Source organism: Cygnus atratus, chromosome 1, assembly GCF_013377495.2.
Source record: "Cygnus atratus isolate AKBS03 ecotype Queensland, Australia chromosome 1, CAtr_DNAZoo_HiC_assembly, whole genome shotgun sequence".
Lineage (NCBI taxonomy): Eukaryota > Metazoa > Chordata > Aves > Anseriformes > Anatidae > Cygnus > Cygnus atratus.
This window is the reverse complement of record NC_066362.1, coordinates 176,242,742-176,314,830: the sequence shown is the minus strand read 5'-3', so window position 1 is coordinate 176,314,830 and position 72,089 is coordinate 176,242,742. Positions and strand designations below refer to the sequence as shown.

At 41.9% G+C, this 72,089-nt stretch overlaps 1 protein-coding gene across 1 annotated transcript; it reads left to right on the top strand.

Moving 5' to 3' along the window:
* Positions 1 to 25,436: 25,436 nt before the first annotated feature.
* On the top strand, positions 25,437 to 50,825 carry OLFM4 (olfactomedin 4). Its single transcript, XM_050713093.1, has 8 exons — positions 25,437 to 25,529; positions 27,329 to 27,409; positions 28,687 to 28,860; positions 29,908 to 29,988; positions 34,599 to 34,751; positions 40,757 to 40,969; positions 41,942 to 42,095; positions 50,032 to 50,825. Exons 1-8 carry the CDS (start codon positions 25,437 to 25,439, stop codon positions 50,823 to 50,825), a joined length of 1,743 nt encoding a protein of 580 aa, XP_050569050.1.
* The last annotated feature ends 21,264 nt before the right edge of the window (positions 50,826 to 72,089 follow it).

The following is a 72,089-nucleotide window of genomic DNA, read 5'->3' as shown; positions in this document are numbered from 1 at the left end:
AGCAGGCTGGGTATCGGAGGTGACTTAAGGTGGTGCTGAGGGCTGTGATGTGTGTATGAAAGAGAAATGGTGAGAACTGCCTGTCTGTAATGGCCTCTCCCTCATCCCTGACACTACTCCTTGGGTTCCTGTTGCTTCTGCTGTTGCCCAAGGTTGAGCTGCCACCAGTGGTTACCCTAAGTGGCGAGGGGAACATGCAAGAAGCTGGGGAGTGGAGAATACAGAAAGATGACAGGCAGAAGACCAACAAGCTCATTACCCTCCCACTTACACATCCAGTGTAAGGGGCTATGTCGCTGCTGTCTTTGCTGTGCCACAGAGAGCAGAGGAGCATTTGCACCAGTGGTTGTTGTGTTATCATCATCTCTTTCATGAGGAGCAGCAGAATACAACACAGAAAGGAACTTGTTTCACCATTTTGGGATTTCAGGGCATATGTCTCCCTTGTTTCACCTTCCAGGTCTGCTGCATAGCTCAGTGAAGAGGAAATGAGCTGAAGGTGCTAAGCATACTGGCAGAAAGTGGGAGCTGCTGTGTTGACTCTGAGAGCAGGCTTGAGAAGTCCCAGCTATGCTTGGCATGCCCCAGGGTGGTTGGGGATCTTGAAAAGCTGGTCAGGGGAGTGAGAGAGTGAGGCTTTTAAAAATGTTATTGGGCACTAGGGACAGGCCAAAAAGGGGTTTAGAGTATGTAGTCGTGGTTCAGCTGACAGATAGCAACTGGTGAGCAGCAGTATCTTGAATGCTTTGCGTGATTGAATCCTGTGCTAGCCAGTCGAACCTGAAGATAAGCTGATGAAAACGTCCTTGTACAGAGAAGCTGAGCTAGCTAAAGGCTGAATCATTTTGAAAAACACTTTTAATTATTCTAGCACAAATTCTGTGTGCAAGCACAGCCTTGGTGGTAAGGAGAGAGATGCCAGTAGTGGAGTGTTAAGACTGGTCTGCGCCCTCTAGATCAGGCTAGCACATATGGAAAAGACTGTATCACAGAAAAAAATAATTTCCAGGCCCTTTGCATTATGATGATACATGTTAATCTATCACATGTTAACAGGATCTGACTGATGATCAAGCTGTGATTCAGACCTCCAAGCCAGAGAAAACACACAATAGTGCTGTAGAAGGTACAGAAACAGAAGATCAAGAGAGTACAAGGAAGCCTGCCAGATCTGCGTGGTATCCTAAACTCCACCAGCCTGTTTGGCAGCCTTCTCTGTACAGTGCAACAAGTGTCACTGTCACGAGCTGGCTGCACACTGACACGTCGGATCTGTGACCTGGTATTTCAGCCCTGTGTTTGTGTAGTGGCTCAGCTGACCCCTGCAGCCAGGGATCAGATGGAAAGCCATTAGGGGTGGTTCCTCACCAGTACAATGTCCAGACTCATGTCACTGCTGCTTCGAGTCACCCTGGGAGCAGTCATCCATGCATTGATTTTATGGCAGTGCTGACACTTGCCTTCATTCTTTTGGAGCCGGAGAGAATTGCTCTTAACCATGCCCCCTGCCGCCTCGGGATATAATCTCAGGAGCATAGTTTAGGGGCACAGTCAGCTTCAAGGAGCATTACTTTGCTTCAGTGCATTTTTATGTGTTTTCTTTTCCCTGCAGGTCTTTCTCTGCTAAGGGGGATTTTTGGACCAGTGAATGCACTTTTTTTTTTCTGTTTCTTTTCTTTTTCTTATTAGTAAAGCAACAGTCAAAAAGCCTATGTCTGTATACTTTTGCCAAACACACAAATGTTTGGCCAGTTTGAGACTGGATAAGATCCTGGGCTTGTGTCTTAGCTCCCAGCTTGGTGATAAAATCCTCCCTTAGCAAAGGATTTTACAAGCAGATGCACATATCAAAATCAGTTCACCAACATAACTGCAGTTTGAATCCCCATTTGCCAAAACCACAATCCTGGGAATGCATTTTAAGGATACAGCTTCTGTGAGATTATTTATGCAAGGAAATACTTTATTTTTGCATCAGGACCAAAATAAGATTTTTTTCATAGGTCAGAAATCCTTTGAAGTACTTTTTTTCCCCTTTAATTCTCATTAGTTTAATTAATTGTTGCTCTCTTTTGAAATTAAAGAGAACAAATTGTTCTCCTGGTACTGAAGGGCACAAGAAAATTATTGCAAACACTGTGTTTTTACCTGAGTTTTATTGTATTTCTCCTGAATGGAAACTCAGGAAAAAGGGAGTTAAATTGTTCATGGAAAAAAAGGCATTATATTAAAGCCAGAAATATATTCACGTGGTGATTTCTTGTGGATGCATATAGCATTGCAATGTTCTGATAATGGAAACAATTTGTTTTAGAAACAGTATAAAGGTTGCTAATTTCCAAATAATGAGAAATGGTCTGCTTGACAGATTTTTCTTTATGGTATTTATACCACAAGTATAGTAGCAAATACCAGGAGCAGAGGCAAAGCCAAGCAGGCTTTCCAACAGCTGCTGCGACCCCTGCTGTATTGCTGCCAAAGCTGGTGTGACGGGACAAGGAGAAGGACACTGGCTTTTAAGTGCCCCACTGTGTGATTAGCCCTCTCCCTTCAGGTTGATTTTTTTTTTCCTACAGAAAATTTAGAGGAAATTTTTAGAGGGATTTTTTTTTTAGAGGAAAATCAGGGCAACACTTGCATGTGCCGAAGTGGGTGCATTTTCCATATCATTGTTTTCCACGAACAAATATCTCTGAAAAACATGCACAATTGAGAAAGATAACCTGTCTGTGAAGCTTGCAGAGATCCATTTCTGCCAGATTGTTTTTCATTTTCCTATTGCATTTCATGGGGAGGGAGGTTGTGCTTACTCATTGCTGTTGTATGAGGCAAATGGGGTTGGTGCTTTGTGGGTTAATAGAATGGGAGGTGGCATCCTGCCCTGTGTCAGTGGGAGATAAAAATGCCTTCTTGTCTCACAGGTCCTTTTGAAACAAACCATCAAGTTAGGTGTTAGAAAAAGAGTTGGTGAAGTGGGCGGAGAAGGAGGGTTGCTGGAGCAGAGTGCATACGTTGTGCTTGCTGACTATTGATCTTCTGAGTGTATTGGTCATTTTGCTCTGGCAATATTAGGGATGAAATGCAGTGATGGGCCGTTTAGCCAGCTGGAGCTGATATTTTGGGAAGAATGGCTAGTCTGGATCCTATTCAGCTAAAGAACAACCTGGAACTGGAATGGAACATGAATACATCCACCCATGCACAACCTCTTTCCAAGATGTGAAGATTGAAGGAAGGCTGTTATATCTTCTGCCTTCACCAGCTCATTTCTCCCCTGTGTGGGAGAGCAGTTAGGAGGCAAAGGAGTGTTTCCCCTTCAATGCATAGTAAGAATGTGTGATGACAGAGAATGCCACAGAAAGACTTCACAGGTTTTAACAGAAGATGAACTATCCTATGATATTCAGTAGAGATGTGGTCATATTTTTAGTGAGTTTTCTACTGAATTCCTTACCAGTGACATAGTTTTCCAAAAACTTTTAGAAAGGTTAACATAGGCCCTTAAGAACTCTATAAACCTCTAGACTGATGGCATGCTTAAGGGAGGCTAAAAAGCTACATGGTCAAGGAAGGCTTACAACAGTTGAAAAGCAGTCAAAAAAAAGTTAAAGAAGAATTACAAAATGTCAATGAGAAAAGGAGAACTGAGACCCCCATGAAGTGACACACAGCTTCCTTTCTCATTTGGCTTCTCTGTCATGTCACAAATGGGCTTTTGGCTCTGTGGCACAAGGGCCATCTGTCTTACATACTACATACAGAGACTGATATCCCCCTTTGCTCACACAAAAACACACAACAATTCTTATTATTGTTTCTGATATTATTTTGTTTATTTGGTGTATCCTAGATAGGAGTCTGTAACTAAAATAAGATTTAAATGTAGATTTTAGTTGAACAGGTACTGAAAAATATCTTTCTTTAGCAAAGCCTTTTGCTATTGCTCTTTGCACCCTGGGGAGACTTCAGATACCTGATCATTTCCCTTGGCCCCCCAGCTCTGGGGAAATCGTATCTTTTTGCTGGCTCCCTTGGCTTCTCAGGCAATGCAAAGAGCTGGCTCCATGTGAGACCTAAATGACAATTCATTGCCAGGGGGGAAGTAATTTTCAGGCCTCCTCCCCTTCTTCTTGCCATGAGTATAATAATACACTGTGGAAACATTACTGGGGTAATCTGAAAACAGCAACGCTGTCAGAGATCAGAAAACACTTGATAGTACCAGTCATTCACAAAGCTTAGCTATGATGTTTAGAATCACTGTACATCATATTTCAGTCTTCACCGACACCCTGCTGGATTTTTTCCCAATGAGAAGTCATCTTTGAATTAAACTACAGTAAGCACTGCAGGTTGGATATTGTTGTTATTATTTTTATTCTCCTCCCTCCCACCCATTCCCCCCCCTTTTTATTTTATTTTATTTTTTTTGCAAAGACCTACTTCATGTTGCAAAGATCATCAGCTGAAATGAATGCAGCCCAGCTGGGATTTGCTGGAAATGCGTTCAGCTTGGCAACACCTCTTACAGAGTGGCTGGGTCCCCAAAAGCTTTGTTTAAAATGATGAAATGAAGACAAAGGAGACATAATTAGCTGGTGTGTAATAATAGACAAGGCTTGTATCCAGCTACTGTAAAAGTCATTTAATGAAGGGTAATCTGGACATAAGCCTGCACACTATAGCTGTAAAATATTTAAGCTTTTTAATGAGAGGGAAAATGGAGAGAAGGGTTTGCTAATGTGATTAGGAAAGATGCCTTTCATAACCATTTTTACAAGGGGTTGCAATTCCTAAACCAAGGTTTGTACCTTTCTTGAAGCCAAAGCAGCAATAAAACTTTTATACCATACCAACAGTTAAAAGCTACATACATCACATTGGTTTTATATGTCTGAGTGGGAACATCACCGTACTGCTTTTTGTGTCTGCAAGGGGCTACACTGGCTACTGAGTAGCATCTGCAGCTTTTTCCACTTACCTCAGATTGTGGAGTGCTTGTGGAGGAGCAATCATTAATCTTAAACTGCAGTGAAAGTTGCTTTCAGTGATGTTCTTTCTCATCCTCCCCTCCTTGTTCTGTTTTTCCTGTCTGTGTTCCCTCTCCTCCCTTCCTTTCTCCTTCTCAAAAAAATCCCTTTTCTCATACTCTCTGCACCTGAACAGATGCTGCGTGATTTGAGGGGGGCTGGCCGCTCCGATGTGATGAATGCATACCATTATTTTTAATTTCCTTCACAAGTTTTGTTACCTCTGCCTGGGAGGGTTAATCTGTCCTCCCACAGGGAGTGCCTGGCTTCTTTTGTCTAATCAACGGAGAAAGGTGGGCACCTGAGAAAGGCGGACACCTCTGAAAACCTCCTAAATTAGATATGTTCCTCTCTTCATTCAACAAAATGAATGGAGAATCACACATTACTGTGACTAGTAATTTCTGAGATAAGGCAGGGGCTGGCAAGGGCCGTGTGATGCTGAGACAAGGTGTGTGGTTATGCATGGCTGTCTCATATCTAGAACAACCGAGACAGGCTGATTTCCACCCTGAACCATTTTGTGGGAATGCTGTGCCTGATGCCTGAGGATGGCCGGGTACCTCCAGCAGTGCCTTCCCTGCACTCCCTCGGGCCAGCAACTGTGGGGAAGGAGGGCTTGGTGATGGCGAGGAGCTGCCAGGCAGAGGATGGGAGTTTTGGAAATTTACAGGGTGAAAGGAAGAATGTCCTGGGAATTCATGCATCCCCATTGTGCCAAAATGTCTCCTGAGCAGTGCTTGCCTGGTTGGCTCCATGTGTGCTGCCACTGCTCAGCCAGCTTCAGCTGTGCTCTTCCCCTTGTTTCCTAGCTGCCTGTTTTCAAGAGCTCCGTGGATTACACTCATTGTCAGTACAGCCAATTAGGGAGATTGTTTCTATTATTTCAGTGATATCTCATGGAAATAACATGCTCACAGACATGGCTTTCTCGCTCCTTCAAAGTCATGGCTTTGCCATCCGAATTTTAGCTCAGAGGTTTTTACTTAAATACGCTTATACACAATAACATCTGTAGGTCTGTCCCTCATGTTCTTGCAAATTCTTCATTTAAGCTTCCTTGTAGGAATGAAGGCAATAAATATTCATGTGTTTCTTCCTACCTTGATATGCTAATTCTGGTGTGAATGGTAATCAAGCAGCAGTTAAAAAAGATGACTGCCTTCTGGTATTATTTATCAATCCTGCACTGAAGTATTGGGCTGGGGGTGTGTGACAACGCCAGCTAAGGGTGATTTAACATGAATTGCTCTCTGGAGATCTCTCTTCTGCTTTTTGCATTGTATAAAAACATTTAAGATGACTAAATTCCTTATTTAGTGCCTCAGTGAGTTGTCTCAAATTAGGTGAAATCAGTTCTTCCTTTCCCACCTCTTTCCCAGCCTTCTAAATAGCGTACTGAATTCTTATGCTTCGAGTTGTGTGCCGAATAGTAGAATTGACTTCAGTAAGTTAGTTAAATGAAGCCTAAATGTTTGTAAGACTAGTGCATCTTTTATAGTTACCAGCTTTATAATATAAACTGAAGTAAAAGTTCGTTTCTGAACAAGCTGGATGTTCAAGTTGGATGGATGTTCAAGGTGAATAATTTAGTGCTTCAAGCAGGGTCACAGAAATAGTTTCACAATATTGGGGAACAGCCTAAAAAAGGAACTTCAGACACTAAGATCCACAAGCTTTGTGTTGGAAAGCTTCATATTTGAAGAAGCTGGGACAGAAACCTAGACTTTGCTGCTCATTTTTATCTCAAGTAGAGATCCAAGCAGATGCATTGTACCCAATATCAGTGAAATAGGTGGAAGTTTGGATGTGAATTTTGCATTGGGATTTGCAGAGATGGATTGATCTCTGCACAGAATATTATAATAAAAATGTAACGAGTTACAACTTTTTCTCAGCCAATTGTTTGTACAGGCTGAAGATCTTAGGAATATTATTGACTACAGTGGCAGCTGGGACCTGCTATCATCAGCACCAGGACATGACTGAGTTAGAAAAATAGCTGTGGCTCCAATCAAACCAGTCAAACCAAGCTAACTCACAAGATAAATGTCTGAAGGAAAGACAAAAGACAGCTTGAGCTACTTGCAAATCACTAACTCTCATCAGCATGTGTAAACTCTGTTACAACCCATACCACATTTGCTATAAGATGTGTCATACAAATGGTCAAAATTATTATTATTTTTATTTTTTTTTTAGCATTTCAACAAAATTGTAAGTAACAGGAAGGATTGGAAAAACATGTAACCCCAGTGTAGCCAATTTCCCATATCACAAGCTGTTCCCCATTCTTAATAAGTATGGAATGATATAACATCGACAAATCTTGACTCTGCTGAAGATCAAATGACCTTTGAATGTAAGGGGTTAAAAAGACCAGATGCCCAGAATTGACTTCATTGTAGATTCAAAGTGCTCAAAGCTAAAAGCTAAAAGACTGAGCATTGTCTTTTCTCATTTGATGTTGCAGGTCACCAAGGTTACATACTCCAACTATGTGAAGGCCCTATGAATACGAAGACTTCTTCCTTTTAGCTGCTTTGGTAGCAGAATAACACATGGTTATAAATTACAATTTTATTTTTCAAATGGCTAGAAAGACAAGAAAATTTGAAACACTGATTCTAATAGGTCCAGTTTCAAACTTTTTAACATGGGAACTGTAGGGATTGTATTTAATTGGTGGAAGATGGCACTCCAATGATGTCAGTGTGGCTCATGAACTTCAGCATCACCAGATGTATCCATAAACTGTAAACATCCTTTTTATTCTGTTTTTCCATCAGCACCGAGCAGGCTAAAGAAGAATATTTGCCTTGGTAAGCGGTCAAAAAATTTCTAGTCCATGAAAAGTGTTAGTAAACATTGTGTAAAATGTGTATTATAATTAAATATGACTTCTCTACCCTCTTCTATAATAGGTTTACTTTAAATGTATTATTATGTTTTTTAAAGTGTTTTCTGTTTGTGAGATTGATTGTTTGTCTGATTGATTAGATCAAATTTGTCACATGATATTTGATCCAGGTCTAGATTAGCAGGACCCAAATCATGAGGATGATGGAGGCTGCAGGATGCAAAACTATTTTTGTGCTTGCTCTTGAGCAGTCCTTGGGAAAGTGATATTCACTGCATTGGAGATTTATTCAGTCTCATTATTGCTATTTCACCCTGCTGCAAGCAGGGCTTGAGTGGGGAGGACTCTGAGAATGTGAGAATTTAATATTTCTCGTTAAAGATGTGCAGAGACAATAGAAGGAAGAGTGGGACCTCTGCCAGAGCTGTCAGAGGGAGAAAACAGGTCATTGATGCTTTCTATCAAAATGACAAGTCCCAGTAGGAGTTCCTCATCAGGGGCTGCTCGGGAGCCCTGGAAAGGTAGTCAATTTTGTTGATGACAGGGGTGATCACGAGCTGGCATTGTATCCACTGCACCCCCACAACTGTACTGCTGTATGACCTGCTGGTGGGAAATGCACTGTACAAAGACAGAGGCACCACTGGCATGGTAGGAGTCCTGCAGAAGTTTAGAGATGTCAGGAAAGCACTGACAGCCTGTGCTTTTCAGATTTTGTAACCAGCTGATGCATGGCTTGTGTAGCTGCGCTCTGAGGATAGCACGGCTCTACATGCAGTTCTGCGGTGATGAAGCCAGTTAAATGTATGCTTCTCATTTATATTGGTTTGCCTCGCTTCTGCTGAAGTTTGCATGTTTTTTATTACCCTTCTTCTTTCAGTAATCAGATTGTAAGAATTACTTCTGTTACAGCAAAATTCTTCTCTTTAACTTACAAATGTCATTTTCCCTCAGGCTGGCCCTCATATGCAGGTGAAAATCACGGCTGTTCCTGGCTGGCTACCCTCCAGGGAACCTGCTCTGTTATGGTGGACTAAAGGTGAGGGGCTTAAAACAACAGGACCAAGAGGGGAACTTTGCAAATGAGGTAGCAAGGAGCTAAATTACCAACACACAAACAATTTCATTTGAGCTTTCAGTACACCTTTTGGATCTTGGTGCTTTAGGGCTATTCCCTGCTGTAGGCTATTCCCTGCATTGGTATTATCCAAATGTCACTGTCCAAAAGTTAGGTGCCTAGTCTAAGCTAGTTGACAACCTGCTTCTACACTCTACTGCCAATGGAGGGAAAGGAAGAGAGGGAGAGGGGATCCATCCTTCCTATTTTATACAGTTGGGCTTGACCCTCTCTGAACCATCTCATGCTTCTCTTCTTTATGAAAGAAGTGGGGGCTGCATCATTTATAGTTACCAGAGTCTGAGCCTCAGCTTCACCACCCGTGTTGACTAGACTGAAAAGATGGACTGTCTGATATTGGAAGGCTCCACAAAAATTCTAGTATGACTGTTGAAGATGGACTCATGCTGGGGAGTGGTAGCACAGCTGAAATTTCATCTGTAATCATTTTTTCTTAGATGTAATGCAGGCTTGCACATCTAAAATGCTTTCTAGATTCTGGCCTCATTGCTGTCTTCATGGGAAATTTTTACACTGCAAATGTGTTCTCGCTAGACACAAAAAGAACGGTTTCTCTGTAATGTGTGATGACACATTTCTCTAGAACTGAAATGAGTGTTTTACTCAAACAAGACTCTGCTAAACAAATCAGTCTTCCTCTTTGAAAAACGGGCAGTTATTACTCAGTTATTTGTGTGAATGTCCCAGCCATAATCCATTTTCTTTATCATTTTAACTTGATAAATAGCTCTTCATTAGTGCTCTTAGATCATTAGGATGTGCAGCAGGTTATGCTAACTGCCTGGGAGGCCAGATATAGAAGCTGGCACCGAATGAAACTCACATGGTCACTGCTTACTACACAGGCAGCCAAGAGGGCATTGACCAGCAGTATATAAATTGCTTAACGCTTCTTTAAAAAGCAGCACATCTTTTCTGGGTGCAAATACCTGCTCCTCTCAGTCCAAATGAACTCTTGCTTTTCACTCCATCAGCAGTGTGACTGTTCCCTTTGCAAAACTTGGTTAGAGGGGTCATGCATTTTCATACAAATCCATGGGATTTTTGGGTGCTGAATATACCTAGATGTCAGCATCTACCTTATAATGCTTCAGTCCAGAAGAAATATGGGAGCACAACTTTCATGAAGACACGAACAAAAGGATTTATTTCACCTTTAGAAGTCAGATGTCCAGTTAAAACTAGTTGTCTGTCTTCCTCTAATTAACAGAAAGAGAGCCATATCTAGGACCTTTCTAAGACACATACTATAGAGTAATAGAAGTCACTGTTTGGAATTACCTTTCTCTCTATAGATTTTGGAGCTGAATTCTACCCCTGCTTTCCATTTTTTTCCCCTTGATGTCAGTGGGAAGTTGGGTGTTGATGTAGAAATTATGCACCTAAATAACCGTATGGATCTAGGTCTAGTTGGAGAATTTTGCTTGATTGTGTTTGTGTCTGTGAAAGCTCACAAGTGCCATCATACCTTTTATTTTCATAGGGCAGAGGAGAAAATTGTCTGAATAAATCCTTTCCTCAGATAAATACTACAATCAGCTGATCACTCATACTTGTGTTCTAAATCTTCATAGCCTCAGTTCTAGTCTTTAATGTATATTTAGAATCACATATTTATTGTATTTCTTCTCTTGCCTTTAGAATGCCAAGCACACTAATAGAACTATATGAATAATAAATTATAATACTATTTATCATCCAAATTGTTATCACTTAGAAATTTTCTCTCAAGTGTTTCTTCTAGAATTCTATTCAGCTCTCCCTGATGACACATTTGGATGAACATTTTCCAACTGTGAATGCCTAAAGTTAGTCAGCTAGACCTATATTTAGGCACAAAAATGAATGACCTGATTTTCAGAGTTGCTGATTACTTATTTTGATGCATTAATATGAATTTAACAGCTTAGCTGTAGGTGCCAAAGTTTTAAGAATGTCGTGTTTCTCTTTTTTTTTTTTTTGCTGTGCACAACTTGTCTATCAAACCGCAGAACACATGCAGAATTAAATTGCTAATGAATTATGACAATATGCCATATAAAAACAATGTTACATTGATTCATTTATTTGTTTGGATGGTTGGGCAGGATAATTTTATGCACAAAGTCCACGATGAAAGCTGATGTGTAGTGATTTGAGCAGAAAAGCATGTATTTCTCCCATTTCATATCAAGACAATGGTGAATTCTGTGTGAAGAAAGCACATCCTCTGTTTTTTTTTTTTTTTGTCATATAACAAAGAGAAATATAATCTGAAGACATTCTGTTCACTCAATCAGAAAAGCAAATTTAGTTTATCCTGATAATTTTCATTATGTTAAAAATGCAGGAAAACTGGATACTGCACAATAAATTGATGCATATTGTAAAACAAATGCCTTTTGGAGAACATTAAGAGCCATATGTTCATTTTAGAGATATATGGTGCCACTTTGAAATATGGCTTCCTTGTTGTTTAAAGACCCAATTCATCAAAGCACATGGCTACTTTCATTAAAGGGTCATAACCACTTGCTTAAGGGCATTGTTGAATAGAGGCCTAATAGCCTGATTTGCTACACCTTGCCCAGCTGGGTTTGAGAAGGTCCCCAAAGTACTTTGAGGACACCCAAGACTACTTACGGAATAAGGACTTTTGAACTGTAGAGTGAATGGCAGGATCTAAACTTTAAACATAAGTGTAACAGATACCCTTTCTTTAGGGTGTTGCCCTTTTTTTTTCTGGTTTTACATTCAGTTCTTCTTGATGTGCAAAAGGGTTTTGTGCAAAGAAGGAGATGAAATGAGGATCAGCTCCTAGGTTTCCTCATCTTTCAGGAGCTGGTCTCTGGGCCCTGATCCAACAATGGAGAGACTCTTGTGAACCACAGGGGCAGTGGGGCCAAGATCCCACTTACTGTCTGCAAAAAGCTTCAGGAGAACATCTGGAATACAAGTAAGCTGAAGGAGTACTGCATAGCTCCACCTGATATTGTATTGACAGCAGGTGGTAAATGCCTGACTATCGCAGAATAAAACATACAGTCCCTTCAGCATCAGCAGCTGTGTGATCACTGGGGAGTTGTTTGGTTACATGTGCTTTTTTCACATCTGTCATTTTAACTAAATTGGTGATCTAAATGAGTAGTGTCATGCACAGGAACATTACATGGATTTATGACAGCTGAAATATATAGCACCTAGAGGATTTGGGGTCCATGAAGCAGTGAATGGATTTCAGAACAGCATCATTTTCATCTGTGGTAGATATAACCTTGATCCATTATTCATCATGCTATGCAAAAGAGAATTACACATTGGGTTCACAGGGCAGTCTTCCAGCATTTCAGAAGGAAGAAAAAGGAGTTTAAGAGGAAGATTTATACATTTATGTTGCCTATGTTTATGATGTGAGCAAGACAAGTCCAATTTCCTCCTAATTAGATTATAGCAGGTGCAAGTAAATCCAACAGAAGGAAAGCTGCTTGTACAGTATCTATACAGCATTTGGTGTGAGCGTAGCAGAGAGATGAGAAGCACCTCTCTCCCGTGCTTTTCCCTCTTTATGGTCTGACATCCACAAAGTGCCTTGCCAGTGGCTAGCAGTGCTGTTGGGCTCGGCGAGGTGGCTTCACCCAGGCTTGGATAGCATAGCTGAGTGTAGCTGAACCAGCTGGGGAAATGAGTCAAGTTTTAAGATTCATTTCACAGTATGTCATGTTCTTCTGAGAGCTGTGTTGCCTTGGGTACTCCCATTTCCATTCCTGCACACCTTGTTTCATGGAGGCTTGGATCGATTGCTGTCACCCATGAAGGAGGTGTCTCAACCCTTGCCACTTCTCTACTGCTGGTCCTGCCCCATATTCCACATTTTCCTAGAACCAAAGAGGTAGTGAACAAAGGGTAGTACATCCTGGATGCAAACACTGCTTCCTCTAGGCATTTCCTCTGAGGTGGGGAGTACCATGCACTCTGCAGTCTTACTGAATGATGTCTCCAGCAAAGTGATGCAGCTGGATGCAGAACCCTCTGCCAGTGTTGTGCCACAAGCTGCCAGAACTCATCTGTCAGAGACTTCAGGTTCTCCTGGTATCTATAGATGGTGAGAGTTACTCCCCATTTTTAAGCAACACATGGAGCAGTGTTCCTTCCATTAAAATCAAAACTAGTGAGTTGAGAAACTAATTGCATTTTAAAGGTGAAGGGAGAGACTTTTATAGAATCATAGAATCATAGAATATCCCGAGTTGGAAGGGACCCATAAGGATCATCCAGTCCAACTCCTGGCACCGCACAGGTCTGCCCAAAAGTTTAGACCATGTGACTAAGTGCACAGTCCAATCGCTTCTTAAATTCAGACAGGCTTGGTGCAGTGACTACTTCACTGGGGAGCCTGTTCCAGTGTGCAACCATCCTTTCGGTGAAGAACCTCTTCCTGATGTCTAGCCTAAACTTCCCCTGCCTCAGCTTAACACCGTTCCCACGGGTCCTGTCACTGGTGATAACGGAGAATAGGTCACCTGCCTCTCCACTCCCCCTCGCGAGGAAGTTGTAGACTGCGATGAGATCCCCCCTCAGCCTCCTCTTCTCCAGGCTGAACAGGCCAAGTGACCTCAGCCGCTCCTCATATGTCTTCCCCTCTAGGCCCTTCACTATCTTCGTCGCCCTCCTCTGGACACCCTCCAATAGTTTAATGTCCTTTTTGTACTGTGGTGCCCAGAACTGCACACAGTACTCGAGGTGAGGCCGCACCAGCACAGAGTAGAGCGGGACAATCACTTCCCTCGACCGACTAGCAATGCCGTGCTTGATGCACCCCAGGATGCGGTTGGCCCTCCTGGCTGCCAGGGCACACTGCTGGCTCATATTCAACTTGCTGTCAACCACAACCCCCAGATCCCTCTCTGTGGGGCTGCTCTCCAGTGTCTCGTCACCCAGTCTGTATGTATAGCCAGGGTTGCCCCATCTCAGGTGCAGGACCCGGCACTTGCTTTTGTTAAACTTCATGTGGTTGGTGTTCGCCCAGCTCTCCAATCTGTCCAGATCTCTCTGCAAGGCCTTTCCACCCTCATCCGAGTCCACAACTCCTCCAAGTTTGGTGTCACCGGCAAATTTGCTCAAAACTCCTTCTAGTCCTACATCCAAATCATTTATAAAAACATTGAAGAGGACTGGCCCTAAAATGGACCCTTGAGGGACCCCACTAGTGACCATTTGCCAGCCAGATGTGGCCCCATTTACCACAACCCTGTGAGCCCTGCCCATCAGCCAATTGCTCACCCATCGTATGATGTTTTTGTTTAGCTGTATGCTGGAGATTTTGTCCAATAGGATCCTATGGGAAACCGTGTCAAAAGTTTTGCTGAAGTCCAAAAAGATCACATCGGCTGGTTTCCCTTGATTGACTAGATGGGTGATTTTATCATAAAAAGAAATCAAATTTGTTAGGCAGGACCTACCCCTCATGAACCCATGTTGGCTGGGACCAATGACTGCATTGTCCCCCAGCTCCGCTTCAATAACTTCAAAGGTCATCCTCTCCATAATTTTACCAGGCACTGACGTGAGACTGACAGGCCTGTAATTGCTAGGGTCTTCTTTCTTACCCTTCTTGAAAATTGGGACAACATTTGCCAGCTTCCAGTCCAATGGGACCTCTCCAGATTCCCAAGATCGTTGAAAAATAATTGAGAGAGGTCCCGTGATGACGTCCGCCAGCTCTTTAAGCACCTTGGGGTGAATTCCATCTGGACCCATGGACTTGTATGGATCCAGGTGGAGCAGCAAATCCCGCACATGTTCAGGTTCGGTAGGGAGTTTGTCATTCCCACCGTCATGGTCCTCCAGCTCAGGGTACCCTGGGTCCCAAAGTCCATCATCAGTGTTGAAGACAGAGGCGAAGAAGGCATTAAACGTCTCTGCTTTGCCTATGTCATTGTCTGTGAGGAGACCCTCCCCATCTAGTAGCAGACCTATGTTTTCTTTGGTTCTCCTTTTTCTGTTCACATATCTAAAAAAACCTTTTTATTCTCTCCCACAGACATGGCCAGCTTCAACTCTAGTTGGGCTTTGGCCACACGAATTTTCTCCCTACATACACGAACAGCATCCCTGTATTCCTTCCTTGTCGCCTGACCCTCCTTCCAGCAGCCGTACACTTTCTTTTTTCGCCTAAGCTCCAGTAGAAGGTCCCTGGTCAGCCAGGCCAGCCTTCTGGCCCGCTTGCCTGCCTTCCGATATTTTGGAATCGCCTGATCTTGAGCTTTTAGGAGGCAGTGCTTAAAGATTGACCAGCACTGATGGACACCAATGCCTTCAAAAGCAGTTTCCCAGGGGACCTTGCTAACTAGTTCCCTGAGCAGCCTGAAGTCTGCTTTCCCCATATCCAGGGCTGAATTTCTACCGAATTTTACTGAATTTACTGAATTTGAATTTCAGATACTGAACTTCTACTTTAATTCAGAGTTTAAAACCTGGTGTATACGGAAGGTGAAGATACATTTTTTAAGTAAACAACTGAAGAGATCAGATCTGTAAGTATGAGATCCTGTTTGACGAGGATGCTAATGATGTTATTTAAAAACTGCCATTGAAACAGAAAATGTAGCAGATTAATTCATGATAATTATAGAGAAATGCACAGAATCATTCATTATAATGGACTTAATCATTTTTGTGGGCAAAAATGAACTATTCTGATGTCATAGAATGTATTTGTATGGGAACAAGGTTTATTTCTGTATAAATACCATTTTTACCATTGCTTCAGATTCCTGGTGAGATCGTGATGATAAAGCAGTGCAAATTCTGTCACAAACTGGCAGAAACCAGCCTGGCAGGAAATTTCAATTCCAATGGCAGCCTTCCACAGGCTATTGAAAATTAGCTGCTGTTCTGCTAAAACAGTGATTGGGAGTATGTCTTATGGGAAGTTGATTGAGTTTTTAATGCGTAGAGGTGCAGATGGGTCCTTGTCAAGCTTATGACATGACACTCATTTACCTTCAGGGAGAAGCTGAAATCCAAACTGTAAAGAAAAAAACAGGCTCCACAGCCAAAATCTGTGAAAAAAAACATATCTTTTGCAGTTACTCCTTTTGACTATTTAGACAGGTATGCAAAAAAATGCATTTACAGCAATTAATGGCTAGATAGGTCAACGTTATTTTTTTATTTTTTTTTTCCACCCAGATTTCTCACTGCTCGTCTTTCCTTTTTACTCTCATTCCTCTGGTGCTACACTCTTACCTGTTTGTGATACATGTTTAGAGAAATTGCTCCAGACTTGTCTACATAGAGATCTATTAATATCTATTCATTCTCTAGGTGGGTGCTCCAATTCCATAGTTGGGGTGTTGTTTTCGAATTAGCCTACTTCAAGTCAGGGTGGACTAAACTATTCGAGAATCAGTCACTCATATTTTGAAATAAGAGAGACCATGCAAAGAATGATTGAGGAGAGTCTTATTTTTCTTTAAGTTGACAGTGTCTCAGTCTAAATACACTGTTGTGTAAACAGGCCCCCGGGAACATGCCATATGTTCTGAATTACATTTGCAAGCTTTTGTGAGTACTCCAACTCACGTTCATGTGCAATTCAACCTATAGCAATTCAAGATGTTATCACTTCCCCATCCTTCTCTGCTGTTTATCACAGCCACTCTGTCAGAAGTTCCTGCTGGGGTGGCAGATATCAGACAGGAGCATGTGCTCATTCAAGTCTCACCGCTTGTGTTCACAGGGCACCATCTTAGCACAAACCCGGTTTCACTAACGGGTTAAACTGGGCTGTGAACTGGAATGGGGGTGAGGGCTCATACTGTGTTCCTTTGACTCTATTGAGGGGGCTCTGTACTGTTGCAGGGGGGCAGCTGGGTGCAGCACCATCTTCTGCTGGTGCTTATTAACCAGGCACAGAGACTTATCCAAAGATGCCTGAGAGGTAACGTGGCTCAGCAGCTCACCCTTGGGTCTGTGCATTAGAGACTTTCCCCACTGCTGTACGAATGACCTTGTATTGTGTATGTGATATTTTTCTGTAAAATATGAATTTATAACCTGGCAAAATTCAATCAGATTTTTCTTGAGCTCAGCAAGAAACATTTTTCAGCCCCTGCACTAGGTTCATTTGATTGCTGGGTTCCTTCTGAAAGCCAGTGAGGCTTTTCACAATTCTGCCAAAAAAACAGCATTCAGGGGAACTGTCTGTTCTCCTTTAACCTCATTCTCAAAGCAATAGCAACAAAAAATTGTTCTGGTCCTCTTGAGTCTTAAAAAAACATTAGGGCAAACACTGAACTCAGACATTTGAAATTTGGCTTTATTACAAAAGGCTGAAAATGAGGCATTTGCCCTTGTAAATGTGTTAATACAGGGGTCGTTACCTATGCTCTCTGCGCGACTGGATTAAACTCACTGCAGCTGAGGATGGATTGGACTAATAAACTCTGGAGCCTGTAGAAAGCCTACAGTACTCTTAACAGCAGGGAAAACAATCAAAATGCATGTTATAGTGTGAGCAGTATTGTAGGAAAGCTTTCCTTGCTCAAGGCTCCCCAGGGTGGGGAGAGGGTGGGCTGCTTGGGCCACACTATTTTCTTCAGACTTCCTTGCTTCATTCGTCTCAAAAGTTGAAAACAGGTATGCTAATTTGTTCTGAAAAGCAGGCTGAGTTGCATAATAGCAACTGCAGGTGACACAGCCTATCCCATCCTGAGATTTGCAGATATCTGGCTCGCCACTTTTGTTAGAGTTCAGGTCAATCAGCTACAGAGAATATCTCTGAGCGTGTCCCTCCTCCACTGTGCCCAGGATGCACATTCTCCTGTGCTCCATCTATTTATTTCAAGGAGAACAAGGCTGCTCTGGCATTGCTTGCAGTTGCTATTATGCAAAGTGTCTATCTGGTCAGAATGTATTATTGTGTCCATAGTAAAGCCCAAAGCACATGTCTGTCTACAAGTACAGCAAAACAAAACAGATGAATAGTTTATAAAACCAAATGAGCACTTTCTTTTCTAGGGTCAAGCACTATCTGGGTGTGAGCTCTTTTTTTTTTCTTTTTTTTTTTTCACTAATTCCAGAATGATGAATGTAGCTGAAAAGATTACTCATGCAAATAGCTGCTCATCTATTCTCTTGGATCATACTCAAGTCCCTGTGTAGTCTATCTCATGTATGAATGCATCACGTCTATGCTGCATGATATCGGGCTTTTTGAAGATGCAATGGCCACACCTTGATCCTGGATATATGAATGCTCTGGTGGTAACAATGCTCCAAGCAGGCTCAGTAGGTGTAGGGAAGGTGTAACTCTGTGTGCGTGCCACAGGAAAGACATGAGAATATTCTCCTTGCTGGGAGCCAATGAGGCCTTTGAAATGCATGTTAAGGGCCTCCTTGGGGTTATATAATATTAATGTGAAAATATTCATGATGCTAATGGCTAAATGAAGTTGTAGCTGTATCCAGCCGATAGTCTATAGGTTTCCTCATTTCTTGTTCCAGCTCCAGGTATTTTCCATATTGTCTTCATTGTGATATCTGGCTGAAGATGAAGATCTGAAGGAGGACCTATTGCTACCATGCCAAGAAGATTTTGTCTTTTAAGAGCATGTGGTCACTAATATTTTTGGTGCGCTTGAACATATTGCACTTTACATTGTTTAAGTAAATAGGGGGGAGATCTTCTTTTTGTATCCGTGAGAAGGAAAGTATTGGTACAACTTCTACAAAAAATCATTTATTGCATTTACCTTCTTATGGTGGTGAAGGCAACCCTGTGCTGAGATACAAAATAAGTAGAAAGAGTAAGAAGAAGAGGACCAGATGGGATGAGTGGTGCAGTTGATAAGATAGAAGGAAGGAATGCCATCCAGAGGGACCTGGACAGGCTTGAGAGCTGGGCCTGTGTGGAACTCATGAAGTTCAGCAAGGCAGGTGTAATGGTTTTAAAAGGCAAGAGGGATTTGGATTAGATATAAGGAAGAAATTTTTCACTATGAGGGTGGCGAGGCACTGGCACAGGTTGCCCAGAGAAGCTGTGGATGCCCCATCCCTGGAAGTGTTCAAGGCCAGGCTGAGTGGTGTTTTGAGCAACCTGGTCTAGTGGAAGGTGTCCCTGCCCATGGCAGGGGGTTGGAACTAGATGGACGTTAAGGTCCCTTCCAGCCCAAACCATTCTGGGCTTCCATGATTCTATGATTCAGTGATGACCACAACATTCAGATGTGGCTTTATTATGGGGGGAGAAGACTTTGTTTCCTATCCATTAACTCAGCACAGCAGGGAACACGCATATTGAGCCATGTGGTCATGAAACACTTGCTGCCTGCTGCCTGGACAGACCAAATTTCTCATTCATGGAGCAGCTGGGGCCATCGGTGCGTGAGTCTAGTGCTGCTCTGTGAGCTGACAGAGGCAGCAGTTTGCCTGGAACGTGCCGAGTCATAAAAGCAGCTGGGAGCCTTCCCTTTGGCCAAGTGGCTGTTTTTATATTCACCATCCAGAGGCATGTGCAAGCATTAGAGAAGTGGCTTTTGTTTTATTAATAAAGGTCTTGTTGTTCAAAGGGGTGGAATGTTTCAGGACCTGCAATACGGTGGTATGTGGAGCAGATGTTTCAAGAACCTTTCTGGATTAAGTCTTTATTACATGGGTGCCTGTGAGTGTTGGGATTGGAGTCAGTGGCTCAGACCATGACTACATGTTCCTCTGTTCCCTGAGACTGAGGACATAAGTATGAATGACAAGTCTTTCTGAAGGCATAGTGATTCTCATCACTGGATGCGGATTTAGAGGGGAAGGGACAGGAACTAAAACACAAGATTCAGAGAGTTTCGATTGCAGTGTACTAAAGAGCTAAAAAAGTAGCAGCTTGGGTGAGAAGAGAACTGTTACTAGGTTGGAGTCTTTCCTAACTGTGCATTGAATTTTACTTCTGAAAATCAACTTATCTTCAATGTAATACTGAAGTGAATAATTCGCTTCAACTTCTTGCTGGCTCTGTTTCCAAGATGCCTTTTGATGGAGCAGTTATCTGTTGTCAGCAATAACAAGCCCCCTGCCTTGTCATTGCTCCAGGTTATTGTTGAACAATTATTCTTTCTTCTTTAAAAGCATTTTCATGATGGTTTCTCCTGCCTTTATACATGTGGCTAACCCTCCATGCAAATGTATCTTATTCTGAGTGCAAAAACACACCTCTTTCCTAGCCTTGCTGTCCTTTGACCCTTCTCATCCCAAATGTTTTCTTCTGCTCTTCTTTATCATGCTGTATGAATATACCCCACCCTCTGGATTTATTATTGTTTCTCTTAATGAAGTAGTTATTGCATTTTCTTAAGTGTCCTTGCAGTGGGATTTCATTCTTACTCTCCACATCAGCATACTTTGGCACTGCTGTCCATATTTCATATATACACATTTATGTCTCCTCTCGGTTTTTCTGTTCATGCATTTTGATGTTCTCTAACAAAACGTACCAGTTTTTGTTTATGCTCTCTCTTTTATGCCATCCTTTCTCTCTTCTGCTCATTGTCTTCCTGTTCTTATAGAACAGGACTACATTTCCCTGATTTCTTTTGGCGTTGAACTCACAGGCAGATTATGACTAGACATAACTAATTTATCCAAGAGTCTCTAGGTTGCTTTGTTTCAAAAAGTAACAAGCTCTTCTGCCAAGCCAGAGAATCTGTTGTTAATCATTCCTCATCCTTCTGTCTGGCACATACCTCACCTGCTGTCTTCTTCTGCTTAAGTCTTTCTTCTTTGACATTGTAGGTAAGGTAATCTTTTTTTTTTTTTTTTTTTTTCCCAGTTTTGGCAGCTCAATCAGCTCAGCTTATGTCAGTGGCATTTTTAAAGCTGTAAAGGAAATTTTGCCCTCTCTGCAAATAGCACTTTGTGCCTTTTTCTGCTACAGAAAGATTCCCCTTTCTTACAGTCTTGTAAAACTGAGACTCATCCTTACTAAAACCTTTTTTAAACTAGGAGATAGCATTTCTCATACTCTTTCTTACTTTGGACATAGCCCAGAGGGATGGCTTTTAAAACACTAACCTGACATGCTACTGATAAAGGGATTAAATGAAAGTATTTGCATAATGGCTTCCAAAAAGATGGTCTTTTTGATAGGTGACACCAAAATACATTGCATAAGCATGTGAATCTCTTAGAGGGGAAAAAGAGCAAGTAATATGTAAAGTGATTAACACAGTAGAATAGGGCTATATCTGACAATGATCTTGGGAAATAGTAGGATTTTATGGTGTCAGTTGTTACGTAATATCTTACCAAAGAGCGCTGCCCACCCTGACCTTCTTGTTTCACTACATGATGATCCTATAACCAAAGAAGCCCAAACTGGTTAGATTCAGGAAGAGCTATTTTGCAATCACCTTTAAAAAAGAAAAAAAAAAGAAAAAAAAAGAATATTATCTGTTATATTCTTGTGTCACAGGATGAATTTGAATTAATATTTTTTTTTCTGTTTTTTTGGCTTTACTTCAGAAATACATATTTTGGTGGGAGGGGGGATTTTACAAACTTTAGGCAAGCTTTGCTAAATCCACAGTATACAGGGAACCGGACGACAGGCACTGGAATGCTGATTCCACGAGGCTTGGTGTCTTATCGCGTCTGCAGGCGAAGAGTGGAAATGTTTTTACATTAGACTTGCAAAACGTAAGGTACAGTGCAGTACTTTCTGAACTGTTCTGTCAGGTTAACACAATTAGACACTACATCCCATTTTGAATCTTCTTGGTTTTAATTTTTATTTGTTTTGTAAGAAAGTACACCATAAGCCTGTCCTGGGAATGTCCTGAGCAGTTCAGAAACAATTTGAGATTGTCACGTAAGCTTGAATAAATATATGAGTTCATGATGATTTGATAGTTGGAACCAAGATACGTAACCTACATTCAATTTTTCATCCTGTCATTGGCCTGCTAAGCTGACTGAGACAAGGTATATCTTTGTGCCTTTAATTCTGCATGTGTAATTTGGTTCCTGTTCCTGTAATAGATAAGTGCCTCTTGTTAATGCATTTGATGTCAACACGTGCCTCTGAGGCATGGAAATACTCCCTTTTCCATAAGTAGATGGGTTATATTCATACCACCAAGTATGATCAAATAGTATTTGACTCCAAAGACTTCAGACTGAGCCAGCAGTTTTGGACAGCAGATGATCTGAATCACCTATCTCTGCTGAATGATAATGACAATAATCCCTGCCATAATAAACATAATGGCTAAGTTAGGCTGGGTTTGAGAAGGGCTCTGCTGAACAGGCCTCTGAGAGAATAAAGTTTTTGTTTCTTTTCTTTGCAAAAGCATTTTGGTGTCTAACTCCCTCTGAAATCAAAGAGAAGGTCTGTGCCCAAGGGACTTTGCCCCAGATTGCCCACTAGGTCTGTTGCACAACAAGGAAGTAATGGTGAGTGCAGCTCTTCAAAGAGAAAATTCCTGTATTTATCTTTTTTTTTTTTTCAAGTGGAAATTCCTAAATAAGTGCAAGCTTCCTTTATGGCATGTAAGCAAAGTTTCTCTCCTCTAAAATGCAGACAGAAAGCCTGACTTAGTTTTCAGATGAAGCGTGCTTCATTGATCTAAAGATACTTACATGTACTAGTAATTTTGCCTAGACTAGGAAGAAAAATGTAGATCCCCATTGTCTCTGTGAGACAATGTACAAACAGATATACAAGAGAAATTGCCAAAGACTGATTAGCTATCATTGCTTGGCTAATATTTGCTTCCTTTATTGGGACTGGCTCTCACCGTTAAAAGAAAAACCGTCGAGAAGCTGTTATGTGAGCTTTGCAGTTCATTTGCGGTACTGGTCTCTGGAAGGAACAGAGGCTCACTGTTATTTCAGAAAACAGGTTTTTCTCCTGATTAGAGATCCAGGCTCCAAACTCACAAGCTGTGTCTATGCTATCTATCCAAAGCTGCCTTTAAATCTGCATTCGCCTGCTACGCACTGGAGCCTGCAAGTGTGGCTGCCTGTGATGCCAGGTTGTCATCTCTGCAGTATTTCCTAACAAGGGATGTGCCAGGATGGCAGGTATTTGTCAGAACAAGACCTGGTGGGACAGCATCGGAGGACTGGTTAGGACCAAACAGGGTTGATAAGGAACAAACCCTCATCAATAGCACCTTTTGGTCTGTTTCCAGGATATCCTTCAGTTTTGTTTGGAGAAGATTAGTTCATTCACACAAAGAGACTATCTGGGAAAGAAGTGGTGGTTATGCAATATCAGGATACCACAATCTGAGAGTAAACCAGGATTTAGCATAGGCTTATTGGTTGCCTTCAGTATGTATGTGCTGTTTTGCACCTGAACTCTGCTCTGGAGTGGGCAAAGTGTTTTTATTGTGGTGTAGAGAATGGTTGGTAGCCTATAACTGCTATGATGTGAGCCAGTGTGCTCCTCTTGGATGGGGGCTCAGGGCTTGAGCCCTTACAAAAACACTAACGACAGCTTAGGTCTCTCCATTCCCTTTAAAGAAATGTGATTTACCCCAGGAAAGCAGATTGCTATAACTTGGGAATAAGAGGCCTGGATTTGGTTTCTTGCTTTACCACCATGGCTCTGGTTCTTTGAGCTTAGACACTATTACATGCCTTCCAGGTCTTGTCTACCTTACATTAAATTATTAGCTGTACCATGAAATCCTCCAGTGCAAATGCCACTTCTGCTGTGAAAAGTGTTTTTCCAAGAACAGATTATATCCATGCCCTACAAAATAAGCTACTCAAAAAGATGCTGCTGCCAGCTTCATGAATCTATTGGGGGCCTAAGCTTATGCAAAGCGGTGGTTAAAAACGTCACCCATAATGGACTTCATTGCTCTGAAGACTTTCCTAGTATGGATCTACCATAAGCCTCATTTTTTTTTTCTTTTTGTAAACTGGAGCTGATAATGCTGTGATTGCAACAAGAAAGCTGTTTCAGACATGTTTCACATGAGGTAGTACTGCTGCTCCTGCTCTTACTGCTGCCTTCCAGTGTTTGAAAAGAATAAGGGTCTGCCAACCGCTTTCTCCACTTGCACACCACTGCAGCCACTGACAACACAGTGGCCAGAATGAAGAAGGAAACTGCAAATGCTTCATTGACTATACAGGCACTGGCACAGGAAGGGACAACAGGTGACATGTTTTGGTCTAGGGACTTCTTGGCTTCTTTGGCAAGAGCAGAGACATGGCCACCTTCTCTGTCCCAACTGGAAAATTCCTCGCAAGCTAATTTTCAGACATCTACAAAGTCTGGAGAGTAATTTTAATTTCTGTTTTGCTGGATGAGGGCTTGAGGGCTCACAGCTGACTCCACAAGGGTGGTAGCTGGTAGCTTGCTGGAAGTGGGGATTTCACTTGGTGGTTTGAATGCCTTGGGAACTGCAGGCAAATACTGCCACTCATACTGTAGTGTGATCCCTCTCTGCCCTTCAGGAAGCAGGGAACAGTTTTAGGGAGGAAGCCGTAGGGTTGAGGTCAATGTTAACATCTTTAATGCTATTCCACGAAAATTACCTGTAGACCAAACCCATGTCTCTCCGTGTTCTTCCAGCATCCCTGGTGGTGTGATGGCCTGTCCCAGGCCAGAGAGCTGCGCTTGGCATTTAGGACCATGAGAGTGGAAAAGGGCTCTAACTCCAAGCTGCAGATGGGGAGCATGGGGCTACACTACATATTGTCTACAGCTTTTTTTTTATTGCTTTTCAGATCAGAGCTTCAGAGACAGGACAGTGAATTATTGTGGTCAGCTGGCATGCAGCTCTGTAGAAGGAGAACTATTGAGTAGCATTAGTGGGTACACAGAGTTAACATATGGGTAAACACTAATGGATACACAGTGTTAACGTACAAGATATAACTACTGGAAGGGAAATGGGAGGAGGCAGTCTGACTGTGTCCCACCTGTGCTATGTGAGAGTTGAGACCACCCATTTTACTGATCATAAAAGGTTGATTGGCCTTTGAAGTACAGGGAGGGTGTTCCTGGTATGTGAAAAGTCTAACCTGACCTGCTGTTCTGACCTGTATTGTCTGCATACCTCAGAATGAGTCTATGAGAAATTTTATGTCTGAGTCACATTAAGAGGAAAAGTCTATCTACCCACAGTAGCAAATAAGCACCTGGTATCCTGCATAACCTAGATTAAGATTAGATACTGCACCATATGGGAAAGCTTTCTTGTTAAGTAATTGGAGGGTAGTTAATTTCTGACAGTGTGTAACTTGTATGTTCTTTGTACATTAGTCATTTGACACCTATTATTATATGACTTCATGACATCGCTTCCCCAAAAAAATTAAAAAATATCATGCAAGTTCCTTAAGATTTGGCTGGGGAAATCCCCAGAGTCTACAATAAAAGAGCTCACTTGTCCCCTGGCTATCACATCTTCTGACTGAGAAGATGAAGCACGTACAGGTGGCTCTGCTGCTCCTCATGCTGAACATGGCTTCATGCCTCACACAGGCTTCAAGCACAGTGGCAACGACAAACATGGTAAGATGGGGGTCTGATAACATAAGCTTTGGTGCCTTCATTTTTTCTCATGCCATTTAGGTTGGTGTAAAATCTTTCCAGGTTGCTGAGAAGTTATTAGGCAAATGTTGAGATCTTTACATGGAGAAACCTTAAGGTATTCCCCCATCCTCCACCCCACTAATATATAGGGACAGGGTAATAAATGTAAAAATGAGGCATGGGTTTAAAATCAGAGTCTAATTCTGCCTTTGGTTAGATGAGTGCAACTCCCACTGAGGATCTGAGTGGATATTAATGCTCTGTGTAGCTTCTAATTAATTAGCAAGGGCTTATAACAGGAAAGGATTCACATCTTTGATGTGGAAGGAGTGGGGAGGTGGGGGCTTTACCAGATGCATCATTGCTGTCATAATCAATGTCCAGGCACATGAAAGCCATGCTGGGTGTTCTTTGTGAGGTGCTCTCCCTCTTTGCCCTAAAACTGTATCTGGCTGGGCAATAGAGAAGTTCAAATCAAAGCCATCAATCAGAAAAAAAAAAAAAAGTAATGGAAGAGGGGAGAAGAGAAAACTTTGAAAATATTTTAAAAAGTAAAAAATGGCATCAATGAGAGATTTATTTTGATTTCGTACTGCCTCTTTTTTTTTTTAATTTAAAACTAGTCAAATTGTCATAAGAAAGGTTTTGCAAATAACTTTAAAGCATTCCCAAATGGAACAAAATATTTTGTTTTAGGTTGACCCCAAATGACTGCTTTGTAGTAAATTTTTTTTTTTGAGTCAACATTACGAAGACTCCCACTGTGGTTCCCAATGACTCTTTCTGATTTGTCTGGTTTAGTCACCAACCAGAAAAATCCTGCATTCCCCTAGTTACCTTTTTTGAAGTTTGGGAGTGCTGTGGATAGAGTAAGTGAAGTCAGCATCTCCTGGGAAGGTGCATTTACCTGGGTAAGGAACAGAAAGCTGCAAAAGTTAAGACAGAGGTTTAAATATATGCTGCTGAACTGAGGAGAGGGAACTTAATATGGGAGAAATTTATTCTCATCCTGCTTGGCTTAAAGTTAGTTCTGAATGTGTGTAATTTACACAATTTGTGGTGCTCTCTGCCCTGCCGCTGTTAATTGCTACCGGCTGCCCCCACGATTTCCAGTGTGATCGTCTGAACACACAAATGGTTGTTCAAATGGGTTTCTTTGACAAACTGTCCCACAAAAGCTTGTTTATGCTGTGCTCTTTAATAGACCATCCCTTTGCCAGCCACTTGGAACTCTTCACCATTCCTCAGGAATGGGGCTCCAGCTGGGGTTTGGGAAATGCAGAAAGACGGAGTGGTGGGTGTCCTCTTGTGGGGGAAGCCCATTTGGTGCTCAGTCTGTCACACCATTTGACATTGAGGGTGCCTCACCACAGTTCCCATCTTGCCATGGGTTTTGGTGAGGCTCTCTGATGGGTCACAGTGTGCTGCATCACCACGATACACCACCCTCAGCACGCTGCGTGGGGCCATGGTAGGCTCTCGGTGATATGTCTGTCAGAGCCCCAGCTCACACCTTGTGGGCAGGCTGAGCATCCCCTGCCTTCCGCTGGTCACACTTTCTTCGAGAAGAGGTGTCCATGAAGTGACACTATGCTGTGGGAAATGCTAGTCTCATTAGCTGCTGATTAGGAAAGCCAATTAATTTTACAGTTGCTGGGGATGGCTCCCATAATCAAAACAAAGTGCTTTGGAGCTGCAGGATGGGGGCTAGCTGGTGGGGAAAGGACGGAGCCTAATGCAGGAATTCACACTTAAAGAAGCTTTTCTTTCCTTTTTAGACTCCTCTTATCGATACAACTCTTCAGTATCTGAGTCAGCCTAGAGAGACAACTGCCAGCCACCTGCGCATGACCCCAGAGGTATGACCATCACTTACTGTTCAATAAAGTCCAGGAAAGAGCATAATTAAGAAATTGTGTCCTATTTTTTAAATGCTATGCAGTCACTTGGAGGTTTAACCCTTATGCAGGTAAGTCAGGCTGCCCAGGAATAGGCCTGTAGGTGTTTTATATCTATGACTTAGGCAGTGTTGAGTTCCCAAAGTCATTAGTAGTGCTTCTGTGTCATTCAGTGCTTTGGTAACATCTAAAGATTTGAGATTGTCCTCATGACTTCTGAATGGGAACCCAGACATGAAACAGCTGGTGCCATGGGGTGTTGATGGCAAGATGCCAAACAGTTTGGTGGTTATGGTCTCCCTGGAGGAAGGTGAAGGCTGTTTTTCAATTCTGCCTTCCCCGTGTAAACCAGAGCAGGGCCTTGAAGCTACATTCTGTCACCTATGAGTAGTGTCCATTGGTGGTTGCAGGGGCTGAGAAAATCATGATTCTCCTCGTTCTACTTAGCTGAAATTGTATTCATCTATTTCCTGTTAGAGGGCTTCAATGTGATTTTTGTGCCATCTTGTACAGTGCTCAACTCCAAGGCCTATGGATTTCACGAGTTCATTTATTTCCCTCTCTTTGTCAGTGACAGCTCAATAGCATGTTTCCTTTGGAAGTGATTCAGCAGAACACACTTGCTCTGAATGGGCCTGCAACCTAATTGTCAAGAACAGTGTTTATCCAAAATGCACAGTTCCAGATCAGGCCAAAGATGCAGCTTGACAGCAGGAATTCATCATCCAAGCTAGCCCAGTGTGGCATCTGGAATTTGTGGAAGGACCTCTTGTGAGAGAGCATTAAATCTCTGCCTCCAGCAGAGAGTTTAGAATCACAGAATCAGAGAATAGTTTAGGTTGGAAGAAGATACCTCCCACTAGATCAGAATGCCCAAAGCCGCATCCAACCTGGCCTTGAACACCTTCAGGGATGGGGCATTCAGAGCTTCTCTGAGCAACCTGGTCCAGTGCCTCACCACCCTCTGAGTGAAGAATTTCTTCCCATATCTAATCTAACCCTACCCTCTTTTAGTCTAAGTTTATTCCCCCTTATCCTACCACTCCACTCCCTAACAAAGATTCCCTCCCCAGCTTTCCTGTAGGTCCCCTTTAGGTACTGGAAGGCCGCTATAACATCTGCCTGGGGCCTTCTCTTCTCCAGGCTGCACAACCCCAACTCCCTCAGCCTGTCTTCGTAGGGGAGGTGCTTCAGTCCTCTGATCATCCTCATGTCCTCCTCTGGACTTGTTCTAATAGGTTCATGCCCTTCTTTTGCTGAGGGCCCCAGAGTTCAACGCAGCACTCCAGATGGGGTCTCACGAGAGCAGAGCAGAGGGGGACAATCATCTCCCTTACCCTTCTGGCCACACTTCTGATGCAGCCCAAGATATGGCTGGTTTCTGGGCTTCAAACGCACATTGCTGGCTCATGGTGAGCTTCTCATCAGCCAGCACCCCAAGGTCCTTCTTCCGAGGGCCACTCTCAATTCATTCTCTGCCCTGCCTGTATTTAGTCTTGGCATTGCCCCAGTCCAGATGCAGAACCTTGCACTTGGTCCTGTTGACCTCCATGAGGTTTACACACGTCTCCTGGGAAGGTGCATTTACCTGGGTAAGGAACAGAAAGCTGCAAAAGTTAAGACAGAGGTTTAAATATATGCTGCTGAACTGAGGAGAGGGAACTTAATATGGGAGAAATTTATTCTCATCCTGCTTGGCTTAAAGTTAGTTCTGAATGTGTGTAATTTACACAATTTGTGGTGCTCTCTGCCCTGCCGCTGTTAATTGCTACCGGCTGCCCCCACGATTTCCAGTGTGATCGTCTGAACACACAAATGGTTGTTCAAATGGGTTTCTTTGACAAACTGTCCCACAAAAGCTTGTTTATGCTTTGCTCTTTAATAGACCATCCCTTTGCCAGCCACTTGGAACTCTTCACCATTCCTCAGGAATGGGGCTCCAGCTGGGGTTTGGGAAATGCAGAAAGACGGAGTGGTGGGTGTCCTCTTGTGGGGGAAGCCCATTTGGTGCTCAGTCTGTCACACCATTTGACATTGAGGGTGCCTCACCACAGTTCCCATCTTGCCATGGGTTTTGGTGAGGCTCTCTGATGGGTCACAGTGTGCTGCATCACCACGATACACCACCCTCAGCACGCTGCGTGGGGCCATGGTAGGCTCTCGGTGATATGTCTGTCAGAGCCCCAGCTCACACCTTGTGGGCAGGCTGAGCATCCCCTGCCTTCCGCTGGTCACACTTTCTTCGAGAAGAGGTGTCCATGAAGTGACACTATGCTGTGGGAAATGCTAGTCTCATTAGCTGCTGATTAGGAAAGCCAATTAATTTTACAGTTGCTGGGGATGGCTCCCATAATCAAAACAAAGTGCTTTGGAGCTGCAGGATGGGGGCTAGCTGGTGGGGAAAGGACGGAGCCTAATGCAGGAATTCACACTTAAAGAAGCTTTTCTTTCCTTTTTAGACTCCTCTTATCGATACAACTCTTCAGTATCTGAGTCAGCCTAGAGAGACAACTGCCAGCCACCTGCGCATGACCCCAGAGGTATGACCATCACTTACTGTTCAATAAAGTCCAGGAAAGAGCATAATTAAGAAATTGTGTCCTATTTTTTAAATGCTATGCAGTCACTTGGAGGTTTAACCCTTATGCAGGTAAGTCAGGCTGCCCAGGAATAGGCCTGTAGGTGTTTTATATCTATGACTTAGGCAGTGTTGAGTTCCCAAAGTCATTAGTAGTGCTTCTGTGTCATTCAGTGCTTTGGTAACATCTAAAGATTTGAGATTGTCCTCATGACTTCTGAATGGGAACCCAGACATGAAACAGCTGGTGCCATGGGGTGTTGATGGCAAGATGCCAAACAGTTTGGTGGTTATGGTCTCCCTGGAGGAAGGTGAAGGCTGTTTTTCAATTCTGCCTTCCCCGTGTAAACCAGAGCAGGGCCTTGAAGCTACATTCTGTCACCTATGAGTAGTGTCCATTGGTGGTTGCAGGGGCTGAGAAAATCATGATTCTCCTCGTTCTACTTAGCTGAAATTGTATTCATCTATTTCCTGTTAGAGGGCTTCAATGTGATTTTTGTGCCATCTTGTACAGTGCTCAACTCCAAGGCCTATGGATTTCACGAGTTCATTTATTTCCCTCTCTTTGTCAGTGACAGCTCAATAGCATGTTTCCTTTGGAAGTGATTCAGCAGAACACACTTGCTCTGAATGGGCCTGCAACCTAATTGTCAAGAACAGTGTTTATCCAAAATGCACAGTTCCAGATCAGGCCAAAGATGCAGCTTGACAGCAGGAATTCATCATCCAAGCTAGCCCAGTGTGGCATCTGGAATTTGTGGAAGGACCTCTTGTGAGAGAGCATTAAATCTCTGCCTCCAGCAGAGAGTTTAGAATCACAGAATCAGAGAATAGTTTAGGTTGGAAGAAGATACCTCCCACTAGATCAGAATGCCCAAAGCCGCATCCAACCTGGCCTTGAACACCTTCAGGGATGGGGCATTCAGAGCTTCTCTGAGCAACCTGGTCCAGTGCCTCACCACCCTCTGAGTGAAGAATTTCTTCCCATATCTAATCTAACCCTACCCTCTTTTAGTCTAAATTTATTCCCCCTTATCCTACCACTCCACTCCCTAACAAAGATTCCCTCCCCAGCTTTCCTGTAGGTCCCCTTTAGGTACTGGAAGGCCGCTATAACATCTGCCTGGGGCCTTCTCTTCTCCAGGCTGCACAACCCCAACTCCCTCAGCCTGTCTTCGTAGGGGAGGTGCTTCAGTCCTCTGATCATCCTCATGACCATGATCATCTCCCTCACCCTTCTGGCCACACTTCTGATGCAGCCCAAGATATGGCTGGTTTCTGGGCTTCAAACGCACATTGCTGGCTCATGGTGAGCTTCTCATCAGCCAGCACCCCAAGGTCCTTCTTCCGAGGGCCACTCTCAATTCATTCTCTGCCCTGCCTGTATTTAGTCTTGGCATTGCCCCAGTCCAGATGCAGAACCTTGCACTTGGTCCTGTTGACCTCCATGAGGTTTGCACACGCCTACCTCTCAACCCGATGCAGGTCCCTCTGGAAAGTTAAATGGAATTAGGAGTCTCTCTCTGAGACTCAGTAGCGGGACCCAAACCCTCCATTTCCTTGTCCAGCTGAGACGGTTTCTGTCCCTGCCATGTGGTTTCTGTGGATCCCGTCCTTTTTCTTAGGAAGAGGGAGCAGCTACCTCAGAATTATAATCTGTGAATGCCACTGGACTGCAGCGTGGCTGGATCTTAAGAACTGAAATGGCTAGGTTGTTTTGAGGCTGTAACCCTAAGTCCGCTTTTAAGCAGATGAATAAATTTCCCAGTTTTCAGCAGATCAGGTACCTGCTGGCTCTTACTCTCCTTCTTAAATTGAAGGGATGTGAGAAAGGAACATTTCTCATAGCTTCAACTATGTATATTTAACAACTTAATTTTACAGGGTGAAATATTGCTGTCAAGTCCTTGCTGTAGGCTAGGACAGTTTGCTCTCTTTTAAAGATTCAGTGTAAATTAATAAACTTTAAAAAACATAGAAGTCCATCAAAAGTAACAGTCTGTCTTTTGCATTTTTCCAGAGGATGAGGGAAGACAGGTTTTTTATACGGTTATCATTTGACTGGTATTATATTTTGATTGAAACACTTGTTGACCCAGGAGAATCTTAACTAAACAGTGCTTCTTGGTCTCATCAACATCGTGATGCTGGTGTTAGTAATGTCAATGGAAGAGTGGAAGCAGTTCTGCCTGCCCAGGCTGCCTGCTCCTTTGGGGAAACCATCTCTTGGCATGCATATAAATATCACTTACTGAAGTGAAGCTCTGCCTTCAAATCTAGGCTCTCTTCAACACCAATATTAAAATATAATGATTGTTTCTCATAGGGAATTTAAATGTACAACTTGGAGTTATTTTTTGGGAGGATCATTTTGGTTGAACGTTTGAATACACTTATGAAGGGTTTATTTAACATATAGAATAAGCATGGTACCTCTAGAAAAGCTGATAGCTCTATGTAGTCAAGATTGTAGTTTATACTTGAGTATACAATGTATAGATCACACTATCCTATATGTGGAAACATATGCATATGTGTAGTACATACTATGCTGTTCTGTGGATAGCAAACTCTGTATCGGTATACACATGCACATAAGTATGTACATATATATCTGTGTTATACACAGAAGGGATGGAATACTATACCTTCCATACAAAAATCAGTATGCCAGTGCAAATGACAGTCTTACAGAAGATTCCATATACTCACTAAGCCATATTCCTTCCTTCCTTCCTTCCTTCCTTCCTTCCTTCCTTCCTTCCTTCCTTCCTATCCTTCCTTCCTTTCTTCCTTCCTTCCTTCCTTCCTTCCTTCCTTCCTTCCTTCCTTCCTTCCTTCCTTCCATTTATTTGCTATCTGTTTATTTTCCTGTTATTTCTGAGAAATGTGCTGTCCCAGTCATGCTCACACACAGAGGACTCAGAGGTGCAAAAGGACCTAACTGACTTGGGAACCTATTTTTCATACCAGTTGAGGTGCTGATAGATATATCTTTAACGGGCTGAGAACCTTAGAAATAGTTTGCAGTATGTTCTCAGTGGGATTTTCAGAAGTGCTTTGGTAACCTACCTGGCAGGGAAATCAATGCTGGGACTCTCTGGAATCCTATGAGATACTTCTCTGCTTCTTTCCATGTTAAATGTCTTCAGCAGTCTGGCCTGGAGTGAAGTTTTAGGGCCCATGGTACTTGAATAACACAGATAAACTGTCTTTTCATGATTTCTTTCAAAATGAGATGCATGTTGTTTGTTATGGCTGTGGAAAAGAGGTTGCCAAAAGTGTGAACTCCTCCATGCTGCTGGTTCTTTTCTTGGGCTTGCAGAGCAAGAGAGCTTTGCTGCTGGCCATCACTGTGTTTTCTGGGCTGGTTCAGCGGTGAAAAAGTTAGTTGAAATCACTGTGAAAAAGCAAGAGAAGAATTGCTGAAATTTCAGCTTTTGGTTAATAATTGTATTAGCCTTTTTATTTTTAAGAGGGAGAAAGAAAGAGAAAATACATGAATAACACTGGGATTTCTGCAAGACAGGAGGAGAGATTATAGTAAGAAATGTATTTGAAGAGCAAGCCTGTAGCTTTAAAATATGCAGCTGCATTGAAGTATGTGCCAGAATATTTTAAAGTAACATCAAATATCTTTATTAATAAATTTGTGATAGATTTATGAACTGGTAAATGTTTTGTGTACAAGCAAAACCCAAATGCATCACTGCCCCAAACGCACTCTGCATTCAGCCAAGTGTTTATAGGAAATGTGATCTGGCTGTAAATTATGTCAAGATCATGAATTGCCAGCCCTGACCTTTCCATACACCATACCCTTTGCTCCAGTGATGATGCTCTGAGTGCAGACAGTCAGGAGAAGGCGATTCGTGCTAATGGCATGGGTGGTAGATTTGTAGACCATCCACGACTGAGGACGAGCAGGCTCTGATGTGTAGGCATGATGTGGAGAACTGTAGAAAAAGAGTTATCTCTATGTTAGGTTGAGCCTGCACATTTAATTCTTCACCTTTCAGTGGTGAATAGTTAAATTCATATGTCTGTTTGCTGGGGCTGGCTGAGAATTTTCAAATGAAGCATGTTTCTTTTCAAAACTTTTCCTGCTACTAGTTCTATCTTGGTGCTTTGAGCTCTATGGATGGAAATGACTAGATGATCTGATTGATTCAATTCATATTAACAGAGCAGTAAGACAGTAAGTTGCTAAGTTATTATTTTCTTGCTGTTGTGTGCTTTTCCATCTCCTGGAAAACTTACTTCATTACCTTAGGACCATTGTCCGCAAGGTTGGGAAAGTAAGGACTATTATGTACTTCTGTTTTTCCAATGGTGAAATCTTTACAGCAATATTTAACTGTTTTCAGAAAGATTTGTAAGGCTGAATCAAAAAAAAAAAAAATAAAAAAAATGATCAGATATTATGAATTCCTTGGAATAAAAATGTGAAAGATGTCTAGCAGCAAAGTTGTTGATCTTATGATTGTCACAGCTCAGATTATTGTCAGACATTAGCTACTGATTCTAGAGAAGAATATTAACACTTTTTTCCTCATTGATTTATTATTACAGCTCTTTGCCAATGTGTCTGGCTCTCTGGATGACCGTGGAAACTGTCAGTGCTCTGTGTACTTGCCGGATACCACCTTTCCCGTGCAGAAGGCTGAGCAATTGCAAGTGATAGCCACAACGCTTGTGGAGAAATTTGAGAGAGAGCTTTCACAGGTAAGGTGTCCTTTTCTTATAAATACAATAATTGTATCTTTACTGGGAAGTAGTTTCCTGTGGAAGAGTACAGCAGTCAGCACTTTTCTGTGACCTGTCTTTCAGACAGCAGAGAAAAGAGGTTTCTGTAAGAACAAGGAGAAGGGTGATTAAATCTCAAATCTTTGACGTTATAGCATGTCAAACTTTTGAATACCCTTAGCTTTCTTTTCTAGGCCTTTTCAGCTAGAGGCATATGGTATTTTTGGAAGAAGATTTATATTTTTCCTCTTTTGGCTTGGTTTTATTGGTCTGTGATTGCTACACAGAGCTATAGAAAGCCAAGCCTCCTGCTCTTTCATGTGTTATTATTTGTATCAGGACAGCCAGATAGTAAGAGGGAAATGAAGGGAAAGAGGAGAAAGGTCAACACAGTCCAGAGTGAAGAAGGTGAATATTTGTCCCCTCACTCTTTTCGATTTAATGGATTAAAAAACAAACGAGCAAACATCTGTGTCAACATCTGAAGCTGTGGCAGTGAGAGTGCTGAATTATACATTGTTGTTGAAGACAAACACACCTTATGCTACTTCGGCTGCTTGTTGCATGAATTCAGATCCATTTTTTGAGGAACTCGGGCAAACCCACACATGCTGCAGTGCACTGGGTGAAGCTGCCTGTGAAGGCAGAAGTCTGCCTTTGACTTTTGATAGTGGATAAATATTCAGGATTCAGATTAGGTGTCCAGCAGAAAGTGTTTTCTTCAGGAACTAGGCATCTTAACAAATGAAGTGTCCTTGAATTAATCAGCAGAAAAGGCACAGCATTAAATTATAAATTCTAACCATAAATATTCATAAACCTCCTCTGGTATAATCAAGAACAGATAAGAAGTTAGGCATAAAAACCCACAACAGGCAGAGGATCCTATGAAAATATCTTTCAGCTCAAATCATTTGTTTTGAAAGAACCGGAGCTGACGATGAAACTCATTTGGCTGTCAACAGGGATGTGAAGGGCCAGCTGACAGAAGTCCCACTGCTTCCAAGCACAGAAATTACCTGATCACTTGCAGGAAGGAGGTGTAGCTCAGCTAATGATCCGTGACAATCACTGAAATTTCAGATCCTCATACTGTTCCCACTGTGGTCACTGCCAGAGCTTTAAACTAACTGCACTGGGACAGGATCAGAGCCAGGATTCCCAGCCAGAAACTTGGTGTGATTCTTCAAGGTGTTTGTGTACCACCTTTTCCAGGTTCTTCCCATGGTGTAACCAGTCTCTTACCAGTACTATCCTCAGAATGGTATTTGTTTCCTTTAGGATGTGTGCCATATCTGCCAGACCCATGCATATCTGCAGAGCATCTCAAGCACTGCTTGACCTCTCTGTGTGGACAACCTCATATCTTCATTGACTATAATGGGAGTTCAGGCATCTTGCTCCTGTAAAGACACAGGTTACTATAGATACCTGAAACTAGGTGTCTAAATTTGTATCTGAAACTTACCTTTAATGTCAGGACAGGCTGAATCCCTGCTGTGGACTTTAATGTCTAGGTTGCCAGCTGCTGTCAACTGGTGTAACTGTATTGTCTTCAGGTGCCCAGCAATGTACTGCAGTGTTGCCACTGACCTTGGCTTTCAATTCTAGCTGCAGACAGTGAAAATTCTTGACCTCACTCAGGCTTCACTGAATTTCATCCTGTCGAGACCAATCAGCCCAGCAGTGTTACAATACATCTAGTTAGATGAAGTGTGACATACACTTCACTATGATACAGGCAAAGAGACACTTTGGGTCAGAAATGAAAATGAACAGATTGTATTTCGGTGTAACTGTGTATGTGTAAGTTTTCTCAGTTATGAAATTGTTTTTCTGTAGAAAGAAGAAAGCTGTTGAGCGTTGCCCTACTGATATCTGAACTTCAGTAATCTAACATATTGTGGGGCATAAGTCTCTATGCACACAAATTCTTCACCTTCCCAGTTGTGGAAAAAGCCCCCCTTAAACAGTCCCATATGTTATGTTTGTCATTATAATACTTAAGGAAAGAAAGAAGGAAATAATGAAACAGGAAAGCCTTGTTCTCATTATTAATCATTATTAGATATGGTCCCAAGCAACATCTTGGAGAATCATTCTGCCATCTGCAATTTTGCAGGAAATTCATATCCCAATCTGACTTTTTTAGCTCAAAGCTCACCTAGTTTCACCACAGGGGTGGGAATTTCTACGAAGTGCTTGCTTTTTTGACTCCGAGAATCCCTGCCTTATTCTCTCTTCTAAAACATCCTTTGAAGCTCATGGGAGCTTTTCCTGGGTAAGAGCTGCAGGATTGGACCTTCTTAAGGATGCTTTCCATGTGCTAGAAGTCCCAGATAAACAACCTGATTGAATCGTTAACCTTTTGCCTGATTGTAGGCTAATTCAAAAAGCAAGGGGGTCCTTTTATAGAATCAGCAGGCAAGGAAGCTTGCAGATAAAGAGATGCTCTCATGTGCCAAATGAGTGCAAACTGTAGGCTGAAAATACCAGACTAATTTTTCCTCTGTCACATCAACCTTTGCCAACATAATTATGATTACAGAAGAAAATTAACCTTTCAGAGCAAAGCAGGAATTGGCTGCTCCTTTCAATAAGAAAGGGGAGAGGACACCAGTAACAGGGATGGATCTGCACTTCATCCCAAGGAGAGAAAGTATCTTTCAGAACTTAGCTCATAATGGTAACAACATCCTCACGTAACTGAAACAGGAGAAGAAAGCACTCCTGCCCTCCACCAGGAACAGCTGTTTTCAAAACAGATTAACCTGGAGTGGAATTCTTCTTGGTGTCAGCTCGCAGACTGCTTGCCAGCTGTACTCCTTATGGGTCTGTGGAGGTCACACCTGCCTGAAGCCAGTGTCCTGGGCCAGGTGACTTTATAAGGCTGATGGTTTTGTCACTTCTTTCTTAGCTACCCATCTTCTCACTTCTTTCTTTTACATCTTCATCTTGCACTTTTGTTCCCCCTTCTGTACTCTCCACTTGCATGCTGGAGAAGTGTCTGTTTGCATGCTGCAAAACCCATGTTGATAAATACCAGTTGTAGGTAAATGACACAGTATATGAGCATTGAAGATTTTTCCTGCCCTTTTCATTCCATGAGGATGATAATGCTTGGAAAGGAGGAAAAAATGGAGCTAAGGATTTTTATTTTTACTTTTTTCCCCACATGTGCCTCAGATGGTTCCATTCTCTTCCTATAAAGGACTAATACAAGCCCTATGCACTCATCATACCCTACTTAAGACTTTTATGACAAATGTGGCAGCAATCAGTCCCAATTGCTGGTTGGTGTCCCTAAATATGGGCCACATACACATTTTCTGTGCCAGTCTATCAAGAGACACCAGCCAGTCCCTAGCAAGTTGATACAGTAGAAGAGCAGAGATTGCAAGCTGCTTATATCTGTCTGCCAAGCAATAGAGCAACACCATGTTCCTTTTTCAACTGATATTTCTAAACTACAGAAACTCCTGAGCCAGATCTGAGGGAGGCATGAACGTCCGCTCAGTGGACATGCTTGGCGTATGTGCTGGATTTGTCTACAAAAGCAGTATAGACCTTTTAGAGCAGCACCACTGATAAAATAATATTTGCCTAATAATTAGCCCCAGGACTTATGAGCTAAGTGGACTTGTGCTGTTCAGAGCACTGTGGAGTGCTGGGGCTAGTTCAGGCTTAACTCATAGGTATTTCTGAGCTATAATCCACTGGATGGTGTTGACATGTTCTTAAATGACCTGGGTGGTTGACTGAGTGAAACTGGTCTGATGTGGGAGGAGAACTGGTCAGTGTCCTGCAGCACACTGCAGTAAGGGCTGAAATAACTGTGTATGCCTTGGCCCAGCCCTCAGCATTTATCCAGTGTCTCAAGACCCTGCAGAAAACTCTAAATTCACAGGTTTCTCAATAACAAGTAGCCATCACTAATTCCAGTGTTCCATTTCGGTGGTTTTAAGACTTGACCTGCACTGTGGAATTATTATTATTATTATTACTGTGAGAAGGACTGGTAATACCTAGATAGATTTCCAAATACCTCTATGATATATGTAGTACCACGTAGCAATGCATTTTTTTTCATAGACCCATAGACCAGCTTTACATTTCTCAGAATGTAATCATATCTGCTTTCTTTGTTGTTGTTGTGCAAAATCTAGACATACAGTTTAGACACTGACCTTTGAAGAATTTTTTTCTCTCTTTTTTTTTTTTTTTTTTTGAGGATGTCTTCCAACTTCAGACTGAGTTTGGTGATCAGTGAAAGTGTAAGGTCCATCTACATCTGGCTTTTCCAAGAACATTGCCCAGTTCTTCCTACTGTTCCTTCCTAACAGATGATGATGACAGCTAGGGCAAGGCATCTCAGCTGCCTCTTTTTTCAGCCAGATATAAGGAGTTGGGTCTAAGTCTTCATATGCTATCATTTATGATCCTTATTTGTAATAAATATCTTAGTTATTCCTTAGTGTGAAGTTACCCAGGCTTGACTTGGGAGATCTAGAGCATCCATTTTTTTTTTGACTCAGGATGCTTCCACTGCAGCTTATGGAGGCATGCCAGTTTCTTTCAGATTTGTAGTGTAGTTATGCCTCTATTGAAAACTATACTTTTGAAAAGAGGGCCTTCTCACTTAGGGTTCTCCTTCTTAAACCTAATCACTGGGTACCATGTGATCTTAACACGTCTTTTCTGTCATTCATGAATTTTCACATTATGAGCTCCCATACATGTTCGTTGGTACACAGGGAATTCAGGAAAAATTACAAAGAATTATTTGACAAGTGTTCTTGCTGGCCTCCCAGTCCCAGGGGCTGCAACCCTAGGAGAACAGGGATTCCATGATCTTCATTCCCTGACAGGATTTTGGAGGCTATTCCAGAGCCAATGGGGAAAAATACTGACTTTTGGTTCATGTAAAGATAACATAAGAATGGCTGACAGGATGCTGACTAAAAATATTTCAGTTGAAGAAGTAATAGCCACAGAAGTTGTAGTGCTATAGAGAGAGGGACTAATACAAATACTATCTGAGAGTATAAATATGGAGTTACTGGTGCAACAAACTGATAATATTTATTCCTACTTACCTCTTGTGATATAATTACATTGGCTTAAGGGAAAACAGATGTGATTTCTGTGAAGCATATGGGAGAGAAATTTCCCAAAGTGTTGAATTTAAAGGAACTAAAATTTTCCAAGGAATGTTCCAAGCCCATATAATATTCTTAGCATTCTGCATCACAATGTTTATGCTGTGACCTTTACCTCAGCAGGTACATATGTGAAAATATATTTATCCAGACAACTATTTAATGGTTCAGAGGCTGAAGAGGCTGCCATGTAAATTACTTTAGCTAAAGCCTGCAATAAATTTTTCACTTTCATTTAAACCAGATTTGATTTCAACACTGTGTTTAAACATTTGCCGCCCCCCCCCCCCCAAAGATAAACCACAAACTAATTCTGCAAACTTTTGACACAATTCAAATGTACACAGGTTAAAACCCTATTTGGATTCTGAGTTAATAGGAAATAAAGTTGAAAAACTTGGGAATCCTTTATTGCATTTTCCAGCCTCCTTGGGTTGCTTTCATGAGATAAAGCATTGCAGATTTCCTAATAAAAAATTTGCCAATGTAAGTTGTTGGAATACTGAGGATAAAATTAGCTCACAGAAACAATATTGGCAAGGAATTACAAAAATGGAAGACTCTGAGTAAAATTCTGCCTTCAGTTATCCCCAGGCGTTCCTGAGGGGACTTTGTGGAGCTGTCAACAATAAATGAGGGTTAAGTTTTACATTTTTTATGTACGTGATGAGAATTTCATTTATGCAGTTTATGTAAAGAATAAATATATCAAGCATGGGGAAGTTATGTATAGGATACTCAGAAATATGATAAAGATGTCAAGCAGGCTTGTTTTATTTGCTAACCTGGACTTGAATGTGTAACTTTTTTTTTTTTTCCTTTAAGGTTAAAGAGTACTCAAAAAAGATTGAACTGTATCAACAGAAAATTCTTAATCTAACCATCAGAGTGGAGCACATGGAAAAGAGCAGTGTATCTTACACAGAACTGGACTTCCAGTTACTGAAAGTGGAAATCAGTGACCTAGACAGACTGGTGACTCAGCTGAAATCCACTGTTGTTGGAAGCAATGTCATCGTTGATCAAATATATTTGGAGGTACTGTTAGACTCTTAATTAGCCAAAAAGGGGTCAATATATAGTATATTCTCTCGTTCGTGTTTAGGTTGAGGAAATGTAGCCCCTCTCTACTGCAGCTATTTTAGCATTTCATCAGCATAAATGAAAGGAAAGCTTGACTTTAAATGTATTAACATCCTTTTCCTTGAAATAGGACACAGAAAAACAAAACAAAACAACCAACCAACCAAAAAAACCCCAAACAAATGGGTCTTCTTTATTTTTTGCCAATTATCTGCCTGAAAGCAAATGCTTTTGCATAGCATTAAGCACATGAACTTATTAAATTATTATAATAAATATTAATTTATAGACCCCCATGCTTGAAAGCCTCTGTGCTTTAACTTAGATAATTAAAAAATTAACTTCTGGTTGCTGGGGCAGTGGCCCAATCAATATGAAATCAAGAAGTGGGAAAGACTATCACCTTCCCAGCAGACTATAAATCACATTTTCAAAATTATAATTAATCACTCACCTAGAGAGAATAATTGCTTCATATGAAAAGTGAAATATCATTAGTTTCTCCATTGTCCTCTAAATCATCAAGTAGGTGATTGAAAACATTATCTTTGCAAATAAAATTTGAAGATACTTTTGCAAGACTGGAAAAAGTATTTTCTTGTATATAATAGCTTGCACTTGCCTAAGACTTATTGGATATTTTTACACTACATATAAAATAACACTATATTTTGCATTATGGTACAGAACTGAGTGTTAAAACAGCTCTCTGTGATCACATAGCTCTGCTGGAAATGTAAGGCTAGCAGAAAAAGGCCTATTCTTAGGGATATTTATTAAAACTTGTTCTGTAACATCTTCCATGATATGATTGAATCTGCCCGCAAATATCTATAAGATAAAGTTAACAGGAATTTAAACTTTTTTTTTCTTTCATTCTTGCTTCCTTCTTTTCTTTTTCTTTTTTTTTCTTTGTTTTCACCCTAGATCAGAAATCTGACTATACTAGTAAATGAATTAGAATCATTGGACAAAAACAATATCCTTGCAATTCGTCGACAAATTGTGGCTCTTCAAAATCGATTGAAGGAGTGTGAGGAGAGCAGAAACCAAACAACAGTACCCCCTTATTTCCCACCAGGTAAGCATTTCTCTTGTATATCAGGTGAGAAATAAAATAATACATGGATACTAAAAACAATTGTAATGATACTACCTAGTTTTGAAAAATCAAGCAGACAGCTACTAATGTTTCTTCAACAGGTTCAAAAGGAAAACAAGGGCAGGAAACAAACTATTCCAGAAACATTATCTGTTTTCAACTGGAAAAAGTTGTAAACTTCCTCTCACCTGAAGTGTGAAAAGCGAGTCTCTCCCCCCACCTTCTCTTTTTTCCAAACATTTTTTTTTTTAATGTAGGAAACATTTTTTCAGCCCAGCTTTGATTTTTAATAGTTCCTGTCAAACTGACCTATGTCACGGCAATTTTACTCTAATACTGCTTGGGAAATGTATGAGCAACAACTGATGTACTAAAGCTGTTGGTATGCAAACTCAGGAAGGTAGCTTTGCATGATGATTACTTTTGCTTCGCAGGCAAAAATTCTTCTAAATCGGAAGGTCAAGAACCTTGGGGGGAAATTCTGGTCCCAGGGAAATAAGTGGGAGCTTTATTAAAGATTTCAGTGGAACTAGGATTTTACCCGTTTTTAAAATAGGAAAGGTTATGTCCAGGAGCTTAGATCAGTGGTTCCCAGAGTGCAGTTCATAATAAAAGTAGCAATTGTCACAGGGCATGTGGCAATTAGTTTACAACTGGAATAATTTTTCTCTCGATGGTGTGCTCAGTTTGAAAAATCTTGTTGCAAATGAACTGTAGTCTGAGAAATTTTGAGTCGAGGATGATAAACTGGAGGAAAATGTTTAGGAAACACTAGTTTAGTTATGCTGGGTCAAGCTTCCCACTTGCTAACAGATGGTAGGATTTATTGGACAAAGTTGAACCCTTGAGTAATTTATACACAGGGGGTTCTTATTGACAGAGCATTATAAAAAAGGAAGAACTCTATCGTATACAGTAGTCGGGGGAAGAATCCTGCTTTTTCACATAAGCTGGCTAGTAATCAGCAAGACTAAATGTAAAGGAACCCATAAAAAAACAAGGCATGCTGTCTGGCTTCCAGGGAGCACAGATTTGCACCTACGAGCATTTACCTCTCATCATCTTTGGGTCAGCTTAGTTCAGGTGTCTCACTGAAAATTTGAGAGGCAAGGACTGGTAGGAAGACAAGCTTCCCTTGGGTTAGCAGCTGTTCCTATTTTGATCTCCTCAGGGCTTCATGATGGTGCAGGCAGCTGCTGCAATGCTCTGACAGGATGTGCAAGAAACACCTTGTCTAGGGATCAGGTGGGAGAGAAAGCTGAAACAAAGACCTGCATTGCAAAATTTCAAGGCCCTTCTCAGCTCCTCAAGAAAGGTTTAAAATGCTTCAATTAAAAAAAAAAAAACAAAAAAAGCAAAACAAAGCAAACAACAACAACAAAAAAAACACACACACCAAACACCAAACCACACACACACACACACACACACACACACAAAAGTAATGTTTTAAAAGTATTTGAAGGGCATCTCATTGATTTATTGAGAGTGTTGGTGTGTGGAAAGAAACAACTTCTTTCTCTTCAAGCCTACAGCAAGTCTTTGTTTTGGTGGGAAAGTACAGAGCTCTGGAACAAGAATGCTGTGTCCTTCCATGAGTGATGGAGGAAGGAGCTGCTTTCATGCCTGGGTGGTTGTTGTGAGAGTCTGTGGAACATAGGAGCTTTCACTGAGTGGGAGAAGGAGGTCTGCCCTTCATGGTGCAGCTCCATGTGGGGATAGGCAAGTCATGCCTAGAGCAGGACAATATCTCTGGGGTGGGGTAAATGTTACTGCACAGGGTTGTGACTGTAGTAGAATTATTTAGCATTGCTTGTCAGGGCATGGTGATGAGATGGACAGAGTTTATCTGGGATCAGATTGGTATTGCTTGAGCATTGCCTTGTTCCTTACTGGTGTGTCAGCTAGCTCAGGTACAGCTCAGCATTGTGTGGGAACCACAGAGCACAAAATAATCTAGAAGGCCAAAACCCCGGGTGGTATGAACTACCTCTATTGACTTCCTGTGAATTATCACAACTGACATCATCTGAAGACATCTTCCAGTATTGTCTGTGAGTTTATCTCATGCCTCCAGAAACAGGAGGCCTAGAGGGCTTGGAAGATGGATGTAGGTGTATTGTCACGGTCACCTCTGGGGTGACAGTGGTCCCTGAGGCTGGCACAAGGGACTGGCAGAGCACTTGTGGAGGGCTGGCAAGTTTCCTGACAGTTGGGGAAGCCAGTTATACAGATAATCTGGGTGTTACATAGGCTCAGATGCCTGCTGATCCTTGCAGGACTGGCATACCACGACTTCCTGTGCCTGATGGGGAGCAAATATCCTTCTCTGGGCAGAGAACTTTGTAGAGCAATTACACGTACTGCAGACTGTGTCTGAAAACAAGTAGTAGGACAATGTTATTGTCTGGGGAGATGGAGTAAGTATGTGAGACAGCTACATTTTCTAGATGGTCATTTTCGAGGCTTTGCATGGATGCTCACACCTAGGCCTCTGTGCTCATTTGTGCATTTGAACACAATTTCCATATGTTTTCTCTGCAAGCTTGAATGCCTTGAATTCCTGCCAAATCATTTGGCCTTGCCCTGCTTTTAGTTCATATTATATTTATAATGTTTGTATTAAACTGACTCTTTGTCCTGTTTTCAGACTGCATTTTCTTTCTCCCTTCTTCCTCTCTCCTGCATATTTTGGGTAGGCAATATGAATTAGAGAGAGCTTGGATAATCCCCAAGCTGTCTAAGACCATGAGTCTAAAGGCAAGTTTAATTAAAGCTTCTTGCTTCACAGTGCTGTACTATGCAGCCCCTCTGACTCTGTCCCCTAAGGCTTTTGCTGCTGTATTCTCAGAGCAGGCCCTTTTTCTCAAACAAAGTATCTGAAAATCGCTGGTCTCCATTTGCTGTGCCCTCCAACTGGAGAGGTGGGTGTCTGTGTGACTGAGATGGGGTCAGCAAATATGTAGTTACTCATCCTCATCATCATCACTAACTTTCTTATCTGCAGTACTTCCCACCATCTCTTTCCTTACCACTTGAGTAGGAAGAAATATTTCTCCAATTGTTTTTCTTTTGTACTGATTTCATCTCACTGCATCAGGACAAGTGTAGAGAGAAAAGGACCCCATGATGGTTCTTTGAGGATTCAGCAGCAGATTCTTTGTCACATCTCACTGAAATGATCTGAGAGAGGCAGCAAGGAGAAGTGAGTCAGATGAACTCTCAAAGGAAGAAAAAAAAAAAAGAGAAAAAAAAAGGTAGAAAAAGAGTAAAATTTTTTTTCCAGGTTTTGCACATTTAGAAATTAATAATTTCAAGTTACTGGTGAATAGGTCTCAGCAGGAGGAAGACTTGATGTAGCCTAATGCTGAAACACAGACACTCATACTGGAGTGGAGTCTTACAACAATTTCACTTACCTTAAACTTTACCTCCTACCTATTCAAGATGTCTGTTTTTTGGGGGTGTCTTGGATTGTGTTCTGAAATGGATATGTCCATACAGAAAGAGACAGATGCCTACAGGCACCTGAAGGGAGTTGGCCAGTGCCCCCTCTCCAAGACTGCCTGAACTGCCCCCGGAGACACATGCATTTCTCTGCTGGTTATAAAGGCACTTGAATTTTTAGCTGCCTGAAGGCACGTCAGAAGAATTTAAGCCTTCCAGCCCATTCCCTTTTAGATGCTGCAGACATAAGCCTACTCTGATTGCAGCTCCATCAGTCTGTGCCCATGCCCAGTGATACTGAAGGAGACTGAAGACTGTCTGTGTGGGTTTTCCTGTTAGTGAGACGGTAGGAGCAAAGATAAGTTTTTCCCTGTGCAGCTCTGTCTCTTGTGTCTCAAGCTATAGCAAGGCTGGTAACAGCTCGCACATCTGGATGCAGATGGGAGAGGAGGGTGCACATCTGGATGCAGTGGGGTGCATGTGAGCGTGCATCACCAGCCTGCTGTTGGTTTCCGTGCCCCTCATGGGAGTTCCCTTTAATGTGGGTGCTACCTTGTTTGTGATCTTCACCTGCAAAGGTGAACTGTGGTCCCTTCTCTTCTGAAATCAGATACAGCTACTTGCTGGATTTTTTTGGCACCTGTATTGTGGAATGAGAAGCAGATGTGCTTGGTGAGTGCTTCAGAGTGAAACAGGTGAAGTAAGACCTAATGGGATGCATCTCATGCTCGGTTCTCCAGCCCATCAGCCAAGGAAGTCAGGCTCTTTTCAGTCGTGACACCTGAGTGCCAGCTCCTTTTCTGATGGATCAGAAGCATTAGTAAACAACAGAGCTGAGGTAAAGGTGCTTTATGCAGGGAGAAGAAGAGACCTGTGTGTCTATGTATCTACATCAGTCTTCCTCTCCCCTATTTGCTACGAAAACATTAAACAAGGGAAGGCAAAAATCCCAGGACTTAACTGATCAGTGGCCCAAAACAGTGGAAAAAGGCGTTAAAAACTTGAAAGTTTGAATAATGCATATGGATATATTTCAAGTACCTTCTAATATTTACAAAATTACATGACACTTTGTTTCCTTTGTGCATCTTTTTCCCCACAAGATCCAGACAGAGGCAAGTTTAGATTAAATAAACAACATTGAGTTCTTCTGAACTTGTGCAGAAGACAGATCACCCCTTGACTACCACAGAGTTTTTTGTTAAAAAAAAAAAATCTGGGAGAGTTTTCAAAATCAAGCATATACTATATACAAACCTCAGACAATTTTTGATGTCATTAAAACCGAACATGCTTCTAACTTTATTTTAATAATTCATTGTTTCATAAATAAAAACCAAACAAGTGTTCAGCAGAGAGATCTCTTTAAGGGGAGAAATAATACTTTACTATTTCTTTTGTAAAAAAAGGTCTCTCTGCTGAACACACGTTTGTTTTATATTTATGAAACAATGTATGAATTATTAAAATAAATCTGGAATTGTGTTCTGCTTAATGACATGAAAAATTATTTGAGGTCGCATATAGATGAGCTTAGCTGTGCTTCACTACCTGCAAGCTTTGGTGCTATATTTTTCTAAACAAATCAAGAGCTTTTGAGCATTTAATAACCATTTAATTCTGATATAATTTTATTGTGATTTAAGCACAGTAATATATTCAATATGTCACCAGCTTAAAAGAAGCCCTCATGCCAGAGGTAACAATACATAATAGAGATATAAGAAAAACACAGTCCAAATTGATTTATGGAGCTGGCAGGCTGCAAGCCATTTTGCTCTGTCTGCCTTAGTTTTCTGCCCTTGCATGAGCTGAGGTATGGGCACCTCCAAACGTTAGTATGTGTGCCAAGTGCTGAAGCCATGTTGCTAGCCATGCCATGTGCCATTTCCAAAGATGCAGCCCGGCTATCCGTACAGCAGTGCCTTTCTTGTGTGCTGTGTTTGGAAAGAGCTTTCTGCTCCAGAGTCTCATCCTTTGTGAAGCACTTAAGTGCATGCTTGAATGCTTGTCTTCTCAGGGCCAGGAAAGCTGACTTGCTGTGATTCTTGGTGGCATGAAGAAGTGCTCAGCTGGGGCTGTCACATGTTTTACTTGAGAGAATCTCAGGACAGAAAATGGACTGAGTGAGGACACAGGGTTGTTCATGACTTGTGTCACCCTCTCAAGTCATGCAGAGCTGCTCCCACAGGGATTACTCACCCCAAGGGAGTTGCCAGTGTGGCCTGGAGACACAGGGGTTTAGTTCTGCACAGCAATTTATATTTAATATAAAGATGCTCCCCACCTTCCTCAGAGAGGCTGAGAGGAGGCTGCAGGTGAATAACATTTCCCCTAGCTCATTAGCACAAGAAAGTACAAGACTCTGAGGGGTGAGGATGTTATGTAGTGGAAGGAGATAAATACCACATTTTGAGAAAGGAGGAGACATGGAGAGCTTCACTGCCCAAATTGATTTTACACATTGACACAAATCTTACCCTCTTTCTTGGATGTTTCTAATGTTCAGACCACAAATTCTGTTGTTCCAGAGGGTAGGGCACCTTTCCCTACCTCTTAAAAAGAAGTGTTTTTTTTTTTTTTTTTACATTTGCAACAGTCTACTTCACACAAAATATCTTGTTTCCCAGTGTTTTCCAAAGGAGAGTGTCTCAGATTGGTCTCTCTCCACATTTCTACTTGTGGGATAAGACTAGGATGCATTTGAACACAAGATACCTCCTAGGTTTTTCCTAGCAGTGTTTTTAAGTGTTTTTCAGTTCATTTCCATGAGTGTGCTCCAGCCTTTCTTAAGGATGGGCAACTTTGATGGCAAAAGGCAAATTTTCTCCCTGTTATTTCTCTGTCTTCTTTGTGTTAAGACATGGCTTATTTATATGCTACATATTCCTTCATAAGACTGAGTATATAACCATCTAGTCTTCTCATACAGATGGTAAACAATCATGATGCTACCTACTAAAAGTATTAAAACCTCAAAAGTTAAGTTTGACTTTTGTCACTGACACCATAGCTGGTGGTACATGGAGTTCCTGTGCTGTGAGGCATTATTAACACCAAAAAGTTGTTGCTGTTAATTTGTTGGTTAATTGACATGTGAGACTTGGGTCTGTTCAGGTTATACTTCATCTTTAAGAAGGAAGGCAGTCGGGCGGCTGGAACACCTCACTGAACTGGGAAACCTCAGAGTACCACTAAGCTTGTGAGCTAATGCCAGTCACTTGATATCTCTGCCTCCATTACCACAAGTGGACACATCCTTACAATGAAAAGTCTGGGACCCTTCTGTGGCACTCATACCAAAAGCTAATGCTTTTACACTTGAAGAAAAGTGTACTGTTTTTGCCAGTGGAAGCTTCAGACTCATTGAAGGTGCATGGGTGTTTCTGTCTGGAGGATTTTTTTCACTAGTGACTTATGGTGGTCAGAATTTATCAGCAAACCAATGTCACTGATGTTCACTATGAGTAAAGGGAAAGCATTTCTTGTGTATAATATCATTTGGACATTTTTGTTCCAAATACTGTTCATCGTCATTGAATGTTCATTCCACTTCGTTGTTTTTTCCTAGTAAACGTGGAACAAATTGTACCCAGCTCAGTAGCACATCATGGAAAATATTCTTTAGGTGCAAAAAGTCAAACATTTTGGGTAGCAAAATGGAAAAAAAAAAAAAGAAAAAAGAATATTTCCATGATCCTGAAAATTGCTTTATGGTTGATGTACGGAAAACAAAACTGTTCTAGTTCAGCTTGAAATTACATTCTCTTTAGAGCTGCTTCAAATTAAAACTTGGAGTAATATCTATCTATATTTCCTAGGCTGTGATTGTTACTGTTTGCAGGTTTCTTTGAGGGCCTGAGGTGGAAGGCACCATGTGGCTGTGATGCACTGTTGCAAAACTGTGATTCTGACAGCAGAATGCTAATCTGAAATGTGGCTCTGGAAATACTGCTGCTGTTTCTCCTTTCTTCCCCTCCTCAGCAAAATACACAGAAATCAGATGCTCCTCTTTCCTATCTCCAATAATCTCAGTTCCACTGAAGTAGAAAATAACCTAAAATGCTTCTCAAATTGTATTTATCAAGGGATTTCCAAGTGTACCATGCATCGAATGGGTAAAAATCTGTCCCTTGTCTGGAAAGGTGCTGTGAGCTCTTACTTTCTGCAAATTAGTCCTGAGGATGGATGTCACTATCTTTTTTTTTCTTTTTTTCTCACAAAATTTTCTGTAATGATATATATATTTCTTTTAATAACTTTCTAAGTCAACTTGAAACACTTAGTGACATCCAGTTGATGACCATGGTCCAAAATGAGGCTTTTTACACATGAAACTGTGAATTTATCTCTGTGCTTTGCCACAAAGCTAATCCCTTGTAAGCACACTGTAGAGGCTACACTATGCAAAACCTCTCTTTTAGTGATGACATTTGGAAAACCTATTCTTTTTTCTCTTTGATTGCAGGTACCTGCATTCATGGTGGACTGCTGAATGTTAGCCAGCCCTATGTAGTAAAGCTGAACTGGAGAGGATTTTCCTACAAATATGGTTCCTGGGGTAGAGATTACTCTCCCTCTGACCCAGAGAAGGAAGTCTATTGGGTTGCACCATTGAATACGGATGGGGCATACTTAGAATATTTTAGAATTTATAAGACCTTTGATGATTTGCTGCTGTTTAAACCCATGTATGAAAGAAGAATAACATATGGACAAGGAAGTGGTGCTGCTCTTTATAATAATTTTATGTACTATCATGCTTATTCTTCAACAAACATAGTGAAGTACGATATAACAAAAAACAGAATAGTTTTGAGCAAGGCACTTCCAGATGTCATTACTGGTAACCGTTTCTCATATGCAGGTGTATCATGGCAAGACATAGATTTTGCTGTAGATGAAAATGGGTTATGGGTATTATATTCAACAGAAAATAACATGGGCAATATTGTGATTAGCAAACTCAATGAGACCACACTTGATGTGATAAATAGTTGGCAGACAAGACAGTACAAGCCATCTGTTTCTAATGCTTTCATGCTATGTGGTGTTCTGTATGCCACAAGGACAATAAACACTAGGAAAGAGGAAATCTTCTACATGTACGACACAAGTACTGGCCAAGAAGGTCGTGTTAGTATCATCATGGATAAAAAGTTAGACACAATCCAGGGTATTTCTTATAGCCCCACAGATCAGAAACTGTATGTTTACAATGATGGTTACCTTCTAAGATATGACATAACATTTCAGCATTAGTATATCAATGACACAAGCATTTGATAGAACTGGCAGCAACTAAAACAAGAGATCTGATATACCTTTAGACAATGCTATCACCACTTTATGGTTCATCTAGTCTGAGGTACTGTATTTGTGGGTGTTACATATATTGCTTTAATTACTGTCCTTAAAAATTGCCTGCTCTGATCAGTTGTATTACTGGCAGCAGTGTTTGGCAATACTGGGCTCTTCAGGTTTTGATTGGTGTTTATTGGTGCTCGGTGCTTTACAACTGTCCTGCCTAAGGCTAGATTTACTGCATAGATTTAGTGCATTTTGTTCACAAAAATTGATGGATACAGCCTATCCACTGACTGAGAAGCTAATTAACCACTAATATGCACTGCTGTAACACACGCAAGACACTCAGAAACTGAGAATGAATTTTCACTGATCTTCGTCAGAGTGAATTGAGACCTCAGTGAAATTAATAGAAGCTTTAAAATAATACAGGAAATGGGACTTAGTCTGAAGAAGCTGGCTCAAGGCTTCAGGAGAGGGGGTAAAAATGCACTCTGCTGTTTGAAGTCCTGCCATGGGGAGTGAAAAGAAGGCATTTGGGCTGGGACAGCATAGAGCTCACTGTCCCTGCCATTGCTGATGCAGCTGCCCACCTGTGGCTGCCTCCTGGCCTCTCAGTCCTCTCCAAAGCTGCCACAGCACCAAGGTGGCTTCCCAGAGTGCCTGCAGGACCAAACGGACAGCGCGGCTTTCTCTCTCTTTCTCTCTGTCCCACTCTGTTGGCCTTATCAACTCCTTGTGCATAGACCTGGCCTTATGGATGGTCTTACTGAAGTCAAGCCATGTTTTGTTGTCATCATGGCTCCACTTTCCTGGAAGTACAGTGCAAGAAACAGTTTTTCTTTCCTTTATCCTTTTCCAATCTGTTTCAAATCCTTCTGTTGACCTCATTGGCTGTGGGCCAATTGCGTATATATCATGCAATGCAAGAGAATGACAGGTGTGTATTTTAATGTGCCTCTATTAAACATTTTTTCCATTCTGCAATTAGATTCCTGAGAGCCTTGTTAGTGTAGGGTCCTGTTAATTCCCTGTGTCATTCTGTCTTACGGCAAGGTAAATGGTCTTGTGGAAAACAGAACTCTGGTCAAACTAGTTGGATAGGTGTTTGTTTTTTAAATGGCTAATGCGTAATAATTTTTGAGTGTGTGTACTGTATCGATGTCTTACCTTCATCATGTTAGAAAACATGCTGAAATACTGAAATTCAGAGCTCTATAATGAAGAAAGTAGTTCATGTGATTTGTTTTCTTCTATTACCTGTGTAATCACGTTTGTGTCTTCTGATAATAAAAAATACATATGCAAATGATTAGTTTTCTTTTAATTAAAAAGTATTTCAAAGAATCTCAGCTGTATTTTAGAGTCATGTGAAGCTGCTTGTGACAAGTAGGTAACTGGGGTTGCAATAGGAAGCCAGACTCACCTAACGTTTGAAACAGGATCATTGTATTCACTTAGGCTTCATGTACTTAAATAGCTCCAGCAACAGCACCAAGGCGTGAATCAGTATGTCAAAAAATACAGAAGAGGAGCTTTATTTCACCACACTGAAATATGTTAGCTGGTTAGGGTAACATTTCTCCACCAAGCTGGGATGTTACTTGAGACATTAGAGGCTGATGAACTGATGACATGTTTTGAAGCCAGGTGCTGCCAGTTATCAGGTATCAGCATCTGTTTCTTGGAAACCTGTGAAATGAATTTGAAAGCCATGGAGGCATTGGTGCAGTAATCTGATCAGTCAGCACAGGCAGGGCTGCTGTGTGAATAATCCATAACAGCCCCAGTAAGGGTTTGGCTGAAAAAGAAAGTAAAAAATGGTGAAAAAAAAATATATTTTTTTTCCTCTACATCTGTGTGTCTTGAAAGGTGAGCAGCTTTCCACTTATTATCAAGAAATGCCATAGGCACAGACCCTGAGGCTCCTCGACTCACCACCTTTTAGGAAGCGATCTGGTGTGACTAATTCTGGCAATGAATTGCCATTCCCACAGTCCTTCCCATGGATGGTCCCTTGTGGTCTGGCCTCCTTTTTGGAAAAAACAGTGTCTGGGCCAGATGTCTCTGCAGTGGCAATGGAGGTGGAGATGCCGGGGATGCCTGTCATACTCTGTTGTGGTGTGTCCCAGCCCCAGTGTGACCTGGCACTGGGCTCCAGCTGGAGTTTGAATTAGGTGGCCCAGAGGTGGGAAGATGGTGGTGACAGCTGTCTCTTCAGGGTACCACATAATGTTGTTGCAGAGAAGATGAGATACGATCACATTAGACATTGGTAGCTCAGGACCAGAAGGAAAACAGAAATATCCTTGCACTTAGAAAACCTTAAAATATATTGTGTAGAGGGGCTGGCTCAGGGCGGGCAAGGCTGAGCTCATCCTTTGATTTTGTCCTGTCCCAATATTTCTCAGGCTGCTGGTGCCAGGATGTGGCAGGGCCTCCCAGGGATTGGGCACTATAGGGGTTTGCCATAAGGACATCAAGGCAGGGCCAGGCAAGCAGGATCCCTCCCACCACCACAGTCAGGAGCAGGACACCAGCCCTGGGCAGTGGGCATCTCATGGCAGCTTCCCACATATCCCCTGCTCCTGTGTGGGCTCCACTCCATGGGCTGCAGCTCCAGCCCGGGGCCTGCTCCTGCGGGGGCTCTCCATGGGCCGCAGCCTCCTCCAGGCCACATCCACCTGCTGCACCAGGGGCCTCTCCACAGGCTGCAGGGGAACTGCTGCTGCCTGCCTGGAGCACCTCCTGCCCTCCTGCTGCACTGACCTTGGGGTCTGCAGGTTTGGTTCTCACTCCTCTCTCCCAGCTGCTGTTGTGCAGCATTTTTTTTCCCTTTCTTAAATATGTTCTCACAGAAAACGGGTCCCTTTGGAGCCATCTGAAACTGGCCCTTATCTAACATGGGGCAGCTGCTGGGCTCTGCTCACAGAAGCCACCCCTGCAGCCCCCAGCTACCAAAACCTTGCCATGTAAACCCAATACAGCTGGGCAGGGTGTGGGGAGCCCTACGGGGTTGGGAAGGGACAGTCAGGGCTGTTAGTGGTCCCATGGCCCTGGCAGGTGGCAGTGCTTCTTTGCAGAGTTGTAGAAATACCACTGTCATTTCAAAAATAGAAAAATAAAGGCATGAAATGACTGTATTCCAGCTCTTGGACTATTGATTTGGCATCTCTCTGTGGAGGTTTTGTGGAATATAAACAATATTGAACATAAATAGTACCTGCCAGAGAGTTTGGAGGAGAGGATATCTGTCTGCACAGTGACATGGACAGCTATAGTACAGGGACTTCAGTGTAATTTTGTTGATGAGTGGTTTTCACACCGCCTGACTCTCGGCCCCTAAGTCAAGGGACAAGGCTGCGGTCTGTGCAACAAGCACATGCAGGGAGGGAGGTGCCTTCTGCAAAACCACTCAGAGCCCCTCATGAAAAGGAGTAATACATCTTTTCACTGCTTCCCTTAGACTTGTCCTTTTGAAACCTGGGTGACGGTGGTTCAATACAGCTAGCTGTTAAAATTGAAGTATGTTCTTGAACTGGCCATTATGTGTGACCTTGGGCGTGCTTCACTCTCTGTCTCAGATGCTGCCTCTCCTGTAGATAGCGTTATTCCTGCTTTGTCTGGAGATGTTTTCTTCTCTCTTTCCTCCTTCAACGTGGAGAAGTCCTCATCTCTTATTTCCCAGCACTGCTTGCTACTGATTTCGTGACTCCATACCATTTCTTAGGCATCGTTTTTGGCTGCAGTGGCAGAAGTTTCACTCTGATCCTTTTCACTCAGGCTTTACTGTCACCCACTGGCCTCATTCCCTTCAGGTTTGTTCAAAGGGCAGGGACAAATTCATCCTCTTTTGCCTTTTGCAGGCCTTCCTTCCATAGCTCTCCACCCCTTCCTCCCCCTCCCCCCCAGGTTAGTTGCAAACTCTTTTTTCTTTATTCCATGAGTTTCACATCCTTCCGTCCTAGACACCCCATTACCCGAGCACTCCCTGCTTTGCTGCCTAAATGATACCAACCTCCTTCATCTACTTGTTCCCTTGTCACACACCCTTCCCTTTCACCCACACTGACACTTTTCTCTGCAATGCCCTTTCCAGACAAATCTATCTATAAGCTTTCCTGGGCTGCTCCAAGTTTCTCACCAAGACCGACTTCTTCTGTGAAGCTCCTGATAAACTGCCAACTGATTACAGCTAACTTGTTGCCTTCAGTAGCAGACGGGTATTTATTTGCATCATGTATTCAATTAGCTGGCACATGCGAGCATGAAGTTGGCACATATAAATTCTCTTATTATTCATTCCCGTATGTCACTCCCTCACTCTCTGTTACACTCATATCTTGTCTTAAATGGAGATTGTATGTTCCTCGAGGGAAATACCTGTCTTAGTTTGAGGTGGTACAGTGCCTAGCACAGTGGGCTGCTACCTTCCTTCTCTCTCCTAGGCACTTATGAGCAACAAACAATAAACAGAAGCAATAGCTGGCCAGGGCTTGTTGCATGCATCTGTGTTTTTGTCTGAATTTTCATGCATGGTGCTACGTGTGCTGCATATAAATTGGCTTTGAAAACTAGGCAAACAATATGCTTGCCGACAACTGTGTAAACATTCTGCTAGAAACTGTTTCAATAGCTATGTGCACATAATGTAGCTACAATGCTTCCCTAAATTCGTATGTTGTGGGGTAGGATCACTTTGCCTGTAAATATTAGATTGCTTTCCTTTCTTTCTTTGCATTTTTGTGACTGCACTATGGTTGCTCTCTGAGAGCCAAACACCAACAGCACAAGGGTGCACTGCATGCAGAGCTTGCAGCACAATCCTTTTCATACTGCCAAACACCTGTGACTTTGCAAGACCAGGAGTTCTCCTTCTAACAGATCAAAATACTTGCTTGAACCAGAGCTGGGTTTGGGGAGATCAGAACTGAGGAGTCACAACGCTACATTTTGTAAAAGTGAACACGTGTGAGGCCAAATGTGTGTGTCTAGCAGGAATCCTGTCTTCCCCTCTGCTTCCTGGGTTGCTGCCAGTTTGCAAGCTGTTAGCCATGTACAGGGAAGCAAATGGAGTGAAGGAAGCTACATGGGCAACTGTTTGAGTCTTCAGGGAATGGCTCCTGCCACTGGCCTACATTCTCCAGGCCAGTTGGGCTGTACTTGGCATTGGGCCACAGACGAGGGCAAATCTGGCTTTAAACCATTTCTCTTCCTCAGCAACGAAGCCAGTCCTCAGCACAGCAGCTCCCAAACTTAACTTCTGTGTTTCCTAAGCAGTAGTGGGATCCAGCGTTATCCCACATACATCTCTGCCTTTGTTACATGTACTATTCTGGAGAAGGAAAGAGATGGACAATACCGCTATATAACTAGTGAATCCACCCATGGCAGAAGTGTCACTTCAGGACAACACCCAGGTACAAAGCTTCTAGCTGGAGCTGTGTAGAAGAGAGGCAGAATCCTAGACAGAGATCCCAGGAGATCTTGTCCACCCTTCTGTTTGAAGGCAGGATCACATAGGTCTGAGCTGCCCCTGACAGATGTTTGTGTAATCTGTTCTTTAAAACCTCTAACGATGGAGATTTAACAGTCTCCCTAGGTGGCCTCTTTAAGCACTTAACTACCCTCAAAACTAGGAAATCTTTCGTAAATCTTATCTGCTGCAAATTAAGCAGATTTAAAAAGATAAGCATGGTTGTTGCTCAGACCATAGGCTCAGCTGACCAGCATCCTGTACATAACATTGGCCAATAGCAGAGGCTTCAGAAAAGTGTGCTGGTGATAATCCTTCCTCTGGACTTTCTTAACCTAAAGCTTGGTAATGTTTTTGTGTTCTGTCTGCAACAGATTCAAAGCATAGTTAACTCTTATCTGGATAAGAACCATTTACATAGTGGAAAATGCTTTTACATATCTACGGTGTTTTCTCTGTTCTAGATAAAGGGAAGAAATCCCAGTTTCCCACCCCTTTCTCCTAGGTCATGTTTTCTAAATCCTATAAAATTTGTGTTGGCCTTTCAGTCAACCTACAATTCTTTTCATCATCTTTAAGAAGAATGTACCAGTTACCTGCAAATCTCATGCAGAACGTATTGAACTGGGACCATCTTTTGTATTGCTGTTTGGGCTGGGCCCTATCTGTTTTGAAAGAAAGCACTAAGGACAAAATAAGAGAAGAAGCAAAAAGGAGGCTAATGTTCTAGACCAAGCAATTCCCCTGAGCATGTACAGTCCCAAGGTTTGCCTGGTGTACCTAATGTTCATGAATGGTACGCATGAAATACACATAATCTGCCTAAGGTACAGCAGAAAGACATGGGACTTTCTTTTCATAAGAGAGACCCAGCAGAAGTAGGTTGCCATTATTGATCAGGCTTCAGAAATATTGCATTCCTGCCTTTGCGGTCATACAGTTTTTGCAGAATCACAGGAAGGCCAAGGTTGGAAGGGACCTCAGATCATCTGGTCCAAACCCCGTGCTGAGCAGGATCACCTAGAGCATTGCACAAGATGGCATCCAGGTGGGTTTTGAATATCCCTGGAGAAGGAGACTCCACAACCTCTCTGGGCAACCTGTTCCAGTGCTCTGTCACCCTCACAGTAAAGTGCTCCCTCATATTCAGCGGGAACCTCCTGTGCTTCAGTTTGTGTTCATTGCCTCTCGTTCTGTTGCTGGGCACAACTGAAAAGAGACCGGCTCCATCCTCTCGACACCCTCCCCTCAGATATTTATAGACATTGATGAGGTCTCCCCTCAATCTTTTCCTTTCCAGTCTAAACAAGCCCAGTTCTCTCAGCCTGTCCTCGTACGACAGGTGCTCCAGTCCTCTAATCATCTTCGTAGCCCTTCTTTTCAGAGGAGGGGTGGGGAATCTGCAGCTAAGCCCTGCACCCATCTCCTGTGTTATTCCCTGCTGGTGCTGTCTTGGGGGCCAAGGTCCATGTGCTCTATAGTACAGGGCTTGGCTGTGGCTCCTAGTATTGTAGAAACAATTGACTAGCGGATTTTAGTCTTTGTCATTTCTTTCTGTCTGTCTGAGTGTGTCAGTTGTTCTGCATCCTCCTTTTAGAAGCTCAGGTCTCTCATCGGATTGTGTGAGGAACCACGGATGTGTCTGTGCCCTGTGGTGCAACTCCTTACAGTGACACTTGGCCCTACGCTGAGAGGACGTAAAGCTGCAAGTGCCTCATGGACCAAAGGCAGAGATCTCTTTGCCCTCTTCCATTTGGCAGAACAGACAGCTTCTTTAGGCTGAAAAAAATATGATAGCTCTTTTAGCATGATGCTAACAGGAGCACCTGGCTCGCAGGCTATGCTAATGTGACTACTTGCTTCCTGAGCACAAGCACTGTGCCACACAGATGGCCCAGCTTGTTTAGAAATACCTGACAGCCCACTCCATGGCATGCTCAGCATGGTGTGGGTACATCAACAGGCACTTTCCTCTGTGCTGGGCACCCTGCAACCAGAGATGGGAATTCTTTCTGTGGCTCTACCCAGTGGGCTCTAGCTTTGATAACCTGCTTGGTTCTTGGCTAATTTTACATGCATACACATGACTCAATTATTTATCTCCTGATCTGTAATCAGGATGGGCCAAAGAAGTCTCTGGAAAAACGGAGGTGGTGTAGGGTTGCTGCCATTGCTTGTGTGAGGGAAGATCAGCATTCAAAAGACAGGCATAAAAGAACTCAGGTCTTGATGTTTATGTGGGAAGCACATACACAGGCAGCACTAATCATTACCATCTGTATTATGAACAAACCCCAGAGCATTAACCTGTTCTATCAGTTGCCTATGCTGGAAATACTGTTTATGTTAGCAAAGCTGAAGTACAAATCCTTCTTATGCATAATGCAGGACTTTTTATACATTTGACAGGAAAGCAATTTGAAACGTTTTGAATGGAAACATTCTCTGCTGAATCGTTTTATTGTGATGAAAAATACCCCCAAGAAACAGTGACGTTAAAGATGCTGGCTCTTTGGAACTCAGAAAAGTTTGGAGTGATCAAATGCACCTTGGTTTAACATTTCCTGCATTTCCCTTTTAGGTGTGTTTTCAAGGGTGAAGAGATTTGTTTGGCTCTTTTAAATGGAAATAATAATGATTAGCTCTTCATATAGTGTCTTTTATGTGTGGATCACAGAGGCTTTCACTAACAATAATTTAGCATGGAAACCTCAATGTGAAGAAGGGGAAGATATAATAGTGCCCCTCATATTACTGTTAAATTCTGTGACTTTATAAATGGGGAAGGAGAGAAAGTCAGCTGGAAGCTGTGAAAGATCTTTTTATCTGCAAAGCGCTTCTTTCACAGCTTTCCTCCCCTTGAGGAAACTGCTGTGGTGTTTTCCCTTCAAGCAACACGACTCCCTTAGAAACTTTGGGGTGCAGCCTGTGCAGCTTCATGCTGTGCCCTGCCACACAGGACGGGAACTGGAATAGAAGTTGGTCCTGCTTCTGGCATCACCAGCTCCTGCAGGGATTTCTTAGTGCAAATCTTTGGGAACCGGATTATGTTTTGGAAGTGATTCTTTGATGTCTTCTTATCGAGGGCCTTGGGGCTTTAACTGTGTGACTGTTCTCTGTGGGAGATAGGAGTATTTTCTCTTTCCCCTACCTCATACTAATTTCTGCTTTTCCCTTTGTAATGCCAGTAAGAGAAGTGGCCCAGAGATTCAAAGGTACCTCTGCAGGCATGGAATCAGACTCAGGAAGGATGGCAATTATTTTTTTGTTGTTCTGTTCTTCTGGAATGATGTCCAGAATCTGGGACAATGGTCACAACATTAGAACCTGGCGACTAAAGAAGGATCTTCTGTTGATTTTTAATTTTATCCAGTGTTACCTCTTCTTTCTTCCATATGGAGAAATATGAGCACAGAACTTCTTTCTCTTACAAAACAGTTTTCCTACAAGCATTTTAATACAGTTAGATTTTTAAATCAATGGCTTTTAAAGTGCACTGATTCACCTCCTGAAGATGGTATTGTGGATTCTTAAGCAGATCACAAAAACATGTTTTTGCAACCCTCAGAAAAAAAAATCTATCTCTGTCTAGATTGCAAGGGAAATAAATTGATTTCAGGTGGCAAAGACTGACACTGGTCCATACTGGTGAGAACTTCCCCATCTCTTCTATAGCTGGGTTGTGAAGAAATCTACACGGAGAGTTTCAAAGCAGATCTAGGGAGTGAGGAAACACCATGTAGATGGTCAGCAGTCCAGCTTGGTTCCTCATCCTCTGTTATTTAGTAGCATAGATCTTTTGGTGTTTAGCTTCAGCTTCCAGCACTGGGATTTCTGTGACACACAAGCAGGTCATGGATATACTTTTTCATAGCCTGGGAAACTGAGTTACGTGTGAAATGTATCTGGAGAGCATGAGCTACAAGTTTTTCCACTGCCAGCTCATGGTGAGGTATTGGACAGGCTGTCCTAAGCTGTGTGTCCAAGGCAGTCTGAAGATTGACATTAACAGGATAAAAGTGACAGCTGTAAATACAGGGATGTTACCAAAACAGAAAGATGTGCTTGAATGGCTTGGCTTTGAAAGAAGTTAGGGATGAACTGTTAACTGGGACGTGGACAGACTGCTGGGTTTCTGGACTCATAGTCTTCAAAAGAAATAATGCTTGACTAAAGTTTCCTGGCACTTAAATACTTTATTAAGTAAGCTTTTAGCACATTTTCCCTTTAAATAAATAGTATGTGTTTACAACTTGTAAAATAATTGTGTGAAGTACTTTTGGCCAGGCAGTACTGTGTGCCCATAAACCATGGAAGTTTCATGTGGTGAAAAATGCTGTTAATTCAACAACTCACTGAATAGGGTTTAATGGCAACACTTCTGGAACATTCCCTTCCCAGGCATTAATACTTCATGTATCTCGTTGAGGAATTATTTTATTAGTACCCTACAACAGGATGAAACCCATCCTTCATTAGCTCAGACTGTAAAACCTACTACTTCAGGGCACAAAGCACAAGATAGGTTTTACCACAGGTACCAGTAACTGTATTTACTGTTGAAAGAGGGTGCTCCAAAGAGCACCACTTGCTTTTAGACATTGCAGGCATGATCAGCAGAGAAGTGGTTAACGTGCTGAGAGCTGGAAAAGAGAAGACAGTTAAACGGAGCAAAAATTGCCATTTTGTACCTGACTCTTCACAGTCCTGCATTCATTTGCAGCTGTATTGTGTCATCAAGCCATTTGCAATCCATGGGTTTCAGCTGCACGACTCCCATTAACTTTAATCAGAGTCAGGAAAAAAAACTGCTGAGCCAAGCACTCTGAAAATGTATCCCTCCATTCTTAACAATTATATTACTCTGCTTTGTGCGGTGGGGAATCTCTAGGAGGCAGAGCTGAATGCTCCATCGTTTCAATACCTGCTCTTTGTGCATAATGGTATCAGCACGTCTTGCAGCCTGCTCTGCACTACGGCTGACAACTGATTTCACTACACAAATGACCAAATGATTGACTTTAGCATTTCTCTACATGAAACAGATACAAATCTTGCAGGGAGATAGCAGACGTGTTCTGTGCATGTGTTTGAGGTTATACAGTATGGGAAGGCTGTTTAGGAAAATTCGGTGTTATCGTCCTTTAACGAAGATTGTTGCCAGGATACCGTCAAGTCATGCAAGATAACTGTGACTGTGGCAGCTCTAGTGTTAAAGAGATATAACAGCAATCAGAACCAGTACCATGCATTTCAGGCTAGAGCAGAGGTCCAGGTGCAAGGTGATATATCCCCTCTGCTGTATTTCCATGAACTATGGCAAGCATGCAGACCCCAGGACGGTTGTTGCAAACAGCCCTGCAGCAGTCAGAGCCTGTGAGATGATGAAAATCCTCAACCCTCATTAATGTCACTGGCCAAGAGATACGGCTGCTCAGAAACCCAGATAGGCAGCGAGCACGTAGAGCTGGCATCTAGCCCTCTCGTTGTATATGTGCTTCCTGGCTTTTACGCCCAGGCTCAATTGTTCTGAGTAAATAATCGCTCTCGTTTACAAATCTGCATTCTGAATAATTTCTTCGGCATTCAAACATGCCCCAACCTTTTACATGACCCTCAATGTGCAGATAAAACCACCGAGTTTTCCTGTGGGAACTTTAAAAAAACAATAACCACAAACTCCTCTGAAAGACAGATAAAAATGTGGTGAAAGTTTCATTAACAACAAACTCCAGCCCTTTTAGTTGCACCAGCAGCCATATTTTTTTGTTCAGCGGGACAGTTTTTGCACAGATGTCAAGTTTTGCTACTTGAGGAATGTGAAAATGAGAACAGAGTTTTCAATGTATTTGGATCAGGAGGCATAATCAGGTCCCAAGACTACCCTTCCTTATCCAGATAAACAGTAATTCTTTACAATGATTTCTGAAGTGTACCATGTTCCCATTTACTTAGACACGCAGTGCATATAGTGGGAACTATTGAAAAGCGTTGTCCTGCATTATCTGAGGGATTTTGAAGGAAATGAAGCAAATCTGCTTTACAATACATTGTTCCTGCAAGGAAAGATCTCGCAGAATCTAATCTTTTTTTTCATTCATTTTTTAGTGTAGCCTGCACAACAGAGGCAGCTCTTCAGCATAATTTGTATGATAATAGTGTTATTTTGTCCCAAATATGGTGCACATCTCAAGGACCTCCATAGTTACATCAGGGGGATTGTTCAGTCCAGACAAGGGGGAGGCAATTGTGGGGGGAACAGATCCCAACACAGTGAAGTGAATTTCAAATATTACTGTTAAATCATTACATTACCTTTTTCTGCTACCATCAAAAAGCCTTTTCAGCAAGAGGGACGTTTGGCTTCCCATGGAATTTCTGCCAGACCAGAAAAAAATGAGCTTTTCCAAGAGACTTAGTCTTCTGAATGTCACCTGTCTGCCTAATCGTGGATGGAAATAGAGCTTTGGGCAGACAATAAATGCTTAGCTTCAAAACAGAGGTCCTTTTCAGCATGCATGGGTAATTAAATTTCAGGGAATTTTGGGGTGAAGCAGGACGTCACTTAGACCTTAACGTTGCCTAGGTCTAGAGATGTCTGAGGTGCATACGAGTACTGTGCCTTGCCCTACAGCAGTTTCAGATAGGTGAGGGTTTCCTTCCTATCTGATAACCACAATACCCGAGGGCATCGTGCCCTAATTACCCATATGAGAGCAACTGAATTAATTTATTACTGATTTTAAGTGTCTGTAGGATTGGGAGGGCTCTTAAGTCTGTGGAATTTCTCTTAAGTCTGCTCTTTCTCTGTGGATTATGCAGGGAGTCTGGGGAAATTGGCTTCCTAATTCAGGCACTTCAATTGGGATGCCTAAAGCTGACAATGTGAATCTCCCAGGTACTAGTCAGATCACTGCCCGGGCTTCCATGAGCGAAACTAAGTGCTGTCTATGATGCTATAATGAGTAGTTTTATTTTAACAGAGCAAATAATTTGGCATAGGAACTTCAATTACAGAACTAAACTGATTTTTATTTTTTGTGAAATGTTAGCACAAGCTTATGAAGCACTGGCTGTGTTTCATTCGTAGTTCTCTCAGTGTGATGAGTTTGCTGTGAATATGCAAAGTTGACACTTATTATTGTACTGTGAGCCACATTAATTAGATGGAACAGAATTTATTTTATGCATCTTCATCAATTTAGAGGATGTATTTAGTCTGAGCTAGATGTATAGGCACTAGAGTTAGGGACCATCTAACCATGACTCATCTGCTCCTTAAGGAAAAACATGAAATAATAAGTAGGCTGGATAACACTATGAAGTATTGTGGCGTGTTAAATGGATTAGATTAAGCATAGAAAGCTTCATTCTGTTGCTCTTCCTGATATCTCTAGGGCCATCTGAGGTATCTTACGGTATTCTGTTTTGCCTCCACCTGTTCAGTGAGGCACTTTTCCTGTAACCCCTGTATCATATGTATCTCTTCTAGGGCATCTCAAATGGCCCTAGGTGCTTACATGGTGGGCAAGTGAATCCCTGAACATGTGGTCCTCAATCATTGTGGTCAGTAAAACCTGGGATTTCTTTAGCTGATCAGGTGCATGTGTTTACTCCAGATTGTGCTCAGTACCTCACTGGACTCCATTAGCTGTATTCAGTTGGCCTCTTGGGATCCCACCTCGTGTGTAGAGACCTGCATGTTGGACACCTAAATGTAAGTGTCTGAATTCTACTGTTTGCATTCAGAGAGAATTTAGATGAAATGAATCTGACCCAAAGGTTTTGTTTCTAATGAGAAAACAACAATTAACAGAATTAACAGTTTGAGGGTTGAGTCATAAAATCATGAGGAAAAAAAATAGCTCAACTCACATGAAAGTGGAGTGCCTCTCCTCTCTTTTATTGGAGGGTGGGTGGGGTGGGGGTGGGTGGGGGAGGAGAAGCAGAGACCCACAAATGATGTGATTTGTTCCATATTGGCATAACTAAAATGTGTAGCCAGCTAAACCACATGTTTCATATACGGTTGAATTTCCTTATTTTTAAATGAGGTCAATTTTGATATGAAAAAGCCCTTTCAAAATAAAAAATGCAAAAGATTCCTTTTGAAAATGTTGAAATGAAATGTTGTGCCATTTGGAAAGTTTCATTCCTGTTTTTTTCAGATGAAATGTCAAATAAATGAAAATCAAATTTACATACTTTCTATCACGTGAAAACAACATATTTTATCAAATCTATTATTCACCTACATTTTCAGGGTAGCTCTATTTCCGATGTGTGAGCAGACAACTTATATAACTAGCACAGTGTGAATTCAGCTATAAGAAGAAGATGACACTATTCTCTGTAACTCTTAACATTGTAAAAGAAAGACTGAAAACTCAGCTCCCACAGTATTCATGCTTAAAATGTTGGCTACATAATCATTTTTACTGAATAGACTGAACAGAAACTCAAATTTCACTTATACAGAAACAATTTTGGACTATGTTTTTGCTTGAAATAGAAGTAAAAAGAAACTTAACTCAGCATATTAGATAAAGGTAAGGTCTAGTCCTCCCAATTTATGTATTTAACATCAGCTTAAATTTCAAGCTGTGTGTAAAGAAATCCTTTTATAGTAAGTAACTTTAAAAAATTATTATTATTATTTAATAAGGATATTCTCTGTGTAAGTATTTGGGAGTTATAGGTGTTTCTGTTAAACCTCTGAAAAGTTATGTAGTCAGTCTACATTTGGGTACTTGAGTTGGACAGATAATCTCCCTTTCAAAGTCTTCCAGTTTCCATAGTTGCTATGTATAGACATAAACAACTTAGGAGGACTGCTTCACCATAAGCCCAATATTTAAAGTTTAAATTAGGGTCCAGTATCAGCAAGCTGGATTCAGTTCTAATGATGCCTATGACATTGTTTCCAGACAGCTGGTGAGAGTTATGGGTGGAAAGAATATAGACACCTACATTATGTGTGTTCCTGTAACAGTAGCTGAGTGTCCCATGAGTCTTGTAGTCCCTTTTTCTCCCTGTTTTAAAAGATTATATATATATATATATACATACACAACCCCCAAACCACGGAAGTGTAACATTCATTTATGGGATCTATTTTAGGGGATCATTAAAGTTTTGCATGGTACAGGTGTCTTGTTTACATAATGGGATGATGCTGACATGAGGAGGAAGACAAACCGAAATGAGGATGAAGACAAACTGAGATGAAAAGTTTCTGGCAATGTGCACACTGCTTTCTTTATTTTAGCCTAAAATTTCCTGCAGGCAGGGACCTGAGTGTAAAGCCCAGGAATTAGCCTTTTACTTTTGGCTGTGCAATCTTAATTTATGGCACCATGAGGCCCAGGTTCTGGGCTGTTCCTTCAAAAGCAGCCTTCCAGCCAAATAGGTTTCTGGACAGTGGCTCTGTATATGTGGAGACTCAGAGTAAATCCTCACCCCTTTCTCAGGGAACTGGTCTCACTGTGTGTACAGGGAGTTTTCTGCTGCACGTGCTCATGGTACCCATGGCCTCCAGCATCCTTAAGACACCACTGATTTCTGGAGTGAGTTTTCTATATGACTTTGGACAAGCCATGCTTTAGCTTCCTCATCTGTACACTGGGGATTATATTGCTGGAGTGAATGGAGGCTAAAATCACTGATGTTTGTAATTTGTGTTGATATTCTCCGAGGGAAGGCAGGCACAATAGAAGTGCAAATAAATTGTTGTGACTGTTTAGTATTTCAGTAAATGGAAAAGCTCTTCAAAGCGGAGTTCAGAGCAAGTACAATAGAGTGGAAAATTACATGTGCAGAGCTAAGAAAGACGATGGAAAGACTTTGAGGAAGCAATTTCACTGCAGTCATTCTAGTAATCAATGAGATGTGTACATTTATTTGCCAGCGTGGATTATAATATTAGAGATGAGTCTCTCAAGAAGAACAACATCAGATTTAGGCAAGCAAGGAAAATGCTTTGCACGTGGATTGTGAAGCTTGCCCTGACTGTTTCAGGTCTGATCACCTCAGGGTGATGCCTAACAAGGCATGGCCTTGTTAGATGCCAGAGGGGAAAGCATAGCTCTGCTGAGTGGGAAGGGGTAGTGAGCTCTCGCTTGGACCGTAATGTTGGAAGTCATTGTCACTTGGTAAGGAGGAACTGCTCCCATGACAACACAGAAGGTACATCCTGAGGGTGAGTTATGAGAACCCTTTGTGGGCAGGTTGTTCACATTGGTAGTCATTGTTTTTCCTCTCTTTAAAGTGAGGCCAGTATATATCATTTCCTAACAGGGATGAGCAGGGTGTTGTTTGCAAGTGTTTTTGAATATGAAGACCTCCATTCAAACGCCAAGGGCTGTGACTGTGGGAATGGCCATTTGGCATCTTATAGGAAATGAATTCTTAGAGGAACAGTTATCGCCACATCACCGTTGTCACCATAATGCTCAGCACTGTTAGTCACATCAGCAAAGATGTCAGGGCAGAGTGAATGTGTATAATTCTTACAGGCATGACCCCTCCAGCTTAGCACTGTTGCATGCTGTGAACTGAAGTCCTTGTCACATTCTTACTTATGCTATGCCATTTCTGTCCCTGAGCAATTCTCCTACGTTCCCAGATTGTCATTCTCACACTTTTTATAGGCAGTTAATCCCCTTACGGAGAGAGATGTCACTGAACCAAACCCCAGATGTAGACTATTCTCCATTCTGGGAGACGGATAGGAGTGTAAGTGAACATGAACTTAGAGCTAGCAGGCAGTCTGCATAACCAGTGAGCTCCCCTTCCTCTGTTGAAATGCTCCTGAACTTTGGTCTGGTAGGTGTATTGTTCAGAATCAATAACTGAAAGCTTAAGTCTATTCAATATAAAATGCATGCATATAAGACAATATTCTGAAGTGGGGTAGATTATATTAATCCTAGAGTGGTGGGAGGATGGTGATACACAGCAGGTCATGCTGTGCACTATTTTTTAATATCTATATATCAAACAAATGACAAGAGAGAGAGGAACCCTGGGAGGAGAAAAGATGTGTGGAGCTAAAGAATGGAAAAGATAAAGTGAATCCCTAAACCCTAAAAGGTTCATACCTGAAAGCTTTATGAAGTGGGAGAGGAGTTTAGCTGTCCTGAACAAGGACAGAAATAATGAGTTATGATAATATGGTATTACTTTATTTAAATAGCCCATTTAATTCTTTTTATTTTGTGGGATCTTTTTCTTGAAAACTGGGGTCCTTTTGACACTGAAGGAGTGTTAACCCTCCTTAAAAAGCTGACCCTGCTACAAAAGGGACTGCTAAGAAAAATTGAAAACAGCCTGTTAACAATGGATGCTTCAGTTATACTGCGCAAGTGTTGGAAAAGCATGTCTCAGGACTTCCAGAAGGCTGCTGCATAGAGCTGAAAAGCGATTAAGGCTGGCAAATCACTGTATAGTTTTGCACTGCCAGTCTTGAGACTGCCTCAGTAATGGTGTGACTTACTCAATTCAACATACCCTTGAAAAGGGACCTCTTGAGCTGAGAAATGCTGTTGTGTAGACCACTCATTTGCCTCGAGGGGATTGTCACAACATTTCCATGGCAATTGCTCTTGTAAGCTGGGAAACATTCAGGAGGCTGCCATAATATAGACACTGCATAGTATGTACTGACTTGTGTGTGTATATATGTGTGTGTGTGAGAGAAAGGCTGTCTAATGGAAGGTCTATCTGACCTAAAAATATAGTTGAACTAGCTGAGGTGTTTGTCTCAGCGTTGTAAAGATCTGTTTTTAGACCGATTTCTGAGCTTCAAGTGGATACATTTGCAGAAATCAGAATTGTTTTGTGAATTATTTGTCAGCAGAAAAAGAGGGCTGAATGCATGAGATAATGAATTCATAATGCATAATTTGACTATTTTAGAAGCAATTATGCTTTTGAAACCATCAGCATAAGCTTAATGCAGACAAAATGGAGATCTTAGTAGCCCCCCCCGAAGCCCTCTTCCTTTCCTCTGCCACTGAGCATCAACCATTTTTTTCTCACCTGAATCATTTCTCCAAATCCCAATATATCAAACATGTCAAAATCTTTCTGTTTCTTCCAATAAAATATTGCTATATTGCTCCTCTCACCCCTCCCCTCCCTCCCCCCCCCCCCACCCTCCCCCCCTCCATACACACACACACACGTACACACACACACACAGAGTTGTTTCACAGAATCACAGGATGGTTTGGGCTGGAAGGGACTTAACATCTAAGACTTAAAAGAACATCTAATTCCAACCCCCTGCCATGGGCAGGGACACCTCCCACTAGACCAGGTTGCTCAAAGCCCTATCCAGCCTGGCCTTGAACACTTCCAGGGATGGGGCATCCACAGCTTCCCTGGGCAACCTTTTCCAGGGCCTCGCCACCCTCATAGTGAAGAATTTCTTCCTTATATCTAATCTAAATACATGTTGCATTTTAAAACAATTACTCGTGCCTTGCTGAACTTCATGAGGTTTGCACAGGCCCAGCTCTCAGGACTGTCCAGGTCCCTCTGGATGGCATCCCTTCCTTCTGTCTTATCAACTACACCACTCATCTCATCTTCTTACTCTTTCTACTTATTCTGAACCTCAGCACATGGTTATGTGTGAGAGCAAATAATTTCTTCTTTATACCTAATCTAAACCTACCCTCTTTTAATTTAAAACCATTATCCCTTTTTGTAGCACTCCACTCCCTGACAAAGAGTCCCTCCCCAGCTTTCCTGCAGGCCCCCTTTAGGCACTGGAAGGGTGCTGTAAGGTCTCCCCGGAGCCTTCTCTTCTCCAGGCTGAACAACCCCAGCACCCTCAGCGTGTCTTTGTAGGAGAGGTGCTCAAGCCCTCTGATCATCCTCGTGCCATGCTCTGGACTTGTTCTAGTACTTCCTTGTCCTTCTTGTGCCTCCCATCTAAGCCCTTATGACCTCTCATTCACAAATCACCACTGTGTTTAGCCACCTCAGGAATATATCTGGAAGTTTAATGTAAAAGAGGTGCTGGGTTGGAATCTGGGGCCAAATTTTCAGAGCAGTTTTGGCCACACTTAGAGTCTGCAGCTCTGCAGCTGTTTACATCCTGTTTGTGTGTCCACCTCCAGTCTGGTGGCTCAGCAGTAAGTTTTCGCTATTCTAACTTACAGGATTGACTTCAAATTTGTGAATTAGACTTGATATTGATTTAGGAGCTTCATTCCTGATTTTTGCTTGTGGCCACTTAACCTCTTGTTATGTGTAGTCTCAATGCACCTTGCCTTTTTTTTTTTTCCCCCCCATCTGTTTATACCCCTCAAGGTTCTAAACAGTAGCAGACTGACTAGTTAGGATGCTTTTTACAGTAACCTGCCTTGATTTTCTGTATTTCTAACCTTAAATATTTAATCTGTCCCACTTAGGTTTACAATATGGTTTCCCAAGGCTTTGGAGAGTATTTCAAAATTGACCCAAGAAGACAGATGTGTCATGTAGAGCTCAGATTGTTAACAGCACCTTGACAGTTTTTCATCTCTCCTTGATGACTGCAAAGAAAATTCTTCAGAAAATGATTCCTGAAGCATTTGTAAAACTCTTTGGTAAAACAATGTGTTCCTGTTATTTAACCTATCGCTGGCAGATGACCTGTTATCCACGATCAGAGAGCAGGATAGAATTTATGCTTCCTCTGCTGACATTTGCAGAAGCTCATCAAAGGACAGTTCATTTTCTCATCTGATTTCTCTGTTGTGATTAGAAGAAAACCTTCTCATATATAATCCCTCAGTCCAACCAGTTTGGATTTGCCTAGTGTTTTAGGGTGTATTGACTCTTTGCTGTCATATCCAAACTACCTTCTGCGTCAACAGCTGATTTATTCTTGTTAGTGGCTCAGAAAGAGTCCTCCTGGTTGAACCTTGAACCTCACTCTAACTTACAGAGTATGTTCAGTCAGAAGGTCTTTTGATCTTTCTTATTGAAAGATGAAGTGTGACAATCCTGATGATTCTTAGCAGTCCTCCAGAGATCTGTTATCTTTTCCTTTTCGTATGCTTTGTGGGCACTACAATCAATGTGACCACTGAGAGAGCATTTTAAAGAGGATTTTAATATGCTTTCTGTATTGCTCTACAGCTTTGAAAAGTTTGCACATCCTTTGTTTGTCTGCCTGTGTATCAATGCATATGTATATTTATTTCCAACAGAAATCAAGAGAGTGTAAGAAATGAAAATCTTATATGACAAGCCCTCAATTGCCAGTAATGAACATAGAGTACAAAATCAAATTAAAAAACCGTATGCTAGGAGGTAGCATTAGGAACAATTTGACATTTATTGAACAACAGATGGTGATTAAAAGCATAAAACCATGATAGTCTTGCTGAAAAACAAACCCCATAGTTCTTTCTAAAGAATGTCTAACATTTCAAATAAAATACTCTAGGCATCAATGAAATCTTAGGAAGATCAATTTTGATCAATTTTGAAGGTGTTCTTATCAGAAGTGTTGTTAAAATCTCCCCTTTAAAAGTATCACATTTGTAGCTTGACAGCTTTCTGGGAAGGAATCTTCTCCTCCCATGCAGGTCACAGATAGTAAATACTTAACAGAGAGAATGTGCACATTAAGCTATGTTTTTTTTTTTTTTTTAAATATTATTTTTAATGAAGGAGGAACGGAATGCTTTCTTTCCCTTCTACCCCATCTCCTAGCCCAGCTTTCAGTGAGTTGTATAAGGATACAGTCCCGTCCTTCAGAGTGTGAACCCCATGCAAGTGGGAGGGTCGATCACCCTGGGGATGAAGGATGAAGAGAGACTGAAAATTAGTCGGTAGTTTGTTCTGCCCTCTCTCTCCTGTACCACACAGTAAGATGATGCTCTCCACAGGGTGCCTGATAAAGGTGTTCTCTCTAACATGTAGCTTTGAGTCACAGATCCCTAAAAGTCTATATCCTGTCTGTAAAAGAAGTCATGAAAGATGACTAGGAGAAACAATCTATTTTCTGTAGATCTATATTTACTTTCTAGTGGAAGGAGGGTGGAAGCACATCATACCACTCAGTGCTCTTGGGTGTGTCATCCCATTTTTATCTCCAGCCAGTGCATCTTGCCTGGCTGACTCCTCCCTCAGAGACAGTCTATTGGTGGACACAGGTTGAAATATGCTGAATTTTTATTTATGGGATCAATTATGAACTGTTTTGTTTCATTTCTTTCCCTTTTTACTAAACTATTTATTGCATCTTTGTGTGTAATGGTGCCCTTAGGAGAGACATAATGATAATTATCATAGGATGTATTAGGTAAGCGCACCTATATACATGCATCTCTCTGAGATAATATATTAGAGAGATCTATTAGACGATTCAGCTTAAGTGATTTGTTGTTCTGGCTACCCATCCTTCTCTGCATGCCCAGTTGCAGTGTCATCTGTGGATGAATCTTGCTTTATTCTGTCTATATCTAAAGCCATTCTGCACACCCGAGACTTGTTTGCTCTCATGTCATCCTTTGCCTAATCCATACTTCTCTGCATCTGCTGTCCTCCTTTTTCTCCTTCAGCATTTTTACCTTTTCCTTCCCTCCTTTCCTTCCTTTCCTTCCCTTCCTTTCTCAGTCCTGCATCTGTGTTATCTATCTTTCACTGACTGTGCATAAAGAATTTTCAGTCTTCATTCATCTATATTTGCACTGCCAAGCCTGATTCGTAAATTGCATTTGCTGTGTCTATGAACAATAGCC

Excerpts from the sequence above, each read along its gene's own strand:
- OLFM4 (XM_050713093.1), top strand. The coding sequence starts at position 25,437 with ATGAAGCACGTACAGGTGGCTCTGCTGCTCCTCATGCTGAACATGGCT. Across the intron at positions 28,861-29,907 it reads ACGCACATTGCTGGCTCATG|ACTCCTCTTATCGATACAAC; the intron begins GTGAGCTTCTCA and ends TTTCCTTTTTAG. Across the intron at positions 40,970-41,941 it reads TTGATCAAATATATTTGGAG|ATCAGAAATCTGACTATACT; the intron begins GTACTGTTAGAC and ends TTTTCACCCTAG.